Genomic DNA, 72,089 nt, shown 5'->3' on the forward strand with positions numbered 1-72,089 from the left:
TGGTGAATGTGAATATTTTAGAGGTGGGGTGACCACATTGATTTACAATGTTTAATGTTCTGTCTGTTCATTTGGTAGTTCAAAGTGTTAATTGTCCTGTTGGCATAGTAGCCACATTTTAAGAGGCATTTATCAAGCCAATGCCAAAATACAGAATAACAGTTTTCCTGCTTCAGAGATGTAAAATTAATCAAATTATTTATTATATAATTGGTTATGTATTAATTAAAACTAATGTAATAAATTAACTTACATTAAAATCCACATAGGGAAGTATACTTTCTAAGTTGAACATTACCTATGAAGCATAGAATAACATGTTGTGATAATGGCAAGACTTAATAAATCCATGACAAAGAGCAAAGTAACAAGTAGGGGCTTTTCCAGTGTTAGCTGCAAAGCACTAAAAGGAGCACATTTGTATTTGCACCTTGGTAAAAAAAAAAGGTTGCACTGCTGGAGGATGGGGGAGGGGCAGTCTTCACTGATCATAGCAGTGAGCACAGTTGTGTAAGTTTGCCCTAGTTGCCCAGAGGAAACACACTAACTCACCACCTTATATAAATATATGTATGCATGCGTGTGTGTGTGTGTGTGTGTGTGTGTGTATATATATATATATATATATATATATATATATATATATATATATATATATAGGGGGGTGACGACCGGCACTTGGCACATCAATAGGTAGCTGGGGGGTGCCTTCCACAGAATTAATATAGCGTTGGTGATCAAATGAATGAAGACCGGAGGCGGCACTCACAATAGGTCAAAAAAATCAAACTGTATTCAAATCATGTGAACAAACATCACAGTGACAACAATGTCAGCAAACGTGTGTCGACCGTTTCGAGGCTTGCGCCCCTTCCTCAGGACAGCTGACTGTGCAAAAGAGCTTTAACAGCAAACAGTTTTCTGCACTCCATTGTTTTCTGTTAAAGCTCTTTTGCACAGTCAGCTGTCCTGAGGAAGGGGCGCAAGCCTCGAAACGGTCGACACACGTTTGCTGACATTGTTGTCACTGTGATGTTTGTTCACATGATTTGAATACAGTTTGATTTTTTTGACCTATTGTGAGTGCTGCCTTCGGTCTTCATTCATTTGATCACCAATGCTATATATATATATATATATATATATATATATATATATATATATATATATATATATATATATATATAAAGAGAGAAAGGAGAAAAAGCGCACCAGTGAGTATTTTAAAAGTAACACTTTACTGAAAAATATATATGCTCACATACATCGAGTAAAGGAATTGTCAGCAATAAAAGTAATTCGGCACATCAGCATGGTGAATGGATGGACACTGCGAGGAGGACACCGCTGGATACGGCGCCCACGCCGAGTAGATCTCAACCTCCAACACCGACCACATGCAGGATACGCTGGAGAGCCTCCGACAGGACAGCCACACTTGTCAGTATTCTGGCACGCCCAACTAGTTTCGTCACCGGATGGACTTCTTCATCCCCTGAAGAAGTCCATCCGGTGACTAAACTAGTTGGGCGTGCCAGAATCCTGACAAGTGTGGCTGTCCTGTCGGAGGCTCTCCAGCGTATCCTGCATGTGGTCGGTGTTGGAGGTTGAGGTGTTGGAGGTTGAGATCTGCTCGGCGTGGGCGCCGTATCCAGCGGTGTCCTCCTCACAGTGTCCATCCATTCACCACACTGATGTGCCGAATTACTTTTATTGCTGGCACACCCTGATGAAAAATGTCACAATACATTTGAAACGTCGGTTTACCAGAATTGGCTACTGAGTCGTTTGTTTTGGAGTGCCACCCACCTGCATGCTGTTGTATAGGAGTGAATCTTCACCTCCCGGGAAGGCACCCAACCCTTCTGTATTTAGCGGAGTGCCGGCCAAACCAACTCTGAATATATATATATATATATATATATATATATATATATAAGCAAGCAAGGGGTCCGGCACTCAGGCTGTAGAAATTCAGCTGCTTAGGTGCGCTTCTATCCCTCAAGGAGAAGTATAATGTGAACGAGCAGAAGTCACTCTAAGAATTCATTCAATGCTGCACGGCGGCAGTAAATACAAAAAACGTGAAGACACTAGTATAGTGCAAAGTCAACGTTTCGGGCGGGTAGCCCTTTATCAAGACATGTCTTGATAAAGGGCTACCCGCCCGAAACGTTGACTTTGCACTATACTAGTGTCTTCACGTTTTTTGTATTTACTGCCGCCGTGCAGCATTGAATGAATTCTTATATATATATATATATGTATGTTATGGATATTATGTTTAAAATAAAGAGAATGTGACATCTATGGTCGTGCTATCAGGAGCCTGATGCCAGATGACTCCATTGCCTTCCAGAGTTGTGCCTCTGAGTGAAAATTGACCGGCATACTGTACACCCTGATCAAATTCTGGCTGTTACCCAGCAAATTTAATTCTGTGGCCTGCATAACATTATTAACTGACAACGTACAAATTTGAGAAATATACTCTAGCAGTTGGTGAACAATATATTTTAAGGGAACCTTTTGACTGCAGAGCTTAGAATTAGACATATTAGCCCTTATTCAGATCTGATCGCAGTACAAATCTGTTCTCAAACCATGTGAACTGCAGGTGGGGCAGAGAGAGTTAGATTTGGGTGGGGTGTGTTGAAACTGAAATCTAAATTGCAGTGTAAAAATAAAGCAGCCAGTATTTACCCTGCACAGAAACAAAATAACTCACACAAATCTAACTCTCTCTATACATGTTACATCTGCCCCACCCAAACAAATTTGTACTGCAATCAGATCTGAATAAGGGCCACTGGGGCAGATGAATTAAGCCTTAAAAAGAGATAAATGCAAGGGTGATAAAGAGAGATAAACTTCCAGCCAATCACCTCCTAACTGCCATGTTTGAAAAAAGTCAGTTAGGAGGTGATTGGCTGGACGGTTATCTCTCTTTAGCACCCTTGCATTTTTATCTTGTTAAGGCTTCATACATGGGTGAAATGTAATAGGATGAGAGAATCAATTTGATTTTGCAGTGTAAATGATTGCCGCTTTAAAAAACTGGAAATTTCGTACCAAATCTCCCACTTTCTGATTCTCTCATCCTATTTCAGATGCAGCGCCGGTCAGCCAGCCTGCAGGATTGCACACGCTCACGCTTCCCCGTCAGCAAGCTCTATTGAGAGCTGCTCCATCTGTACATTTCACCCATACTGTGCAGTTGATCCTGTTCTAAACTTTTAGCTATATATGTTCTTGCTGTCCTATCCAATACTCGCACTTCCATTATGTTTCTGGGAAAACAAAGTGGTTGATAGAGGCTATATTTGACAATTGCTTTTATTCCAGAGCAAAAACGTTCTCAGATCACATTATCTTTGGCTTCTTTATACTTAGAGACTGATGTAATAAGTCTGCGTGATAAAGTGAAGAGAAATAATGTACAATCCAAACAGTTTCTAACTGGTTGCGTTTGAAAAATTACAGGTAGGAGCTGATTGGTTGATAATATTTTATGCATGTCATCAGTATAAAAATCTGAAGTGCCCCTTTAAGTGTATGTTAAATAAACCACAGTTAGGGCCTCATTCAGCATTGCTCACTAAGCATTATAGGACTATTGAGGGGTATAACGCAGCCCTCCAGCAGAATGAACACCCATCCCGTCCCCATCCCGTCCCCCCATTGCTGAGCGAATATATGCTTCTCTGTGACTCATTACATCTGTCCCCAGACCAAATTTGGGAGAGCGAGTCAACCTGAATCAGGCCCTTAATGCTTTGCATACTGGCCTAATATAATTAAAGAAAAAAAAAACACATTTATAAACTGAAGCAAAGTGCTTGTTGCATGCATAGCAATTAATATTCTCTCATTGAAATAATTAATCTTGAAAACCAAAATGTAATTTCTGATTACAGATCTATTGCAGTAACTAGGCACAGCTATGCATCTAGAATGGGATGCATATGGGTGACCGGCGGTGGATGTCGATGTTGCATCCTGATGGAAGGAATCCCGACTATGGGTGTGCAACGGACACATTTTGTGTTTTTGTTTTGAAGCAAGATCTCCCTCCGTGTTTTGGATCTGGATTGGTTTTGCCTAAACCAGTATTTCGGGTTTTGGTTTTGAATCTGTATTTTTATTTTAAATCATAAAAAAGGCTGAAATCACATGATTATTTTTGCTCCTACGGTATTATTAACCTCAATAATATTCATTTCCAATCATTTCTAAGTCTCTCTTCAACACCTCACACCTCACAATACTGTTTTTTGGCCAAAAGGTTGCACAGAGGTACTTGGATGACTTTGCTAAGCGACACAAGTGGGCGGCACAAACACTGGACTGATACGGCACACTTAGCAACACCCCTGGACTGATACGGCACCCCTGGAATTATACACTTACCCGACATGGGTTAGGTAAGTATACTTATTTTTCCAGCCCCATAGTCATCGCCATATAGGTCAACAAGCCATGCACTGCCATTCACAAACAGAACTGCACCTACAGTAAATAGTTACATGATATGACAAAATGTGCTAGTTATAATTTTTTGATGAGACACACTGCAAATAAATTCACATACAACATTTTATTATAACAGCTATAATCACTTTAAGGGGGTGTTCAGTGTTGCCAATCCACTGCAAATCGGTGGATGATTTCATAAAGAATAGATGGAATTCCCATTCCATCTATTCAATGTTTTTCATCTTTTTACAATGTATCGATAAAATCCAAAAATCAGAAAAGATGTGGATCCGCGTCTTTTTAGGCGGAAATGGATACTAATTCGAAAATTAAGCGGCCATTTTTGCAAAAACAGATTCAGCTTTTCAAAGAGCAGGATCTGCAGACCCGAATCGAGGCCATTTCCCTGGTGAAAAGGGCCAGGATTGAATACTCAGATCCCATTATTTCCGAAAATTGTGTACAACGGGAAACACTGGGTATGCCCCTGAGCTGTAACTTTACAGGCTGTTGTTTGGAAAATGACTGTTAGGAGCTGATGTGTTTGCGACTTTATCTTTCTTCACACTTTGATAACTCTCTCCAGCATATTACATTTACAGTATTTTGTTTTATCTTTTTTTTTATACCACTTTCACACTGCCTAAACGTTTTAAAAACCGGTATTTAAAACGGGTCTGAGCCTTCAAATTGGAGTAGATTACCTTTTTAAATACCGTTTAAATACCATTCACATCAGTCAACCCATTTAATCCCCTGAACACGTTTCAAGGCAGAATGCAGGGGACAGCCTATAACAGTTCTGTAGTCTGTTGTTTTTACTAAATACCGTTTCAGAGCCATTCTCACTGCATAAAAAAACGGCTCTGAAACGTGTAGGACTCTGCTTTTTAAACATTTTGAAATACCGGTTATCTTTAACCAGTAAATGAACTCTGGCGCTTTCCCACTGCAGCCTTAAATGTTTTAAACTAGAAAAAACGGCAATATATCGTTTAACAAGTGCGGTGTGAAAGGGGTATTAGTGTTAATAATAATAATAATAATAATAATAATAGGAATTAAAATAAAATTTTATAAAATATACCCATGCATATATTTTCCATTATCTGTCCATACCCATGAAAGAAGGGGAAAAATTTTGAAATAGTCCTTGATTGCAGATAGTGTAACAAATTTTAGAAGAGATCGTAAAAAAAAATAAGCAAAAAACCTGAAACTCCTTTGACATATTAAGGTACATTAATATACTGCAGCAAAGGTGCTTGTAAGTATTATATTTTTACCAATTAAATTTTTTTATCAAAAACAAAAAAGATTGTACTAATGCAGTTACAGCAGTAAGTAATATACAAACTAAAAGTCACCTATCATTTCATACTCTGCATATAACCATGCATATATGACAGCGATCTGATTGTAAGCACAAATACACAGGCTTTCTGCACATAGAGTGTACACTACACACCTTATTCTTGCATCCTCCCTTACACCTGCAACTAAAGTACAGGCCAGCAACTCCTCCCAATTTACATGTGTGGAGCAATCCTGGCACTATGCCAAGCTACCTTGAGAGTGTATATAAAGATCACCTAAGAACTGACCAACCTGTTCCTTACCTATCATCCACCGTGTTGCCCCAGCTCGAAAGAGGATGGGAACCTTTAAAAGGATCCCACTGTGGATCCTACTGGTCCTTTTGGGGTCAATAAATGGTAAGTATTCTAATAATACGCTGTCACCTTTCTAAGGGGGAATGTCCATTGTAAAGCATTGCTGGAACTTTTTTATTTTTCCTTTAATAATTTTTTTTTCAACACAAAATATTACTATTTACTTTCTAAAAAAAAATTTTTGTAAATGAAATATTACAATGAGACTAACACCAATGCGTTTATGGTTAAAACAGTTACTCAACATTATTCGCATACGTATTAATTTCCCCAGGAACATTTTTTTTGTGGTGGGTTGTAATAGAGTTTAGCGGAGGTGGGGACTTTTTTTTAAAGCAGCGATCATTTACAAGTCAGAACCATGCCTTGAAAAGGATTGCTGCTCTAAAAAAAAGTGTGCGTTCTTCCCGCATCCCAAGCCTTGGCGTACTCAAGCTTCATTACATCCTGCCAATTATCGAAAAGTATATTTTATAAAATGTAACAAAATGTTAAAAAATGGTTACTCCATTAGTATATTTAAGTACAGATGGGTAATTTGAGCTATTTCAGAACCACTACAAAAAAAACGATATTCTTTGGTATCTATAAAAGAATGCCAATCAGCTTTGTGGGGTTATCGAAGTATTTTGGAAAACTAAACACTAGGATGTTATTATTGAATAATTTGCTGAAACCAATATACTATACATTTGTTAGCTTTCTTTATTACACATTTCTTATATTGGCACTAGAGTTGCGTTCTTATTTTTGTGGCAAAAGTGTTTTATCATAGTCATTGATTTAGACAATAATTACTGCTAAATGCTAATTTACACGAATGGCTCTGGGTGCAAGATTCAATTTGGTGTACACTTTGCTCCTCTCTAGCTAACTATGAAGTATGCACTCGGCAGTGTTGTAAAATAGAGATTTGGGATGTTACTTTAAGGGGAGGTGTAAAGTAAAGCCTGTGTCTGTTATGTAAATTGAAAGAGAAAGTCTGGCTCACATTCAGGCAGTAGTAACAGCAGCACAGTAGAGTGGTGACGGCAGGTCTGAAGACAGTTGTGTTTGGATTGATCACTTTACACCTCCTTAAGATTTCTATGGGGAAATATGAAGCAGTGTGATTTAAAGCTGGTATGTATTATGTACATTTATATAGTTGCGTGCAAAGAAAATACTTGAAAAACTGAGTTGTTTTCTCATTAAACATTTAGAGGTTTCAGTGTAAATGTAAAGCACATTATGTCAGACTTGTAGATAAATGTATAAGTTGATAAAGTTAATTTCTGAGCTATTATATTTCTGTGCAGATATCTCCCTATATCGACTTGTCTTGTTTAATTGAAATACCGATTTGTTGTGCTTGTTTTCAATATTATTTTTTTTAAATGGTAAGATAAAGTTGATCAAAAATAGATACAGTTAATAAATGTTGGCATTGATGGTTATTATTATTATAATTTTATTTATAAGGCGCCATGAGAGTTTTGCAGCGCCGTACAAAGGAACAGTACAGGAAGACAAAACTTGGCATAATATAGAATAAATAACAAAAATAGAGTGCAAATAAAGAGCGCCACAGTTCAATACACATTACAGCTTGAATATATGTAGTGAGGACTAAATCAACATACTATAAGAGGCTTGAGGCCAATGATGGAGATGAGTATGACAAAGGTGGTCACTGAGTGTTTGAGTATAGGAGAGCTGTGAGTGAAATGTGAATAGAAGAGGGCTTTGACAACAGGAGGGAAGAGGGTTCCAAATGCATTGGTTCCAAATGCAATACAATTAAAAACCTCTACATATACTACCTGGCAGTAGTATAGATTATGCCACCAAAAACACACATTTAGCTCTACATAAAGCACGAAAAAGAAGGACAATTACACCCTTTCAGACATACATGAAAATTCCATTATTTTTTCACAAGAACGCACATGAACCTGGGACTCGCATACTGTATGTCTGAAAGGCTCTATCGGGGATTTCAATCCCGGATCCCAAGCACCTGCAATCTAACTGGGTAACTAAAATCCCAGGAGTGAAATCGCAGGTAGTATGTCTGAAAGGGGTATTATTTAGGTCCACAGAAAGAGAAAGGGGCTGTTATTTAGCATTGGGGGAGAAATATACTGTATTTGGAAGGTATGTATTGTATATTTGCTGACATGTAATTACACCAAACAGGACAAGCAGGGCTTAGAAACAATACATATAAAAAAAAAGTGAAGTGTTACATAACAGTATTTTAAAATAGACACATTCAGCATGAATATTGAGTTTGAGTATTAATTCAATTATTCATATATTATTACTTTACAGTTTTGAAGGGGGATGTTTATTATGTAGGGATCTTCCTAATAGTATTAAATTCAATTAATTTATTAACTCACATATTTCATATTGATCATTTATTGGGACTGATCGTATTTACAGTAGACTGAGCCAATCCAAATTCTTCAGCTCTAGGAGCAATACTGTTGCATTCTATTTTGAATTATTCATACATTCTTATTTACTGTATGTATTGAGACCAAGTAAATGTTTTATTTTCTCTTGATAATTAATTAATTAATGAAGTCTTACCCTATTTTCTAAACTCTTCTTTGATTTATTATGAATACAGCTCAAGTGGAGTATGCAGACTTTTCTGAAACTGAGACAGAGACAGTAGAAGAGTCTTCAGTACAAGAGACTTCCGTAGAAGAGACTGTTGATTACACCGGTGGTGAGTCCATACAAGGACAACTGCAGCAATCGCAACAATGGCAGCAACAGCAGCAGCAACAGCAGCAGCAACAGGAGCAGCAGCAACAAGAGCAGGAGCAACAGCAGCAACAGCAGGAGCAACTGCAGCAAGGAAGCGGTAAGCATGAGCATGACTATGAATTTATAAAATAGCCAACAGAGTAATATCCCCTACAGTGACAGCTAACAAAAGACATTGCTGTGCAGCTATACATACAGTATAAGCCACCATTGCTGTTATTCCAATCATACCTATGTGCGCAACATAAAAATGCACAATATAAACATACTGTAATATACAGTTACTACTAATGTGTTATACATTCTTTGTCTAATATTTACTGTGTTTTTTTTAGTTTTGATAAGTGGTCCTTCAAGGATATCTTTGATCACCTTGACTGCAAAAACCCCTGTGGTGAAGGGTAAGTTGTGAAAAATGTTTACTTTAAAAAACTGCTAAAAAGATTTTTTTATCATTAGTTCAACGTTAGTTAACAGTTAAAAATCCAGAGAGTTTCAGCTGAGCCTCCACTAACTGCAAACATCTCACCATGACCAAACTTAGCTTTATAGCTTCAATAATGACTGTTAATATAGGGGCCACTAAGCTGTTGCACTAGACCAAAATACTTGCACTATTGCAATCTAGTAACAATGAACTGATCATTTTAGACTTACAGTAATACAATTTACAGTAATGATCAGCATACATGTCAATTGAACAGATCAGCTCAATAGGACATGTAATAAGAGGGCTGATACCTATTAAGGAGCTTCATACCAAGCATACTTGATTAGGGCCAGCCCATGTCGCTTAGTCTCCTGGCCTAATCAGTCCAGGATTATACAAAATAAAGATATAATCTCTATAAATTTATATAAAAAATACAAATAAAGTTAAAAAGAAACTAACTATTTAAGCAACTCCATAACACTTTAAGGGACTCCATGAGCTGCTAGTTTACTCCTAGTTAGATCTATGATCATTGGGCTTATTTGTACTAGCACTACTACTAGAAGTCTAGAATTTGTACTGTATATATATATATATATATATATATATATATATATATATATATATATATGTTGACAGTGAAGAGAGGGTTTGTATCGAGTAAGTGAATGTATACAATAGTGCATTGCTGATATTGTAAAGGTCAGGTTACTACAGATAGACCTAGTTATCACGATCATCAGTAAATATGCTAGATTGATTTTTCTTAATAGTCAATTTATTGTGATGGACACTTTGCTTGTTTTGCTTATCATGCAGCTGTGAATGTAGCTCACAATAACAGGGTGTGTAGCACCTGGGGGAACTTCCACTTCAAGAACTTTGATGGAGATATATTCCACTTCCCTGGCACCTGCAACTACATCTTTGCTTCTAACTGCAAAAGTATCTACGAAGATTTCAACATTCAGATACGGCGCAGTGTTGTGAACAATGGACCAGTCATTGAAACGATCTCCATGAAACTTGATGGACTTGTTGTGCAGATTAACCAGAATACTGTCTCGGTCAATGGAAATGGGTAAGATAATATAAAGGACATATGATAAATATTGCTAAATATGAAGTGTGTTCAATAAGGATGGAAACAAGACCTTTGTCATGTTTAATGTTCTCTATGTCATTCTAAATTTCCACCAGGCCAGAGGAGGCTGACCACTGCTTCCCCTCATGGCCATTATTGCCTCATATCAGTCATACTGTCCCAACATCAACTGTAAGATGGTAGGGCTGGCGGACACATGGTTAATCATTGAGGAGCATAATGTGACCAACTTCTAAAGGGTACATCAGCAGCTGAAATTCTTTTCCAACATGTTGAGGTGTTGACATGGGTGATTTATAAGAGATGGGATGCCCATTATCAGGCACTGTGTGGGCCCCTCCTCTCCAGCAACAGCACTGTAGATTCTGGAATCTGGCTTTGTGCCAGAGTCGCAGACTATTGCACATGCACCAAGCTAGTAGATAATCTGCCCATGGTGCTAGCACCAGGCCAGCACCGTGTTCCCGCGGACATGACCGGGAAAATGTTTTCAGTGACTTCACACCAGGAGATCAGAGGAGTAAGTATAAATATATGGATGAAGGATGTGTGGTGTGGGCACCCCTGGACCTGGGGGCCTCTATGCATTGCACACCCTGCATCTAATTACAGATACACCAGTGGGTGATAACATCATGATACAGAAACAGATTTAGGTTTGGTGCACTGCTTGGTGGATGTAATTGGCTGGCTGGATTGCTGCTCCTCTTGATCAACTGTCCTGTGGTATGAAAGGCAGTGCACCAAACCTATACCTATGACCTGATATTATGGCCAAACACCTCTACAATATGGGAAAACATTTCAGCTGCTGATGTGCAATTTAGCCCCAGAAATCTAATTACACAACACACTTCGTTGTTTGACCATGTGTCTCTCAGCCCCACCACCTTGCAACTAATGTTTGGGCAGTATGAAATGGGTGCAGTCTAATGGCTGTGACTGAGGAGAAGCAGTGGTCTACCAACTCTGGCCTTCTGGGAAAATATAATGCAATTGAGAACATACACATGTGAGAAGTTTTGTTACCTTACTTGTTGAACCACCCTTGTAATTCAGGGCACTATATTTTGAACTTTAAGACAGATTATCTACTAGCAACCTACAGGAAATCTGTAAAATATGCCCGCATTATTGCTCAAAGGGGGAGAATGTAGGCTTACAATGGAATTTATACCTACAAGGCTCTGCAATTATCCCTGAACCTGGAAGTTATCATGAGTTGTTTTCACCTGCCTCTGTGGGTTAAAAATAAATCCCTGATTGAAAGTTAACGTGATGCACGAATCCATGAACTTTTCACAGATTCTGTGTGTTAACACCTATTAACCCATGTTAACACTGGTTAACAGGTTAAGTTAATGGCCATTAAACAGGGCTATTAGAAGAAATCGGGAATGCAATCGAATAGCCCCAGGTGTCCCACCTCTTTTCACTATTGCTAATTAAATTTGCCCCTAACAGTTTGCTGCTTTATACAAAACTAGTTAAAAACCCGTCCAAATGACGGTTCAGTCCCCTGTCTGCTCCTGCCTCCATTCACTGTCTTCACAGCTCCCTCTCTCTATATTCAGCACGTTTGAAACAGATAATTTTGCTTTCACTTTCTGTTAAGGAGTAGTTTGGTCCATTGAGTGGCCTCTAGTGGTCACTGGTGGTACTTCACCTCAGAGGTGAGGAGTAGTTAGCCATAGATAGATAGATAGATAGATAGATAGATAGATAGATAGATAGATAGATAGATAGATAGATAAATAGAGAGATAGATAGATAGATAGATAGATAGATAGATAGATAAAGTGATTTATTCATGAAATGTAAACTCTATTAACATTTATCTCCTAATATTTCATCAGAGTCCAGCTGCCTTACAGTGGTTCCGGGGTTCAAATTGAGAAACACGGAGTGTATCTTACGGTGACCTCAAAACTTGGTCTAGTGTTCATGTGGAACGATGATGATAGTTTACTGGTAAGAGAGCATAATTTATTACCTTACCATAGGGGAGAGAATATCCATATACAGTATTGCCAAATAACTTGATTTTAATTTTTAATTGTCATCTCTTGATCTTTGATATTTTGTTCTAACTATTTTTTTCTCACGATTATCTCTCTTTTACATAGTTGGAAGTGGATGAAAAGTTTGCCAACCAGACCTGTGGGTTATGTGGTGACTTCAATGGTATCTCAATCCACAATGAATTCATTTCCAATGGTAAGGTTCACTTTGTTGTGTAATATATAATAGAGTAGTAACAATAACATACTAATTTAACACTTTGGGGCAGATGTATTAAGCTTGGAGAAGAGATAAACTGGAGATAAAGTGGAGAAAAGGTAAAAGGAGATAAAGCACCAGCCAATCAACTCCCAACTGTCTTTTTCAAACACAGTTGATTGGCTGGTGCTTTATCTCCTTTTACCTTTTCTCCGCTTTATCTCCAGTTTATCTCTTCTCCAAGCTTAATAAATCTGCCCCTTTATGTGATACCAAGACCTATCAAGTGTTTCTATAGTTTAGGAGGGATATGAGTGGGGTGATGTAATTATGAAATTAGTACAAAGGGAAATTGTGATGTTGCTCATACTACTACTACTACTACTACTACTACTACTACTACTACTACTACTACTACTAATAATAATAATAATAATAATTAATTATCATGATTAAGTGCTTTTCTCAATAAGGACTCAATGTATTTTACAGAAACATAGTAAAGAAGTTAAGATTTGCAGTTGTGACTTGTGAGTGATGTCACTACCCTTTTGGTGTACTTACTAATTGGTGGCTAGCAAACGTGGCCACTTAGAAACATAGAATTTGACGGCAGATGAGAACCACTTGGCCCATCTAGTGTTCTCTCAGTGTTTTACCTACACATTTAAAATGTGTGTTTATTTTCTACTTGCAGGAATCCAGATGACAGAATCCCAGTTTGGAAACTTGCAGAAGTTAGATGGACCCACAGAACAGTGCCAAGATGTCCCACCTACACCAAAGAGCAACTGCACAGATTATGTAAGTAATGAGTTTGTGTATACTATACAAGTACATTGTCAGAATATCTAATCAGATTAAAATATCAATAAACTACTTCCTATTGTAGGAGAACATCTGTGAGTCGATCCTTCTGGGTTCAACCTTCACAAAATGCCATTCTCTGGTGGGAGTTGAACAGTATATTGAAGCTTGTGTGCAAGACTTATGTCGCTGTAATAAGAACACTACTACACTGTGCCTGTGTGACACAATTGCTGAGTACTCACGGCAGTGTGCCCATGCTGGGGGTCAACCGGAGAACTGGAGAACTAAAGATTTTTGCCGTGAGTATCTTCCTTCCCATCCTGGTACAGGTTTAGTATCCCTTATCCAAAATGCTCAGGACCAGGAGAATTTTGGATAACGGATTATTCCGTATTTTGGAATATTTTAATATTTCAATGATGTATTTTGAAGTATCTTGCATTTATGCTGTATAAACACATAATATACACACAAATATATTTTATTACCACATAAAATACACACAAATATATTTTATTTGTTCAAAAAAAATGTGTGTACTATCTCAGCACTGAATTTGAATGCCAAGCAATCATTGTCTAGCACATATATAGTGCCAGTTACATATCATGTCCCCAGTGATGCTGTTACAAATGTCCCCAGTGAGTTTTTAGCAAAAAAAATAAAAAAAAATCACTTTCTGGAATGTCTGGTTTTCGGAATAATTCGGATAACGGATATTCGGATACGGGATACTCGACCTGTATTTTCAGTGATTTCATTGTCAAGAAAACTGATGAAGCCATATGTTGGATATATCATTATGGGAACCCAAAGGAATAAATGTAGTGATTTGAGACCTAAAATGTCATTATTTTGCCCACAGCCAAAGCGTGTCCTTATAACATGCAATACCAGGAATGTGGATCGCCTTGTGCTGACTCCTGTACCAACCCGGAGAGAAGTGTTCTCTGTGAAGACCACTGTTTAGAAGGCTGCTTCTGCCCTTCAGGTATGTACATTCTATTTGCATTAGAATGGTTAATAATCAGGAGCAGTTGTATGCCAACCACATGGTGCAAACCACTTAGCGCATATAAACATACATGTAATACTATATGTACAGTATGTAATATATGTCCAGGCTGGTTCCCCAGAATATCGATAATACTGTATGTATCAGGAGCCATGTGGCACTTGGAACTCCGCATAAGGCATCACACATCTTATAAGCCCACCCCTCAGAATCCTTTAACACTAGCCAATGGGAGTCTGAGGGTGGACTTAGAAGGAGTGTGATGCTTTATGCTGAGTCCTGGGTGCTGCATGGCATCTGATGTATACAGCACTGCCGATCCCAGGGGGAACCAGCCTGCACATATATTACATACAACAGAATATATAGGCTCATATGTGCTAAGCTGTTCCCCCCTGCATTATATGGCCGGCACTTTTGGTAACAATATACTTTTTCGCTCTGAAAATACAACAACATTATTTTTACTTTTTTTGTAGGAATGGTATTTGATGACATTAACAACTCAGGTTGTGTACCACTTGAAAAGTGCTCTTGTACCTTCAACAGTAATAGCTATGCTGCTGGAACATCTTACGCTCTACCTTGTAGTACTTGGTGAGTACATATTTTGCTGTTGATGAAACATGTATACTGATTTACAATATACTCTATAGCACATAAGGAAACTGATGTAAATGATCTACAGTGCCACACACTGGCCAAAAATATAATTACATGTCATTCTGTTACTGTGTATTCTAACACCATGGTGGAATTATCTGTTTTAGGACATATATGACTATGTACAGTAATCTCATGAATGTTTGATTAGGTGGTATCAGCCAGAGAGCTGCCCTCTTACCGACTGGGTGGTGTAGCGCATTAATTTCTATTCAATCATAATATTAGCCCGCATTCAGTTTTCTAATAGCAACTCCCTTCATTCAAACACTAGATGTTTAAGTGCAAACTCCCCTCTTTGATTAGTAGATAAGTGATGTGGTATAAAGGGTTTGTAACTTACCACCACCCTGATATGGTTTGTACTCAACATGGCTCTAATCTTTTTAATATTGACTTTGGCTGGTAGAGATAAGAACTGGTTCTTTGAGATTATTAGCATAACTTAGCCTGTACATATTTTGGAACAAGGCCACACTTAGAAAAACATTGTTACGGACACATTCTAATACATAGGATTACAATACCATTAACTTGGACTGCATAATGCAATGAGTGCAAATACTGTGTGTGTGTGTGTGTGTGTGTGTGTGTGTGTGTGTGTGTGTGTGTGTGTGTATACATATATATTTACACTGATCTGAATATTCTTTACCTACCTCTTTGCACTGCTGATAACATTTATTTTTAGTCATTTTGAGTTAGAACATCTCAATGGAAAAATAACTGTACAACCACTATCTCTGATCTTCGAACTTTTTGATTTTACTAAAAGAAACTATAAATATAGATGTAAATATACCTAGCATGTGTGTAGAGCTGTCAGTATCTAGTTATTATGTCATTTACATGGTATATGTATGTAGTTACGTTCTGTGTGTTAACTGAATTTGCAAGGAACAGTCTGAATTCTTCGGTTTGCATAAATATATATATATTTAATATATGTTTTCATTATTTGTATACATTAAAGAGAATAATATTGTTTGCAGTCCCATATACTTTATATAAAAGAGAATAATAACAGTTAACATAGCAATAACATAGAGGCAGTCGGTAAATCTCTACTGTAATATAATTGTGAACACTGAATCCCTTGTTTTTTTGTCAACACTTAATATGCAGGAAACAAACGTTGCTCTATATGATAATTACTTTTAAGTATTGCCTATGACATAATACAGTCACACCAATCTTGTTACTTAACAACCGTGTTATTGTATCATGCATAGGATACTTCACTGCCCTCTAGTGGCTATTGTTTAGGTGAGCTCTCTTAAGTGAATTGATTGATTTGTTTAAGGTATTGATTGATTTAATATTTTATTTTTAAAAGCATCTGCTCAGCTGGAAAGTGGAACTGTCAAGACATCCCTTGTCCTGCAACCTGCTCCATAGATGGAGGATCTCACATTACTACTTATGACCAAAATCATTACACCATACATGGTGACTGCAACTATGTGTTGACCAAAGTAAGACAATCTTAATGATTACCGGTAGTATTACATGAAAATGAATGGAAAATGTAATAGCATACCCATTTCTCAGTGATCTGGGGAACTGTAATGGATTTTTAATAATTAGTTTTATTTTTAATGGGATAAAACGTATTAGTGTAAATACTGGTTCACGCTATTTGCACCCATTGGGAAATGTATCAAAGCTTGAAGAGAGGAAAATGCAGAGAAAAAGTACTAAACCAATAAGCATCTGTGTTTGATAAATGTCAGATTATTAGGAACTTTGGGCCAAATGTAATAGGGTGAGAGATTCAGAAAGTGGGAGATTTTGGGAAAGTTTTCCCAATTTTTTATGAAAGCGGCAATCATTTACCGGTACTTGGCAAAACCAGATTGATTTTGCTATGTAATTGATTGCCGCTTTTAAAAAAAAGGGAAAACTTTCCCAAAATCTCTCACTTTCTAATTTTCACATCCCATTACAATTATTACACATCACAGAGAGTACAATTATGCAGGACATAAACTACTGTTATTAATGAATTTGAATCAAACATGCAAATTTTATAACCATCTGACCTCTCCATGAGTAAAATCAATAGTATGAATTATAGCATAAATGCTGGGTAAGCTTATGCACTATTGTGCATTATTAGGAATTTACGATTTTATGATGTTTCTTCTGTCTACAGGATTGCAGCGGTACTTCCTTTACTATACTAACAGAGCTTCGTAGATGTGGGCTGACAGAAAGTGAGACTTGCCTTAAGAGTACCACCATGATCCTTAATGGAGGAGAAACTGTAAGTGGCCATTAGCATGCACATACATCATTTAGCATTTTTCAGTTATTATGCTATGCTGGACTTCATTATCTTTGGACATAAAAATAAATAAGAGGGACACTGTCTTGAAGAGCCCAGGATATATGGGTGTTCCAATAACTATTCATACAGAGATCTATACAATGTTATAGTCTACTATGTGTGTGACTTTCGACTGAATTCAGAGTTGTATGTTATGCTATGCTCTTGCAAATATGCATTGATCATCAGACTGTGCTTGTGCGGCAATCGTATCACACATGTGTAAAGGCACCTTTGTGGTTTCACTCACAGTGAGGATATAATTGAGGTGTGATTGAAAGGAAGTGGCCACTGTGGGTGGTAATCTATTATTGAGCTTAGGCCATGAATGTGTAGGCAATTGCAAATGAGATCCGATGGCTCTGCTGGGCCTCTCTTTTCATTCACGGGTGACAGCTTCACTTGCTAACATTAGCAATTATGTAGAAAAAAGCATCACAATTGCAATTGCATTAGCATACAATTCAGATTAAGGCCCTATATTTTGAAACTTTATTGTTCTTAACTCACCGTCTGCTATTCTTTCCTATTTGCACAGATTGTAGTCATCAAGCCTTGTGGCAGTGTGTTTGTAAACAGCATCTATACCCAACTGCCGGTATCTGCAGGTATGATAGAAGTTTGACATTATTTGTTATAGGATGCATGGTGTTGATACTGTACTTGTAGCACAATAATTCTAACTGGAACATTTTAAATTGCAGCCAATGTCACCATTTTCAGACCATCTTCCTTTTACATTGTTGTTGAAACTCATCTGGGAGTACAACTAGTGGCTCAGCTCACTCCATTCATGCAGATCTATGTGGTCCTAAGCCCCTCTATGAAGGGCTTGACATGCGGTAAGTTTCTGTTTAAGTTTTTTCCCACCATTATGCTAACTACTGTGTGAATGGCCGGCCTCTTATGGTTCCTTCCTTTTCTCAGGTCTCTGTGGTAACTACAATGACAAGCAGACTGATGACTTCCAGACCATAAACGGTGTCATTGAAGGGACTCCAGCATCATTTGCCAACACTTGGAAGACCCAAGCAGACTGTTCTAATGTTAAGAACGTCTATGAAGACCCTTGTGCCCTCAGTGTGGAGAATGGTAAGATCCATCGGCACATGTGATGGGGGAAATGGACCAATATAAATATTATTTACTGTATGACCAGTAAAATGGGTTTATAGAAAACATGACATCACTGTGTATTTTACAAATATTCTGGGAGCTGCATGAACTAAAGGACCATACACACTGGGCAACATTGAGCTGAAAGCAGCTCAGTTTTGTCGTTTGAGCTATCTTCAGCCCAAAAGCCACCCAGTGTGTACAGGGAAGTGATGAGTGGTCATCACTGGCCCCGCCGCTTATCTAGACCGCTTTCCATAGCATCCTACTATGGAAAGTCGTCCACCCCCGGGAAAATTGCTCAAAATGGAAAAAAATCTTTTTTTGCCCAACAATTTTCCCCATCATCGTTATCCATACACGCTGGGCAAAATCTCCCAGTGTGTTGTGTATGGGCCTTAACAGTGACCCATTTCTTTCAATTTGGAGTGCAATTATATTAACTATATACCTGTAAATGTTAACATTAACATTAGCGAGTCAGTAAACATTATGAACATGTGATTTTAGTTTGTTGTGCCTGACTGTTTCTTTTGTTACAGAGAAATATGCCAAACATTGGTGTGGTCTTATATCCAATACTAATGGTCCATTTGCTTCATGCCATGCTACAGTCAACCCTGACATATTCAAACAAGTAAGTAAATAAAGTAAAGGCTTCTTTGTTGTTATGCTGTTGACATTAAAGTTTATTTTGAATAATTTTTCACAGTTAGGGGGAAATTTACTAAGATGGGAGTTCTATATCTCATGGGATGTTGCTTTGGTTAATCAATCAGATTCTATCTATTAGCTTCTAGAGGGTGCAATAAATTAGGAGATTCTGATTGGTTGCCCATAACAACATCCCATGTGAAAAAGAACTCCCACCTTAGTCATTTTCCCGCTTAATCTGGAACGGAACATGTAAAGTATTTGCAGTGGTTCAATACACTTGTGTTTCTTCCCAGAACTGCATGTTTGACACCTGTAACTGTGAGAAGAGTGAGGACTGCATGTGTGCCTCCTTATCATCTTATGTCCGAGCCTGCGCTTCCAAAGGAGTTATACTAACTGGCTGGAGAAGCACCGTATGCTGTAAGCAATAAAAGCATTTCTTTTCCTATTCTAATTCAGAATAAAATGTAGTTTACGATACAGTAATTTTTTTTCAAATGTGTTCAGCTTTTTAATCAAACTTTTTTATACATGTAAAAAAGAAGAAGCTGGAGATGTTGCTAGAGGCCAAGCTTTGTAGAGAAGGTCGAGAAGTTTTGAAAGCAGCCAATCAGCTTATAACCAGCATTTCATAAACTGTGCTAAAATACAATGACAGAAGCTTATTGATTGCAATTGGCAACATCTACACTTTGGGGTGTATTCAATGTGTGCCATTATTTATTGACAGGAAAATAACCTTTTCAGTGCTGTCTTTAATGAAATTTCCTGATAGGGAAACCACCTCTTCAAGTCATTTAATCAAGACTTCCCGACACTCGACAGCCGGAACATTATATTCAGACTGTCAATGCTCTGTCAGACCTGATGTAATTGTACAAGGATTCCGACTGTCAGTCAGAATCCCGGATTGCATACTGTACCCCTCGTTATCTCTATCCGAAGTTTGCCCCTCGTTATCTCTCTCCGAAGTTTGATATATTTCTCCCTGGGTCTTTTTGTTTACAACCGCGTTTGCCACGTTCATCAGAGACCTGTGACCTGTAGACAACATATAGAATACAATATATCTAGTTTGGAATAATACTTTTTCTTTGTATACAGCTAAATACATGAACACCTGTCCAAAATCTTTGACGTACACCTACTCAACCAGCACCTGCCAGCCCACTTGCCGCTCCCTCAGTGAGCCTGATATCACCTGCAATATAGAGATTTTCCCTGTGGATGGGTGCACCTGTGCCAAGGATTTCTACATGGATGACAGTGGCAAATGTGTTCCCGCTGCTGCCTGTCCATGTTACTACCGAGGATCTGCCGTACCCTCTGGAGAAGTTGTGCATGATAATGGAGTCATGTGGTGAGCATGGATGTAGATAAAACATGGTCTACTGTATGTTGTCTAAGATAAAACTGCTCATTTCATTATCTATATTACCATAGCAAATAAACATAACACAATTACCTTTCTCATTACAGCACCTGCACTCAGGGAAAACTAAGTTGTATCGGAACCGTTCAACCATGTAAGAATATTTATTTGTTTGATACTTTGATCTAATTAATATTTTGTTCCTCATGTTTGGTGATACTATTTACAGACAGAATTTTTTTTCCTTTAACGTTTCGTTCTTCTTTAGCTCTTTTGATACATAACAGATATGGTGATGTGATGATAAATGATAAAGTCATTAACTATGCAACAGTTTGAACCAAGTTAATTTGTTTTTGTGCCCTGTCTTTTTCAGCTTGCTCCGCGCCAATGGTTTATTTAGACTGCAAGAATGTCTCCGTGGGCACCAAGGGTGCAGAATGCCAGAAGAGTTGTCAGACATTGGATATGGCTTGTGTAAGTACCCTCTGTAATACATTGTGATATATATTGTGAATGCATAGTACATAATACATTGTGAATGCATAGTAGAAAAGTTGGACCTACAGTACAAATACCTCGTAATCCGTCCCCTTGTCACCTAGCCCCCATATCTGACTCTGAATCTGCCTGCTAGTCCATACTTTGGGTACGAAATCACTGAGCTCACATTCCCATCCGTGACTCCTGCTAGCTCCATACTGTATAATGTATTTTTGCATTCTTACACTGTACACTTTTATCGCCATATAGATGAAAGTTAGTAATAATAAATAATAATTAGGCTACCTAAGGTAATTATGTGAAGCAGTAGATTCAAATACAAGTATGACAATATTGCATCAACAGTTGACTATAATTATAAATTAATGCTTAGAGTAGTTTGTAGGTGGACCGGGAAACATTAATTGAATGTGTATTTATTGATTGTATCTTACAGTACAGTGCAAAATGCATATCAGGCTGTGTGTGCCCTATGGGACTGGTCTCAGATGGGAAAGGTGGCTGCATTGCTGAAGAACAGTGCCCGTGCATTCATAATGATGCCAGTTATCAGCCAGGAGAGCAGATTAAAATGAAATGCAATACCTGGTATGAGAAATTGGACCTGAACATCCACAATAATATCCCTTAAAAGTCTCAATAAAAAGCAGTAAGATATCTAAATCCCAATTCTTTAATTTCTAATAGTACTTGCAAGGACCGAATGTGGAAATGTACCAACGAGCCATGCCTTGCCACCTGTGCAGTGTACGGTGATGGACATTATATTACCTTTGATGGTAAACGTTACAGCTTTAATGGAAATTGTGAATATACTCTTGCTCAGGTAAATGATCTAAAAGACACACTGAAGTTTGATGCTTAGTTTAATTAACGATCATGCTAATTACGTGATATCACCCCCATGTCTTTTAGGACCACTGTGGTCAGGGAGGAAATGGTAGCACCTTCAGAATCATTACTGAGAACATTCCTTGCGGCACCACTGGAACCACATGTTCTAAAAGCATCAAAGTCTTCCTAGGGGTGAGACACATATTTTATTATAATTTTATAATTAATAGATTCATATAATTTAGAAGGATGGGTCTGTCATAACCTTACTTATTCTCTCTATTCCAATCTTCCCATACGCAGAGCTATGAAATTATTCTCACTGATGAGCACATTGCAGTGGTAGAGAGGGGCATTGGAGGAAAGGTTCCATACCAAGTCAGACGCATGGGTATCTACCTTGTAATTGAGGGTGACAATGGACTGATCCTGATGTGGGACAGAAAGACCAGCATCTTTATTAAGCTCAGTCAAGATTTTGAGGTAAGACTCGTTTCTCAGTGTCCTGCATTAAACTTACAAAATCATTTTCCAGTATCTCATTAGTAATGTGAAAAATAACTCAGTAAATGAAAATATATGCCTTGCGATTGTTTTTCTTACTTATCTGTTTTCTTATGTATTATGACATATAAAATGCATTCCGTTACTATAGCAGATCTATTCTCTTTGAGATCCGATATCGTAATAGTGTGATGCATTCATTAGTGATATCTGCTCCATTCACAGGGGAAAGTTTGTGGTCTGTGTGGTGATTATGATGGAAATGGGAACAATGACTTTACTACAAGGAGTCAGTCTGTGGTCGGAGATGTTACTGAATTTGGCAACAGCTGGAAACTTTCATCAAATTGTCCAGATTCCAAGCAACCTGGTGATGCCTGCAGTGCTAACCCATATCGGAAATCCTGGGCCCAGAAACAATGCAGTATAATCAACAGCAAAGCCTTTTCCTCCTGCCATGCTCAGGTATGCACAACCTTGTCTACAGGCCGATGTAATACTTCCCCATCTTGCATATGCAGTGATATGCTTATTCCAGAGCATGGTATTCTAGAAAATGCCATTGACATACTGACCTGACATCCAGACCTGTATTGGGACAAAATATTTACCTAGTGTTAGTATGTTTCACCCTTGTTAGGATTCTTCAGTGTACAAAAGGGTGTGTTAGTCAGCATTTAAAGTACTATAAATTAGAAATGAGCAAATGCCAAATATGTGCCAAATCTCTTGAGGGTGGTTTTGATTAAACCAAAACTCGATGACGATCTCTACTTTAAATACCAAAAAGCAGTTAGGTGGGCCTTCAAGCTTAAACATCGAGACACAATCACTTCAGGATATACTTCTGGCAAATGTAATTTATAATAATATTTTGCTCATAATATTTTGCATAAAAACTAAAAACAATATGGAAAAAGTAATATATTCTTTACTTCTCAAATAGGTTGATCCATCCAAGTACTACGATGCTTGTGTTACGGACTCCTGTGCTTGTGACTCTGGTGGTGACTGCGAATGTTTCTGTACAGCTGTGGCTGCCTATGCCCAGGCCTGTGGAGAATCTGGTGTCTGTGTTGCCTGGAGAACCCCAAATATCTGTCGTTAGTATTATACTCTTAACATGCTATTATACAAAGCCAGTTGTTGCGAATTTTGTTGTCACTGTTGTGATATCCTCTATGAACCATTGCTTGTGTGCTCCCAGTCTGTTGTTTTTTTAAAGGATAAACTTTTTGACTAACTTCTTTCACCTTATTAAATATGGTTTCTGTCTTTCCCCAGCTCTGTTCTGTGATTACTACAACCCTGAAGGAGAGTGTGAGTGGCACTACAAGCCCTGTGGAGCTCCTTGTATGAAGACCTGCAGGAACCCAAGTGGAAAATGTCTACATGAGTTGTCAGGCTTAGAAGGTAATGGAAAACTTCTATGGTCATGTAGGTAATGATGGTCAGGGCTGGATTAATGGCCTAATTGGCTTGGAGATGAAAATGTTGAAGGGCCTGTTATGGAAAGTGGGAGAGGTGAGTCCAATGCCATGTAGGCATGTAAAACCCACACACTACAAGAATCCATTTTAATACTTTGATGTATGGCTAACCATGTGGCCAGCTGGTGTCTGTCTGGTGATCACCATGTCATGATGATGGGCCTATCCACCCCACTTTTAAGAGATGAAAGACAGTTGGCCAAATGTTTGCAGCTTTGTACAGAAAATTGATATAGACACTGCAGGGAAATTAATTCAATTTGATTTTAGATACATACCGTATATTCTATAATGTCATTGCTTTAAACCCTTAGATTATTTAGAAACAATAGATAAACCCTAAATAATGCAATTGTAGCCTTATTTAGGGTTTTTAGAAATGAGGCATTCAAGTTTTTAGAGGTCACTGAATTCACTTGCATTGCGGACTTAAAAAGCATACAGGTGAAGTTACTTAGAACATCAGCAGGAAAACATTACTCCATTGGTGATGAGATGACTCTAAAAGAATGTATGGCAAACTTACATGTTTGTTGATGTCTCCTGACAAATTAGGATGTTATCCAAAGTGTCCAGCAGAAAAGCCCTTGTTTGACGAAGATGAGATGGAGTGCGTAGCTCAGTGCGGTTGCTATGACAAAGAGGAAAATCATTACAAAGTTGGGGAACCTGTACCTACCAATGAGACATGTACAACATGGTAAGTGCTATGAGTCAAAAAAACAAAACTGACATACAGTACGGTACATGTATCTGTCGAAAACTACATTAATGGTTTACAATTTAGTTTTTGTGTGCTTTAAAAAAGCTCTAGCATTTGTATTTGTTGTTAAAATGGAGATGAGTCACTCACCGGAGCTGCTCACTGCATGCTTATTGCTCTGCTCTGCTTCACTTTATACCTGATGAAATACACATAATAGAACTGTTTTATAGGGCGATGACCTATTCATATTGGTTAATCTTGAATATTTTTCTCCACAGCTCATGCAGCTTGTCAGGAGTAGTTTGCAAATATCAAAGGGAAGGTAAATATGGACAAATTAATGTTTATTTTAATTAACATAATGATCAAGATATTTTACAATATCCAGTATAAGTGTATTGGTTTCTGCTACGCAACAATCAAAATGGAATTGTCATGGATAGACCATGTTTTACAATATGATGTTGAAAGGAGTAGAGTGAATTTGTCAAAACTGTGCAATGGAAGATTTTCTTTCCCTATTTCAATGGTTTTGATGACGAGTAATTTTCCATGGGCAGTCCCCTCTACCAGATGACGTCCCACCCAGTTCTCATTATTATAATTCCCCCCAACAACTATACCATAGAGCAAAAATCATTAAATTACACTGTTGTTTTCCCTGCTCTCTTTATAGACGATACGTTCAGCAAACGGTATAATAAATACTGTACAGTTGACAGAATCTGGTTGGGTTCTACTTTATCGCTCTCCAAAGCTTACTAAATAGACCCATGAGTCTCTGGAACTGCCCCACTGAAAAAAAACGAATTTGCTTGAAATTTTGCAGCAACTTGGCTGATTTTTATTGTTGAGTTAAAAAAAAATGTATTTGAACCATAAAATTGTTACGATTGTTGTCTACTACATAGAATTCGAAGAAATGTTGTATGCTTTTCCTCAAATAATGCCCTTATATTGTTATTACTAAATAATATATTGTTCCTGTTTTCTCACATTTTATTATTTCTGTCTTGACAGCTTGTCATTGTGAATATGAGGGTAAATTGTACAATTACAAAGATGTTATATACAACACCACGGATGGCATTGGGGGCTGTGTTTTTGCTATCTGCAAAGAGAATGGCACTATATACAGAGATTATTACAACTGCCCTGTTGCTACAACTATAACACCATTTACGTTTACCACAACAAAACACACTACTACCAAAGGTAGGATGCAATCAATGATGAACACATTGAGTGGTATAATACACCATCATGTAAATCTATCAATTGTTACTATTGAATGCATGATAAACTAATGGAATTGCCTTTTTTCATTGTCATTACTTAGGAACAACAAAACCTGTCCCTACAACAATCTGTTTAAAAGAGGTGTGCAAGTGGTCCCAGTGGTTTGATGTTAGTTATCCTGAAGTAGGCATGGAGAATGGCGATTTTGACACATTTGAGAATATAAAATCCAAAGGATATGCCCTCTGTAACAAACCAACAGACTTAGAATGCAGAGCTGAAAGGTTCCCTGACACACCACTAGAAGAGCTTGAGCAGAACGTGCAATGCAATGCATCATTTGGACTAATCTGCCTGAACAAAGACCAGTTACCACCTATATGCTACAATTATCAAATCAGAGTCCAATGTTGTAGTTTTGAAAGTTGTGATGTTAAAACACCAGCACCAACAACTGTAGCCACAGAAACTACTACTGTTAGTACCACAGCACCTACAACCACAAAAGAAACACCTACAACCCCACAGCCAACTACTCCAACAAGCTGTCTTCAAGAGGTTTGCAAGTGGACCCAGTGGTTTGATGTTAGTTATCCTGAAGTAGGCATGCAGAATGGTGATTTTGACACATATGAGAATATAAAATCCAAAGGATTTGACATCTGTATCAGTCCAGCAGACATAGAATGCAGAGCTGAAAGGTTCCCTGACACACCACTAGCAGAGCTTGAGCAGAACGTGCAATGCAATGCATCATTTGGACTAATCTGCCTGAACAAAGAACAGCTACCACCTATTTGCTACAATTATCAAATCAGAGTCCAATGTTGTAGTTATGAAAGTTGTGATGTTAAAACTCCAGCACCAACTACTGCAGCCACAGAAACGACTATTGTTACTACCACAGCACCTGTAACCACAAAAGAAACACCTGCAACCACACAGCCAACTACTCCAATAGTGACAACACATCCTACAACACCATCTACAACCACATTGACCACAAACTCGCCATCAACCACTCCTGCTAGCACAACTACACCTAACGCACCCACACCAACAACCTGTCAACCAAGATGTACTTGGACATCATGGATTGATGCTCATGTACCAAGTGTGGGTAAGGATGAAGGTGATTTTGAGACATATGAAAATATAAGAGCAGAAGGAAAGAAAGTTTGTTCAAAACCTGATGGTATTCAATGCAGATCTGAAAAGTTCCCTGAAGTACCAATTGGTCAAATAGGGCAAGTTGTTCAGTGTAATCTTACTATTGGTCTTATTTGCAAGAATGAAGATCAGGAAGGAGACTTCAAAGTATGTCTCAACTACCAAGTGAAAATTCTTTGTTGTGATGATTACAGTCACTGTGAACCACAACCAATAACCTTAGAAACAACAACACCAGAAACAACTACTCCATCCACCACCACTCCAGAAACGACTACAGTTACAACACCAGAGACTACACCAGTCCAAGAAACAACAACTTCTATATCTTCGACATCACCTGAGACAACTATAATTATTGAATCAACTACCAGTATCACAACAACTACTACTGAAACTACAACCATCTCAACAACACCAGAGATTACAACAACACCAGAAACAAGTACAACTACTCCTCTGCCTACAACCACCTCTACTACCCCTGAAACCACAACCACCACAACAACTACCCCCGAAACTACAACCACCTCAACAACACCAGAAACAACAACAGCCACTACCACAACTTCTCCTTTAACTACACCCATCCCAACACCAGAGACAACTACAATATTAGAAACAACAAGTGCTTTTATATCAAAAGAAAAAACAGCTACACCCTCAAAAACAACCCCCGCATCTACAACTGAGGTAGTAGTAGTAACTAAAACATTTACAACTCCAAAACCAACATCATCTCCACATGAGGAATGCCAACCAAAATGCAAGTGGACAACATGGATTGATATTGAAACACCAGCATCTGGCTTAAATGGAGGAGACAAAGAAACCTTTGAAAATATAATTGCTAAAGGGAGACATATCTGCAAGAGCCCACTAGACATTGAATGCAGAGCAGAAGATTTTCCTGGCATCAGCATTGGCAATGTTGGGCAGATTGTTCAATGTGATGTCACTATTGGCTTAGTGTGCAACAACAAAGATCAAGTTGGAAAAGTAAAACAGTGCTATAATTACCAGATAAAGGTTTTGTGTTGTGATGACTACAGTCATTGTAGTACAGTTCCTCCCCAAACAACATCTACTACAATTTCAACAACCCCAGTTATAACAACTACAAAAACACCAAGTACTACCAAAGTAATTATAACTACTCCAGTACCAACAACAACTGAATCTACAACCACATCCACCGTACCTACAACTACTGAAACGCCAAGTACTACCAAAGTAATTATAACCACTCCAGCACCAACAACAACTGAATCTACAACCACATCCACCGTACCTACAACTACTGAAACGCCAAGTACTACCAAAGTAATTATAACCACTCCAGCACCAACGACAACTGAATCTACAACCACATCGACCATACCGACAACTACAGAAACACCAAGTACTACCAAGGTAATTATAACTACTCCAGCACCAACAACTGAATCTACAACCACATCCACCATACCTACAACTACTGAAGCATCTACAACAGAAACTCCCCAAACAACAACGGAAACTACAACTTCAACTACAGAAATTGTTACAACATCCCCACCAGCCTGCCAACCGCAGTGCAAATGGACAACGTGGATTGATATTGATACTCCAACTTCTGGCTTAAATGGGGGAGACAAAGAAACCTTTCAAAACATAATAGCGAAAGGGAGACATATTTGCAAGAACCCACAAAACATTGAATGCCGGGCTGAAGATTTCCCTGGTATCAGCATTAGTAATGTTGGACAGGTTGTTCAATGTGATGTCACTATTGGCTTAGTGTGCAACAATAAGGATCAAGTTGGTAAAGTAAAACAGTGCTATAATTACCAGGTAAAAGTTTTATGTTGTGATGACTACAGTCATTGTAGCACAGCTCCTCCACAAACAGCCTCTACAACAATTTCAACAACAACCCCAGCTATAACAACTACAGAAACACCAAGTACTGCCAAAGTGATAATTACTACTCCAGTACCCACAACAACTGAGTCTACAACCACATCTACCATAGCTATAACTACAGAAACACCAAGTACTGCCAAAGTGATAATTACTACTCCAACAACAACTGAGTCTACAACCACATCTACCATACCAACAACTACTGAAACAATTACAACTGAAACTCCCAAAACTACAACAGAAACTACAACTTCAACTACAGAACTTGTAACCACATCCCCTACAACATCCCCACCAGCCTGCCAACCCCAGTGCAAGTGGACAACATGGATTGATGTTGATACACCAACATCTGGCTTAAATGGTGGAGACAAAGAAACTTTTGAAAACATAATTGCTAAAGGAAAACATATCTGCAAGAAACCCCAAAACATTGAATGCAGGGCAGAAGATTTCCCTGGTATCAGCATTGGTAATGTTGGGCAGATTGTTCAATGTGATATCAATGTTGGTTTAGTGTGCAACAATAAGGATCAAGTTGGTAAAGTAAAACAGTGCTATAATTACCAGATAAAAGTTTTATGTTGTGATGACTACAGTCATTGTAGTACAGCTCCTCCACAAACAACATCTACCACAATTGTAACAACAACCCCAGTTATAACAACTACAGAAACACCAAGTACTACCAATGTAATTATAACCACTCCAGCACCAACAACAACTAAATCTACAACCACATCCACCATACCGACAACTACAGAAACACCAAGTACTACCAAAGTTATTATAACTACTCCAGCACCAACAACAACTGAATCTACAACCACATCCACCATCCCGACAACTACAGAAACACCAAGTACTACCAAAGTAATTATAACCACTCCAGCACCAACAACAACTGAATCTACAACCATATCCACCATCCCGACAACTACAGAAACACCAAGTACTACCAAAGTAATTATAACCACTCCAGCACCAACAACAACTGAATCTACAACCACATCCACCATCCCGACAACTACAGAAACACCAAGTACTACCAAAGTAATTGTAACCACTCCAGCACCAACAACAACTGAATCTACAACCACATCCACCATCCCGACAACTACAGAAACACCAAGTACTACCAAAGTAATTATCACCACTTCAGCACCAACAACAACTGAATCTACAACCACATCCACTGTACCTACAACGACAGAAACACCAAGTACTACCAAAGTAATTATAACCACTCCAGCACCAACAACAACTGAATCTACAACCACATCTACTGTACCTACAACTACAGAAACACCAAGTACTACCAAAGTAATTATAACCACTCCAGCACCAACAACAACTGAATCTACAACAACAACCACTGTACCTACAACTACAGAAACACCAAGTACTACCGAAGTAATTATAACCACTCCAGCACCAACAACAACTGAATCTACAACCACATCCCCCATTCCAACAACTACAGAAACACCAAGTACTACCAAAGTAATTATAACCACTCCAGCACCAACAACAACTGAATCTACAACCACATCCGCCATTCCAACAACTACAGAAACACCAAGTACTACCAAAGTAATTATAACTACTCCAGCACCAACAACAACTGAATCTACAACTACATCCACCATACCGACAACTACAGAAACAACTACATCCCCTACAACTCCCAAAGCGACAACAGAAACTACAACTTCAACTACAGAAATTGTAACAACATCCGCTACAGCCTGCCAACCTCAGTGCAAGTGGACATCATGGATTGATGTTGATACTCCAACTACTGGCTTAAATGGTGGAGACAAAGAAACTTTTGAAAATATAATTGCTAATGGAAAACATATCTGCAAGAAACCCCAAAACATTGAATGCAGAGCTGAAGAGTTCCCTGGTATCAGCATTGGTAATATTGGGCAGATTGTTCAATGTAATATCAATGTTGGTTTAGTGTGCAACAACAAGGATCAAGTTGGAAAAGTAAAACAGTGCTATAATTACCAGATAAAGGTTTTATGTTGTGATGACTACAGTCATTGTAGTACAGTTCCTCCCCAAACAACATCTACCATTTCAACAACAACTTCAGTTATAACAACTACAGAAACACCAACTACTACTAAAGTAATTATAACTACTCCAGCACCAACAACAACTGAATCTACAACCACATCCACCGTACCTACAACAATTAAACTGACATCCACAGAAAGTACAACACCAGTTGTAATAATAACCACCCCAGAGGAAACTACAACAGAATCTACAATATCAACTCCAACATCATGTCAACCCAAATGCAAATGGACAACATGGTTTGATACGGACCATCCATCATCTGGAATTGGTGGTGGAGATTATGAGACCTATAAAAATATAATTGCAGCAGGATTTAATATCTGTAAGAAACCTTCAGATATCCAGTGTAGGGCAGTCAATTTCCCTGGTGTCAGTATTGATAAACTTGATCAAGACGTTACATGTAATGTCCGCTATGGTCTAATTTGCAAAAATGAAGAACAAAAGAAAGAATGGGATATGTGTTATAATTATGAGATAAGAGTTCAATGCTGTGATGATTACAGTCATTGTGAAGCCCCCACTACTACTTCAGCTGTAACAACATCAGTTCCAACAACTACTACAGAAACAACAACCAAGCCAGTCCCAACCACAACAAAAGAGATCCTCACCACAACAGTTCCAACAACTACTACAGAAACAACAACCAAGCCAGTCCCAACAACAACAAAAGAGATCATCACTACAACAGTTCCAACTACTTCAGAAACAACAACCAAGGCAGTCACAACAATAGAGATCATCACCGAAACAGTTCCAACAACTACTACAGAAACTACAACCAAGCCAATACCAACAACAACAAAAGAAATCATCACCACAACAGTTCCAACAACTGCTAGAGAAACGACAACCAAGCCCACCACAACCGCCAAACCTACTACAGAAAAACAGACTACTGAGCGATGTTTCTGTCATGTAGATAACAAATTATTCTTACCAGGTACAGTATTATTTTTGTATAATATATTGTTTTAAGGAGTCAAAATATAATTATAATTAGATTGCTGTAGTATTTAGAACTGTTTCTAAGAGTTTTTAATGGCATTTTTGCGTAAAAAAAATTCAAATGTACAGTATATTCATGTGAGTGTTACAGTAGATACTTCTTTACCTTCCCTATTTTCCTTCTCCTTCTACAAATCTGACCTGTATTATGTGCATAATTTAAATTGCATCACATTCTTAATTACAGCACTTTTGTGATTTTCTGTTTTAGGAGAAATCATTTACAACAAAACCGATGAAGCGGGTTGCTCTTTCTATGCAGTCTGTAATGACTTTTGTGAGGCTGAAAGGTTCACTGGACCTTGCATTCACACCACTCCAGCAACTACCACACCTGAAACTACAACAACCACTGAACCCACCACAACACCAGAGACCACAACAACCACTAAGCCCACAACAACCACACCTGAAACCACAACAACCACTAAGCCCACTACAACAACAAGTACCACAACAATTGTCACAACAACTGCTGTAGAAGGTTGTCCACCTAGAAAGGTAATTATTGGACAGTCAGTCCATTATCATTATTGTTATATAACAATACTTACAGTATTTTTTAAGTCTTGTACCTACGGGCTCAATCATTATGCATATGTGTAGAGGGTTATGAAGTTATCTCACCTTAGTACATAACAATGATCAAATTAGTAGAGTGATTTGGGACCTGCTCCCTCAAACTTTTGTAACCAAGCCAAATTCTGTGGGCCGGATGTAATGGGTTGCAAATTAGGGCAGTACAGATGGTGTAATGGTTAGCATAACTGCCTCACACCCCTTTTCGGAGTTTGTATATTCTCCCCATACTTGCGTGGTTTCCTCCGAGTACTCTGGTTTCCTCCCACAATCCAAAAATATACTGGTAGGCTAATTGGCTCCAAACAAATTAACCATAGAACGTCTGTGTGCGTGTGTGTGCACATGTGGTAGGGAATATAGATCTCAAGCTCCACTGGAGCAGGGACCGATGTGAGTGTTCAAAGATTCTCTGCAGAATATGTGTGTGCTATATAAGAAACTGTTAATAAATAAATAAATAAGTTTGTCTGCTGTACGGAAGGCTGGCTGAACTCTGATTTTTTTTTAAAGTGCATTAATTTGCAAGGCATGGTCTTGCATTGTAAATGACTGCCCCTTTTAAAAAAAAAAACATGATTTGACCGCCACCACGCAAGGACACTGGACTCGTAATCCATTACATCTGGCCCTGTAGGGTGGTAGGTCTGCAGTGATGCACAGTGTTGTACTATAAAGCTTTATAGTATAATTTACTGTATCCTTTGTCATACTTATTGCAAGTCAAATATTTACTTGATTAAGATTTGACACATTATAATTGATTAATTTCAATGCACTCACTGCTTCACTCCAGTAAATTGTGACTCATTTTTGTACTCTACAGACTAACGAAACATGGATAATTAACAACTGCACAGTGGCCACCTGCCATGGACACAACGTCGTCACCATCGAGCCAGTGACTTGCCCAAAAATGAAACCACTAACTTGTGCTAATGGATTCCCACCAGTGGTAAAAAAGAGTGCCGATGGCTGCTGTGAATATCATGAATGTGAATGTAAGTTTCTAAATTCATATACATTACAACAGGATACAACATTTTCTCATAAATTGGACACATACATAATTATTAAAACCTACTAACATGTAAAAATCTATCCAAAAGGTGTTTGCAGTGGCTGGGGTGATCCACATTACATCACCTTCGATGGAGTCTATTACACTTTCCTGGACAACTGTACTTATGTTCTTGTGCAGCAAATCACTCCCAAGTATGACAACTTCCGTGTTCTTGTTGACAACTACTTTTGTGATGCGGAGGATGGCCTGTCCTGTCCACAGTCTATCTTGATCTACTATAAGTCCAATGAGGTTGTGTTGACCCGTATGATGTACCAAGGAAGAATGAATAACAGAGTAAGTGATTGAGTCAGATATGTTTTGCTTCATGAGACTTTAGTGATGGTGAAGAAAGAACTTCAGCCTTAAGTCCGTAATCAAAGTAAATGTTTTGCAATTTTCTAACTATAATTTTGAGATGACAGTTTCCATTCTTTGCCAACAGATTAGGTTCAACAATGACTGGATTGCACCAGGATTTACCAAAGATGGCATTACCATTACTAGCTCTGGTATCAACATGATTGTGGAAATCCCAGAAATTGATGCTTACATCTCATTTAGTGGAATGATCTTTGTAGTTAAACTTCCGTTCAGTAAATTTGGTTACAACACAGAAGGACAGTGTGGTATGTAGAGTGTCTTGTTTCTGCTTATAAAATTGACCTACAGTACTATAAATACATAAAAGTTTTCTTTTATACTACACTGTTACAGTTAGAACATAATTTTTTTCCCACCAAAAAAGGTTACTGCACCAACAATAGCACTGAAGACTGCCGAATGCCAAGTGGTAAAATTGTGAAAGACTGCTCCCAGATGGCTCCTCACTGGAAGGTCAATGTGACAGACAAACCATACTGCAATGTTCCACCACCTCCACCAACACCAGTTCCTACAGGGCCTACAACGCCACCACCAACATGCCCACCTTCAGCTCTGTGTGATGTGATCTTAAGCGAGTAAGTTGTATTAATTTAATGTCGCTATCTTTCTCTCTGTTTATTCATGTACTACTTTGTGTATAGTAATCATAACATGATACTATTTCAGTAGCATAGAGAGTAATATTCCACCCTTGCTTTCTTTAAGGGTCTTTGCTGACTGCCACAAAGTCATACCTCCAAAGCATTACCATGAAGGATGTGTTTTTGATGCCTGCCGAATTAGCAATGATTCGGTGCAGTGTTCCAGCTTAGAGATTTATGCTTCCTTGTGCATTGCCAATGGAATCTGCGTGGACTGGAGAGAAAAAACTTCTGGACATTGCCGTAAGTGTTGATAAGGGTAAATCATCGCTCTGTATTTAAATATCTAAACTATGATGTGATTTTATGACTGCAGAAATTGTATTAAAAAGAAAAACGGAAAAGTAATTGATGCTGACCACTTTATGTAGGGCTGGTAAAGATGGTTCCTATAGATTACAATCTAATGGTAATTTTTCTTTATCTAACATAGCATACAGCTGCCCTGCTGGAAAGGTATACAATGCTTGTGGACCCGTTCATGTTAACACTTGTGATAACAAGTAAGTATCAGCTGAAGAAATCAGTGACTTATTACCTGTTCTTTCATAAAATGTAAACTAGATTTTTAGTATAAGTTTAGTTAAGGGCACTGAGAGGGTGGGAAGAACATGTACTACTTAGCCAGGCCCTGGCCAGCTGCGGGGCCCTGGTGTGGAACCCCAGATCAGCAGCACATTGGGTGGGGAGAGAAAGGAGACTGCTGCAGCTTTTGGGGATGAGACATTGCCACACCTCCTCTGATTTGGCCATAACCCCTGGGACCATGGATCCTTGTCAATTTATGTTGGATTAGAAGGTTTGGATAAAAGATGAATGAGATTTTCTGAAGTATGGTCAGTATTTGCCCTTTTTGGCTTCAAAGATTTATATTCTTGTCTGGATTTAAGGATAACCTACAAATGTTCCTGGCCTCAACAATGAAACACTTCACATATATATATATATATATATATATATATATATATATATATATATATATATATATATATATATATATATATATATATATATATATATATATTAGTATATTAGTCATCGCATCAAATGATTTAAATGTATTCATTTTATACATATGGGAAGTACTGTACTGTAGATACTAATTTTGGAGCGGGCAAGGAGAGAGAGAGAGAGAGAGCACGGAGGGAGAGTGTGATAAAAGCACAGACATTCGAGCCTTGTGGCCAAAATGTCAATCAAAATGAAATATTGCTGAAATATAATTCTAATTTTCTTATTACAGAGACACACAAAATCTCAGCAACGGTCAAACCGAGGGCTGCTTCTGCCCTGCAGGGACCACACTCTTCAACTCCTATACCGACACCTGTGTCAAGAGTTGCTGTAAGTATTTGATACAGTACAGCATCCCGGCATAAATAATATTGTATGAACAAGAACATACTGTAGTCAAGTTATGGTTAATCAGGTCAATGACTAATTAGAAGCATTCATTCATTACTCCAGGCTGGTTATAAGATCATATCAATCTATGACTACTAATTTCCTTTTTTGCATCTAATAAATATCATTTACAAAGGTGCAAGTGAGCCGATTTGCTTATCTCTACAGTTCTTACATGTTTCTAAGACCCACATGTATACATTATATAATGTATAATATATTAAAATACCAAATGCCAGAAAAAGGACAATTTGTTTATCCATGACATCACCGACTGACGTGCCCAAGTTCTTGATTTCTGCTAAATCATTTATTACACATTAATTAATTGTCATAATGTTTTCATTTTATAAAGAAAAATAATCCTTTTATTTATTTCAGCTTGCGTTGGACCTGATGGAATGCCCAAAAGTGTGAGTAGGATTAAAAATGTATTCCTTTGCCGTTTGTCAATACAGTTTTAGAGTTGTGTGTTTGGGAAATAGAACTGGGGTTAAAATAAGAATAAATAAAATAAAATGTAGTGCCGCTACCAAATTTAATATTTGTATTTGTTTTAGAATTTATATAGAGTCTAATATGTCACCAAAAAATCAAAATATTTAAATTTGGTAGCAGTACTTTATTTTATTATATATAAATATACTGTATACAGTATATTCCTGGCTGTGTAAAAAATACTTCTCATTGCATTAGTAATGTTACTATAATACTGGCATATGCTGGCCCACCTGCCCATTATCTGCTATTCTCTATAACCCCGCCCACTCTATTGCAGCTCTGCCCTGTCTCCCTCACAGTATGAGACATTGCGTTGAACACCTAGGCCTCCTCTGCACAGGCATTGAGGAGATGGGATAGATCTTCCAGAATTATTATATAGAGATTTAACATTTACTTATGTAGCACCATCCTCGTCCAATACATGGCTTTGTTACCTTCTGGAATCTTTTCACTGACAATCAATAAATCTTACACTGAAAATGAAAGTATATTTCATGTGTCTACAGCCTGCTGAGACCTGGACAAGCAATTGCAAACAGTGCGTCTGTGAACCAAATTCCCTCACTGTACAGTGTGAGCCACTGAAATGCCCTGCACCAGCTGCCATCACATGTGACAAGGAAGGATTCATAACTGTGCAGCTACCGAACCCAGAACAACCATGCTGTCTGCAGAATGAATGCCGTAAGTGAACTCAGTAGCCATGCACCATTCAAAACTGTCAATGCTGTTTGGAACAGATTAGAATATGATCTCTCCCTCTCTCTACCCACAGGCTGTAACAGTACCTACTGTTTGAACCAAGCGAAGAGCTGCCCTCTTGGATTTGAAGCTGTCCCTGCACTTTTGGAAGGTGATTGCTGCCCAACATACGACTGCAGTAAGTACTATACTTAAGATTTTGTTTTGGCATATCTGATGAATTTCTATTTTGGTTTTCTGCTACTGTTTTAACTATACTAGGTTACTGGTAATGTACTTAAATGGGTTGTTCTGCTCTTTCATTCTCTTTAACTGCACATTGAAACTAAATAATCATAGATTAATCTCCAAGTGTTTTTTGACAAGCAATGATCAAGTACACACAAAGATCAGCCATTGTGTAGGTTAAACCAAGTCAACCAGAGAATCATACCGGGTAACATCAGTGAAACATTGCCGCATGCAATGCCTCCATAATGTCACTATTTGCTATTAGGCAACTTTGGTTCATTGGGTCAGCCCTCAGTTACTGTATGTGGAAACACAAGCACACTTTATCTGCGCAATTGTTATTTTAATTAAGACAGAATGTAGCCAATGGGGACTTCTCTTGTGCTGCATCCTACCGAAGGAAATCTCTGCATTGCCTAATAAGACTTTCCTTCTTTAGGGTGCACCTTATATAAACTCATGTTTTCACGGTTCCTCTCACTATCCCATCATATAACTTTCCCCTTTGCCCATCTGTATTGTTTACATGCCGTTCCCATTTGCATTTACAGTACTTTTTTCATCTGCTCCATCTCCCTAATTGTAAGCTTTTACATTCAGGCCCCTTATTACTCTTTGTTTCCTGTCTTATCTTTCTCTCTGTGTCTTCCTTGTTCCTATTACTTTATGTTCAACTCATACAGTACATATAGAATATGTACCAGTTTTGGGCAACTTGTCAGTAGACTTACACAACTCATACTTGTATTTCTACAACAAGTATTGTTTATATACTTAATTTGTATATATGTATGTATAGATTAACTGCCTAGCACTGTGTAATGACTATAATGATTATGGTGTCATAATACACTATTGTAATGTGTTCCATCTTCCTCAAACAGAACCAATGGAGGTCTGTGTTTTCCACGAAGTAATCTATCAAGTGAGTAGCGTTTATTTTAAAGTTTTTACATGTTAACAGGTAAAGAGTAGTGATATTCATTGTTTACATTATAGAGTATATTAAGCATCCATTTGGATGTGCACAGGTAACAGGGGAAATTTATTTTGTTTTGTTTTTATAGCCTGGGAAAAAAATCACACAAGATAAAGATTCCTGTGAGGACTGTCTGTGCACAGGTGATAAAGATGCTGAGAGCTTGCTCAACCTGGTCACATGTGACCCCGTGGTTTGCAACAAAAACTGCGAAGAGGTCAGTGGTATATCTGTCATGGTCTTTGCACCTTAATAACAAAAGGACTTGGTATATTTCAGTGGCTATAACCGGTGTTCATTGCTCTCGATAGGGATACTTGTACAAGAACGTGAAGGGAAAATGTTGCGGTGAATGTGTACAGGTGTATTGCCGAGTGAAGATGGACGATGATAATGTTATCACTATTAAGGTAAGGGGGTATTTTTTTCTGTCGTTAAGCATCAAGTTGGAACTCTACATTCATATGCTCTCTAGATATTCCAACATTCTATTGTGTTTCAACCTGTTGATCCACATTACTATAAAGTTCATATTTTGTTTTGTTTTCTAGCCTGGTGATACCTGGTTTTCTCCTCTCGACATTTGTACTACCTATCAGTGCAATAAGACTGGTGAACACTTTATTTTGTCCAGCACAACAAAAGAATGCTCTATCTCCAGTGCGGAAGACTGCCCAGCGGTAAGTTTTTAAAAAATGGAATACTATTTTTTAGTGATGTGCAGATCCGGATTTACCCGAATTTACCCGGATCTCAAAACGGGATCTTATTGTCTCTCCGGCTGTCATGTGACAGCTGATAGCCAATAAGATCCTGTTTTGAGATCCGGGTAAATCCAGATCTGCACATCTCTACTAGTTTTTGTACAATATCTTATTAGATTGACTTAGCTAATAAGCACCATATCTATTTATCTTAGGGCACCCAATTCAAAACTGTTGCAGACGAATGCTGTGGAATCTGTGTATCCGTGGCATGTTCTATGAAGCTGAAAGACAATTCTACACACATTCTGCAGGTACTGTTATGTGAAATCAATTGTATTTAATATGAAAATGTAAGTATAAAAGATGTTCAGATTTGAGACATGCACAAAGAACTCTATGCATCAAGTATTTGTAATACATATAGGAAACATCCTTCCATGTTCCATGTACATACCTATGCTTATGCACTTATACAACATGACACTGTACAGTACTTTGGGAAAGGTAGTCAATAATTCAACTACCCTGCACATTATATACACACCTTTTTATGGGTTGTAGTTATTAGGTCAACATTAACAATTAACAATTAACTATTGGAGAAAAAGCACTATATAAATAAAATTATTATTATTATTATTATTATTAATAATATATTGCTCCAGTGCCATTGAGATTCTTGTGAAATATTTGGAAAGATCGGAACATGACTTAGGAAAGTATTATTAATTAAAATTAACATCATATCCTTCATATACTGTATTTACAGCCTGGAGATACCTGGAGCCCATCTGATGAGCCATGTGTCAAATATGAGTGCGACAAGATTGAGGATCAATTTGTCCCCGTTGAAGTCAGAAGAACCTGTGAATTGGAAGAATGCGAGTCTGTGAGTTGATTTCATCATTAACAGATATGACTACACAAAAAATACATACAGCGTAATAATGACCAACAGATGTTATGCATTTGGTTTAATGAACCATCCTTTTGATTACCACAGGGCTTTGAATATGAGCTAACAGCAGGAGAGTGTTGTGGAAAATGTGTAAAGGTCGCCTGTGTATTGCAAACAGAGGGCAACAAAACAAAACTCATGAAGGTACGTCACTGTGTCTGGCTTCGTGCAGGTAGCAGAAATGGAGCTGGCATGGAAATAATCGAGATGTTACAGTATTCCGTACAGCATAGAGAAATGTTAAAAATGATTGGTTTGCATCCCCATATGACTAAAATATATATATATATACAGTACCCCATAGAAAAAGTTTGAAAGGGTCCCCTATATACCACACAATGGTTTTAGCATGTTACCCTGACTGGGAAGGAGGGCCCCTATAAGCCCTGGGCCCCATAGCAGCTGCATTCCCTGCACCTATAGTAGTTGCACCCTTGATTGGGGTGCTCCCATTCTGAGAACATATCATGTAATAAAAGTATATTGCAAGTACAAAAGGAAAAAATTATATATATATATATATATATATATATATATATATATATATATATATAGATGGGGTGATGTCCGGCAACTCCTCCTGCTGACAGGTACAGCTATGTAGCTTGCCCGGGTGCCCGCGCTGAGGGTGACGAATCACCAACAAATGCAGTCCAACAAAAAAACACGTCACTCCAGGTCTGGTGAAATAACACAAGGTTTACTGCGTACTGTCTATGCCGTTTCGGGCTGGGCCCAGCCCGAAACGGCGTAGACAGTACGCAGTAAACCTTGTGTTATTTCACCAGACCCGGAGTGACGTGTTTTTTTGTTGGAATATATATATATATATATATATATATATATAATATATATATATATACACAAATATGTATATATACAAATAGGGGGTTTTGCGGTTCTGGCACTTTCTGCATATAGAATAAGATGACTGTGCCCGGTGCCTTCCGATAAGTACCCCCAGCGGACCGGAGCTACTGACAATACTTCCTGATGCGGCGGCACTCAGTCAAAAAGAATCGGCCTGATTTGCCAACGTTTCAATGTTTGCACATTTTTTGTCAGTGACTGAGATCTTAGATAGATGATGTAATAATCTAAAAGTTGTAGTAACATTTCTCAGGAAGCTTTATTACATCATGAACAGAGAAACAGCTTAGTACTGCTTGTATTTTATTGTAGTGTTTCCTCATTCTGTATACTGTACATTTCTGAACAATCTTCATAGTCTCTATTGTATATTTCAGCCTGGAGAGGTGTACATTTCACCGGAAGACAAATGTCAGTCTCACACCTGTTCTGATTCCCTTGACATCATAAATGTAATCAAGACATGCCAAGCCTTCAATCGGTCACAATGTCTGGAGGTTTGTGTTTATAATATATATCTTTTTGTCATCTACTGTAAATGAACACATATATAAGTAGTTTTGATACAAAAAAAACATTCTAAATTAAGTAAATTAGGTTTATCTGTTATCAATTTGTCTACATATCTTCTGATTGGCAGCCACCAGCACTAGTTTGCTTATCACATTGACTATAAATTAATTGATTTGGTACTGGACAACCAACCTGTTATACCCCATCCCAAGCAGTGAGGCGTCCCAGGGTGCCACTACCCAGTTTGGGAAGCACCGACTTAGAGTGAAGTACCATGGCAGATTCTCATTGTCACTCTATTGGAACCTTTTTCTTTTACCATTCCTAACTTATGTCTCTTTCCAACAGGGTACTATCAAGTCCGACGGCTGTTGCGAGTCTTGCCAGTGTAAGTGAAAAGTTTTGTTTTTTTAAACTCCTCAGAGTTGTCTTCTCAATAAGAGTAAAAAATTGGTCATGATCATGGAATATATGGAGTATTTTTAATAGAAATAATCCTGGTCCATTATACAACAAGCCCTAAGGGCAAGTTTTCAAGGTTTTGATGGTAACTGCCATTGTGTGCACATGAAAGAAAAATAAACACAATGGCACTATCGCAACACAATGTACAGCTCAAAAAAAATCTAAAAATGAGTTAATAAATAAATGACAATTTATTTGTGCTTAAAAAGTATATATTCAAATCACAGCTGCTGTATTTGTTCATAAATATTTTCTTTGTACACTTTATAGCTGCTTTATCAGGATGCCAGACCCATAAGCAAGTCAAACAAATCAAGTCTGGCCTTTGTAAGTCTGCCCAGACTGTGGAGCTGTCTTACTGCGGAGGAGGCTGTATGACCACATCCATGTAAGTTATAGTCATGTACATTTATGAGCCAATAGTTATAAATCACATAAAACCTTTTTTGCCACAATTTTTTTTCTTCAAACCATAAGGCGGGCATCACACCTGTGACTTAGAAATATCACTTATTACAATTATTATCAGAGCTGATAAAATCTAGACCCACATCTGGAACAAATATAAAAGCCCTGTTTTCTTAGTAAATACACATAAAACACAAAAACACTCATGATGGATCTCTGATTTAATTTTTAAGAGAATGTAAAGACCTGAAAAACACTGGTTATATTTCTCAGGTATCACAAGGTCCGATCTGTCCCTTTATCATTACACGGACAAGGAAGGGGGTTATTGTACTTTTTGACCTTAACCATTTGGACCTTGTCATACCAACAATAAACCAAGCAGATATGCTCTTGAGAATTATTACAATCTCAACAAGATTATTCCATCCAGTAGTCACTCTGGTCCACAAATCTCCGGTGTCAACTAAGGTGAACTGCTATAGTGTGTGACTGTTCCCTACAGTGAGCTCAGTATTAAATAGAAACGGTGGCAATACTAGTTACTGTAGGTGTTGCATATACAGTAGAGAACACACATCATAGTGTTAAATATACAGTAGAACACACGCTCCATATACTTTGAATAATTAATACAGCTTAAACTGGCAGGTGGAAGAGAGACCAGTTAGATATGGGGCAGATTTAATAAGCTCGGTGAAGTGCTAATGTGGCTGGTACTTTATAAACCGGCCAATCAGCTCCTAATTGTGAAGTTACAGGCTGGGTAAACTGTCTTGAATCATGGCGCCCTTACAGTAGGTACTAGCATTTGTTTTCACAACACACCTAAGCCAAACATTCCTTATTGAGAAATTCAGAGAAAAAAGTAAATTGTGCTGGTGGTGTACAGATGGGCTTCTTTTTGTCCACACATTTAGGATTGGCATCCACCAATACTGGTTACTCACAATACAATGACCATCAATATCTTAATTTGGCCCTGGAGCTCCAATCCATGGCTCCCATCCTTATACCTAGCTACACCCTGTTTGGGAACCACCGGATTATTACAGGATTATACTTTCCTATTAAACCATTATTGGCTTTTGTATTACAACACTATGCTTTAGGCAGTGGTAGATTAGGTTTAGGAGGTTAAATCCTGATTCATATTTGGCCAGATTGCCTGCTCCTTCCTCTTAAAAATGTTGATCGTAGCACTGTATTTAACTGTGGTCTTCTCACAGGTACTCTCTTGAGGCAAACACAATGGAGCACAAATGCAGCTGTTGTCAGGAAGTAAGGACCAGCAAGCGGAAAGTAACTCTCAACTGCTTGGATGGAACCAGTTCTGTCTATACCTACCTCTATGCAGAAGAGTGTGGCTGTACCAGCACTGAATGTGAATCGGAAACCCAGACTTCCACCTCACAGCAGGAGCAGCAGGATCAGCAGCAGGAGCAGGATAATACTCAACAAACAATTGACCAGCAGCAACAACAGCAACAATCCAACTGAACAACAACATCAATCTAGCTAAATGAATTACACTGAATCAGAACTTTTTAAATATAAACTATGAGATCTCACATCCAAATACTCTGATGAAAACACTCGACCAATGGCCTCTTTATAACTCTGCTTTGCTTTCTGACTGCCAAGATCTCTCAACGGAGTCTCCAACTGCCACCTATCTTTATATACACTGAGACTTCTAAGTGGATTCTTTCCAAACAAACTGTACCGTACTTACTCTTTTATTTGAATGAGCTTTCTGAAGAGACACACGTCAACCATTCTCATTATATAACCTAGGAACTATAGAGTCCCGCCATATGCTAGAAATATTTTGGCAAATATTATTGATTTATTATGTCCTTCATCTTCTTTGTTGGATGAACCCTAAATACATTTTTAAGTTATATTAGTTATTGTAAACTTAATGCTAACAATTCTCAATACTAAGTGTAGAAGTAGTTTACGTAGATGGTTAGATTTAGAATACATATTTAGTTACATTGTTATATACAGTAGAAACCCCATAGTATATACAGTAGTTAGGCAGTATATCCTAAGGTCCACTTAAGCATTTCAAGTAATTGAGGTAACTAAATTGTTGCTGTTAGAAAATGTGGTTTTGTTTACAAAACAATGATATTAGTTGGATCCGGTAACGTATCTGATTAAACTAATAGGTGAACATGAAGGACTTTTTTTCTTCTAACTTTATATAACCACATTGTTTCAGGGATATCTTATCCTGATATATCTAAGGTTACAAACTCGTATCTATTTATTTGTCTGTTTGGAGAATTCTATGTATCTGTGATTCTTCCTCTGTACCATTGTGTTTCCTCCATGTGTTTGTTTGTCATCACCAGAGTATGGAATGTGATTTGAATTAAAAAGTAAAATCTTTTGAGCATTTTAAAAGCTTGTTTGTTTCCATTATTATTATTTCATTATTATTCTCCTTTCTAGGAGCAAATTAGGAAACCGATTCATGGTGTTTGTAAATGTAGATTAGTTAATACGCAGAGTTGGGCTAATAACAGCAATTAAGGAACAGTGGTGATTAAGATGGGATAGATTTGTTTGTCTGAGCTGTTGTACAGGGGGCAGCAGACAGTAGCATTGCAGAGGCACAAAACAAGTGAAGTGACAGCTAATGCGACAAGGAGGCAGAGGGAAATGGGGACGGAGGAGTGTGATGGTTGGATGGAAGAGGGAGGCAGTGGTTGTTTACCTATAGAGGTTTCCCCTATCCCTCATAACTGACACATACCACAAAATCTTTGCTCAGTGCTCAACTCCTTCCCCCTCATTCTCCCCTGCTGCTGCTACCAAAAACTGCCCCCTCCTGGTGCCTGTGGATCCAAAGCCCATACCCCTGCCCCCATGCCACACTCACATACAGTCGGTTCAATGCTTTTTATCGAGAGCTAGCATCTGTCTGCAGTTTACCTGTTTTATCTTTAAGTTTCATACGTCTCAGAAGTCCCAGGACTCGGGAGTGCACTTACTGCCAGCCATGTGCCCCCTGTTGATATCTGCATGTACAATACATGAGGGATCCAGATGACAGTACATGAGGCTGCCAGATGACTCGTTGGATTTCTATGCCAGTGATACAAGGAGTCGAAAGTACTGTACCATACAATCACCTGATTTTTCAAACTCCTCTGATATCCCAGCCAATTATCTTAGGAGTAATTAGCCTACGGAGTAGCATGAGATGGTCAGGACCCACTTTGGGGTCACAATCTACTGTAGAGTTGGAGAATTGCTTTTTGAAACATTTATGCTTTTATAAATATTTAATGCAATTGAGCTATAGATATTAAATATGCACAACTTATACTATCTTACCTACCAATTAATTTAGTGAAAATATAATTTTCTTTGCCTGATAAAACCGAGGGATTACAAAATTGTAGTGTTTTCGGACATTCCAGCAAAAATACTAATTACACAGACACAACAGAGCTATTGGGGTGAATCTAAAGCAGATACCCAGGTAAATTTGTAGAAAATAGGTGTATTCGTATACAAATATACACCTATTTTTTACAGATTCATATTTTCGGGATTTACTATTCGTATTCGTATTCATGGCACATTCGGATTTGTATTTACAAATACGAATGTATACGCCATCGACAGAATACGAATAGGAGTCACCATTTAAAAGAACAGTAAACGGACGCTAATTGCCGGCCAAATACACCAGGAAAATGCACTTCATATTTGGCAGAAGCTTGCACGGAACAGTTAGGGAAACAATGAAGTTGGGGTTCCCCGAATTTTATAAAACCAGCACCAGACCCAAGGACTGGTCCTGGTACCAAAAATATGGGGGACAAAATGAATAGGGGTCCCCCGAATTTTAAGAAGCAGCACCAGGCCCAACCAGCCAGCAGGGTAATGTCAACGCTGGAGGACACTTATTATATAAGGTCAAGGCCAAACATTATCCCCCTGACCGGTCAGCCTGGGCAGGGGTCCTGGGGAATTGGGGACCCACCCAATGAAGGGGTCCCCCTCCAGAACTTACCTGGCCAGGTTGAAGCCTGGGGCTGTCCCCAGTACCCCAGTATCCACACAAGGATAAAGTGAAAAGGATCCAAATGGACATTTTCAACGAAGGATATTTCCCTAATTTAGTGTGGACTTCCTTCACGAGACAAGCGTTGGCGCAATTTTTCCTGTTATTTTCTACATTGCAATTAAAGGATTTAATAGTGTCCTTTACTATCAGTACTGTTCTGCCTTTGTTTGAGTGGTGTGCCGTTGGATTTAATACTTTTTGTTACACTGATCCAAGCTAAACTGAGGAAGGAGCCGAACACTGTCTTTGTTGACTGCCGCTATATTTCTGGCTAATGGTCTAGCGGCTCCTGATTGGCCGTTAGGCTTCAACCTGGGCATGTAAGTTCTGGAGGGGGTCCCCACTTCCCCAGGACCCCTTCCAAGGCTCACAGGTCAGGGGGATAATGTTTTGGCCGCTGAACCTTATATATTAAGTGTCCCCCGGCTATGACATTACCACGCTGACTGGTTGGGCCTGGTGCTGGTTCTTTAAATATGGGGACCCCTAGTCATTTGGTCCCCCAAATTTTGGGAACCAGGACCGGCCCTTGGACCTGGTGCTGGTTTTAAAAAATTCAGGGGAAAACCAACTTCATTATTTCAAAGATTTTTTACAACCAGAACCGGCACCGTTTTAAATTTTTTTGTTACACTTCAGGCTGCACGGATCTGACTGATCTGTGCAGGCTGCCTATACGAATTCAGATTTAGGAGCCCCTAAATCCGAATTCATACACCATATTCATCGTTGCTGTGCCAATCACCACATGCGACTTCCATGGCAACTGTCACAAGTCCATCATCATTTACATGCTTTTAATTCATTCTCACGGCTTATAGAAGCCTAAATATTATTGTCTTTACTTTTGCACAGCACCTTGGACTTGCACTGATGACGAGACAAACTGGGTCTTGAAACGTTGACGACGATGTTTATGTATTTCTCATGTGCACCATAAAAACCTTCTGAATTTCAAGTCGTGAGAGTGCCGCCATCATTCCTGCGGAACCGGACCAAGGTCCCAGGATACCTGTCTTCTGATTACTAATACGGGAAGGCACCTCTACCACGCATTGCACTATTACTAAGGAGTGCTGAATTAATCTTCCAGTATATATATATATATATATATATATATAGAAAGTCAAGCAGACCGGCACTCCATTGATGTATGCTGTAATAGAGGTGCCTTCCAAAAGCGCTTTGTCTGCGTTTTGTAATATCCAATATGTACCGGCGGCACTCTCAGGACTTGATAGCAACGGAAAAAAGCACGAAGGCTTTAACACTCAAGTGCAATTGCACTTAAGTGTTAAAGCCTCTGTGCTTTTTCAGTTGCTATCAAGTCCTGAGAGTGCCGCCGGTGCATATTGGAGATATATATATATATATATATATATAAATATATATATATATATATACAGGGGAGCAATTGATGGCACTCAGAGGATTTGTCACAGGATACACAGGACACATGAAGTGTAGCAACATTTCGGTTTTATTAACCTTTTTCAAGCTCAAAGAAAACAAGTAACAGTCTTACCTATATAGCCGACAACACCACAAGTGAGAGGGAGCCCGCTCACCCTCGCCGGGCCGGATCCAATGAAGTCACCCTCCGGTGGCGCACACTATTCGGTGCGTCACGGCCGTCAGAGGGGTTGCTAGGCGACCCTGTGAAACAAACAAATTTTTTTATATTTACATCTAAACATAAGTGCAAGTGATATGTGCAGAGAACCAACTAATGGAACATGAGAACCAAAAGGGGATACATATGTAATACATGGCATGAAACAAACATGACACAATGTAATAAGTAGTAAGTTGCGTACGAAAGCAAAAGACAGGCTGACAGGTGTCATGGGCAGCGGGTGAGGGAAAGCGATCATAGAAAGCAGTGGAAACTGCAGGCTTCATTAAGCCCTGCAGGATGGATCGTTTTCAATTTATTGATCCACCATGTCTCACGCTGCAGAAGCAACTTGTCCCTGTCTCCCCCTCTAACTTTTTTAGGAATATGATCAATCATTTTGTATCTTAGGGTGGCAAGGTTGTGCCTATTTTCCCTGAAGTGCCTTGGGACCGGCTGTTCAATTTGTGCAATTTTGCCTTCGAGGGAGGCTTTGATGGCCGATCTGTGCCCTGCCATTCTGGTTTTAAAGGGGCATTTGGTCTTCCCTATATACATAAGACCACAGGGACAGCGAATGAAATAGATGACGTGTGTGGTGTTACATGTTAACACATGTTTAATACTGATGCGTTCACCAGATTGGGGGTGTAGGAAACTGTCACCGGTTTCCAAATAACTGCACGTAGTGCAATTAGCGCATTTGTAGCAACCTGGCTTCCTTGTGGTAAATAGACTGGGCTTAGTCTGGGTAAAGCTTGAAATGTCATTATGGACAAGATAATCTTTGAGGTTGCGCTGGCGTTTATAGCTGGGCAGGATTTTGGAGCGTGACAGTGCTTTAAGGTCAGGATCTGAAGTTACCAGGGGCCATAGTTGGCGTGCTATTTTAGTAATGACAGGGGCCACTGGGCTGTATGTTTGCACTAACACCATCTGGTCCTGAGTCACCGGGGTGTTTTTGGGTTTCAGGGTGTCACTTCTGGGTGTGTGCAGAGCCTTACGTTTGGCTAGGCGCAACTCTTCAGGTTTGTAGCCTTTACATAGGAAGCGATCAATCATAATATCAATTTCTTTCTCTGCGGTCACTTCATCATCACAGATGCGTCGAACCCGGAGAAATTGGGAAAAGGGGAGTCCCTTTTTGGTGGATGTGGGGTGTGCACTCGAATAGTGCAACAGGGTGTTCCTGTCTGTATCTTTTTTATACAGACTAGTTGAAATGAAGTTGTTGTTAATTGAAATGAGCACATCAAGATAATGAACAGAGAATTCACTTATGTCATAAGTGAATTTGATTGTGGAATTGAGTGCGTTAATTGACTCAATTACTCTGATCAATTGCTCATGACTTCCCGTCCAGATGATCAACAGATCATCTATGTAGCGTAAAAAGAGTTTAATTTTACCTGAAATAGAAACATTGGTAAAAAACATATCATGCTCAGTTTGAAACATATAACAGTTAGCATACGCCGGAGCTACGCAACTGCCCATAGCGCAGCCCCGGCGTTGGAGATACCAATTGTTATCAAATAAGAAGTAGTTCCTGCGTAATGTAAGCTCAAGTAATTTAACAAAGAAAGTAATGTCCGGGCCGTTGTAAAGCGTGCTGTTCCAGTAATCTCCTGGCCGCTTCAATGCCGTCATCGTGGGGAATATTCGTATATAAGCTTACTACGTCCAAAGTGCATAGTAAGCATCCATCTGGCAACTGTCCCAAGTCCTTAAGTTTATTGATCAGCATGGTAGTGTCTCTGAGGTAAGTAGGTTGTGCCTGGATGGTGGGCTGGAGGAAGTGGTCTAGAAATTTGGCCGCTTTGTAATAGATTGAATCCCTTGCGGCAATAATAGGTCTGCCAGGGGGGTCTGCCTGAAGAGTTGCGCCTAGCCAAACTTAAGGCTCTGCACACACCCAGAAGTGACACCCTGAAACCCAAAAACACCCCGGTGACTCAGGACCAGATGGTGTTAGTGCAAACATACAGCCCAGTGGCCCCTGTCATTACTAAAATAGCACGCCAACTATGGCCCCTGGTAACTTCAGATCCTGACCTTAAAGCACTGTCACGCTCCAAAATCCTGCCCAGCTATAAACGCCAGCTCAACCTCAAAGATTATCTTGTCCATAATGACATTTCAAGCTTTACCCAGACTAAGCCCAGTCTATTTACCACAAGGAAGCCGGGTTGCTACAAATGCGCTAATTGCACTACGTGCAGTTATTTGGAAACCGGTGACAGTTTCCTACACCCCCAATCTGGTGAACGCATCAGTATTAAACATGTGTTAACATGTAACACCACACACGTCATCTATTTCATTCGCTGTCCCTGTGGTCTTATGTATATAGGGAAGACCAAATGCCCCTTTAAAACCAGAATGGCAGGGCACAGATCGGCCATCAAAGCCTCCCTCGAAGGCAAAATTGCACAAATTGAACAGCCGGTCCCAAGGCACTTCAGGGAAAATAGGCACAACCTTGCCACCCTAAGATACAAAATGATTGATCATATTCCTAAAAAAGTTAGAGCGGGAGACAGGGACAAGTTGCTTCTGCAGCGTGAGACATGGTGGATCAATAAATTGAAAACGATCCATCCTGCAGGGCTTAATGAAGCCTGCAGTTTCCACTGCTTTCTATGATCGCTTTCCCTCACCCGCTGCCCATGACACCTGTCAGCCTGTCTTTTGCTTCCGTACGCAACTTACTACTTATTACATTGTGTCATGTTTGTTTCATGCCATGTATTACATATGTATCACCTTTTGGTTCTCATGTTCCATTTGTTGGTTCTCTGCACATATCACTTGCACTTATGTTTAGATGTAAATATAAAAAAAAAAAATTTGTTTCACAGGGTCGCCTAGCAACCCCTCTGACGGCCGTGACGCACCGAATGGTGTGCGCCACCGGAGGGTGAAGTCATTGGATCCGGCCCGGCGAGGGTGAGCGGGCTCCCTCTCACTTGTGGTGTTGTCGGCTATATAGGTAAGACTGTTACTTGTTTTCTTTGAGCTTGAAAAAGGTTAATAAAACCGAAACGTTGCTACACTTCATGTGTCCTGTGTATCCTGTGACAAATCCTCTGAGTGCCATCAATTGCTCCCCTGTATACTTCGTGTGCTAGCACACGCTGAGAGGCACCAGAGGTGCTACCTTCGGAGTTCCTTAAGAGTGCCGACCCTCACACCCCGATATATATATATATATATATATATATATATATATATATATATATATATATATGGAAAACAAAATGAAGGAGGCGCACACCGTAAGTGCATATAATATAGCAATTTACTAAAAAAGGTAAAAGCTCACATACACTTAGGTTTTAGAAAATGCATATGATGTTATCACAAGCATGTGGACATCAGCAGTCTGTTAGGCCCTTATCCGCTGTGCGGTGGCTTCAAGACGTTTTCACGGCTTGCCAACCAGACCAGAACAGCCAGACTTCCAGCGTCACTGTGGATACACCGTCATCGTGTTTCGGCACGTGACTCCAGAGGTTTTTTCACACAAACAATTCTTTAGTGTTCCCAACATTTCGGGGTTAGCAAACCTCTTCGTCAAGGTGTACATAGTGTAAAATAAGCAATAACATACCTTAAATAACGTGCTGAGTGAGAGAGAAGTCCCGGCGGTGGGGTGCGCGGCCGGCGTACTACGTCACATCCGGAATGTGCGGCTTCAAGTTCCCGTCACTTCCGGGTATAGGGGCCATCTGTGTGCTGCTGCTGGCCATCCTCGTTGCTAGGCGACAGCGTCTGGTGTACGCTTCCCACATACGAGGGGGCGCTGCACCCTAGTAATTAGATAATGGCTGTGACGTCTGTGCCGGCTAGTCACTCCACACTGCGGGGGTTCCTGGTGATACATAAACATAACAAAGTGCATTGTATAAGAGCAAATAACAATCTGTGAATAAGAAGCTGCTAATACAAATGCAGCTATAAAGTGACAAGTGCTAAAGTGATTAAATAGTAAAGGTTGGCCGGTAAAAAATGCAGATATATATATATATATATATACAATACTAATTACTAATAATAAAGTGATTAATAGTATTCACCTATCCAATAGCAGATAAGTCCTCCTGCATGTACCCCGCTGTCTGCAGACTGTGGGCCTTATTCTGGTTGGTGCGGCCGGGCCGTACGCGTACGTTCCGGGGTTTTCCATGATCTGCGCATGCGTACATTCGCTAATGCGCAGGCGCGAACACTCCACAACGCTTACGGACGGGTCTCTCCGTGCGAAAAAACCTGTACGCGAATGTACGGGCATTGGGGGCGGCATAGGGGCGTGTTGAGGGGAGCGGCCGAAATAATGAGGGAAAATGGGCGTAAATATGGGCGTACACGGGGGTGTGCACCAAAAATGAGCGGTGCTACTACCGCACGATCGCCTAAAGCACCGTTCATTTCGGACACAAAACAGGCGGCCGCCAACCGCCAGCTCAGACCACCCCTACAGATACCGCATGCCAGCGTGCGCCTGGGTTTGCTAATTTACGCTGATTACTACTCAAACACATACACCTGAATGTAATAAGCAATGCTGCAGTCTATTAAGTCCAAACCATGATTTCACTACCTGCAAGCCACACACAGCACTCAAACACATTGGAAGCTTATCTTTCTATACTTCTCTACATTTAAAGGTTTGTTTAATTTAAGGTAAGAATCTTTTTAAGACCTGCTTATATATGCTAAGGTAGCTATTTGTTAAACAGTTAGACACATTCACTACGTGCTTTCATAGACTTTACACAGTAGCACACTCAATCTACACAAGTCGACATGTGTCAACGTGTTCACTCTAATACAAACATAGGTTTTGTATTTATGATACAATAACATAAACCACATCTAACACCTACAAAGGATGTTTCAGCAATGTTTTAAGCCCATGCCCACTATTTTGCACACAATCTTTGTATAGTACCCAAAATACAGAACTGTACCACTATCTGATCTGCTATGAATTGGATTTTACTACACTCTGGATGTAAGATGCCACCAATCACATTATTGCACTCACATCTCTATAACAAAGGATTCCTACATCTGCTTATGACACTGTAAAATCATATATATTTAAAAAGTTATACATGTTTGTTCACAAGCAATTTTCTCAAGTTTGGCCGATTCACACATCTTTTTTTAGGGAGGACACATATGCATTCCTACACAAATGTACCTTTTGACCCTTGTTTGTCTGCCTCACCCACTCCATGAGGAAAGCATTGTTCTGGACCTGCTTTTACCTACTACTGTAGGAGCTACCTCACCTGCACACAAACTGCTTTCTCACCTATTAAGTTGCTCTGCACATGTGCTGACACCAGGGGCGGATTGGCCTGCCGGGAAACCGGGTATTTTCCCGGTGGGCCGGCTTAGTTAAGCTAGTGTGCGGCCGCTCACCCTCCCTGGCTGGGCTGCGGACCTCATGAACCGCCATCTACGCGGTTAGCAGCCGCGGCACTATGCCCATAATAAAGATGGCCGCTGCCATCCCCGGCTTGATCAAACTTAAAATGGCCGCGGGAGGGCTGCTGCGCATGTGCGGCCACAAGCAGCTCCTCCCGCGGTACTTTATTTTTTGTGGCAGTAGCGCTGGGCTGGCCTGTATGTGGGTTGTAGGCTGTCAGTGCATGGGGAGATGTTACATGTGAGAGATTTAAGGGGGAAGGGGGTGCTGTAAGGACGTTATTAGTGTCAGGGGGAGGAGAGGAGGATGCGGTGTCTGTCTGAAGGAGTTCTCATTAGGGGTCCACGCTAACTTTGTTTTGCAGGGTGCTGCGCTGCCCGTTTTTTTTTTACTTGAAAATCTGCACTGCTTTCTAAATTGATTTTACTGTGTGCCCTTCCGCTCCCCCCCCCCCCTTACAACTTAGGGTAGCCCTTCCAGCCATCCGCGTCCCGTCCCCCACCTTTATTTTCTATTAAATACAGTCCTTGGCTTGTACAGGCTGTCCTTGTTCATGTAGTGGCAGGTATAGAGGGGTCAGTAGTGTAGTGGTGGGTATAGAGGGGTCAGTAATGTGGTGGCGGGTATAGAGGGGTCAGTAGTGTAGTGGTGGGTATAGAGGGGTCAGTAATGTGGTGGCGGGTATAGAGGGGTCAGTAGTGTAGTGGTGGGTATAGAGGGGTCAGTAATGTGGTGACGAGTATAGAGGGGTCAGTAGTGTAGTGGTGGGTATAGAGGGGTCAGTAATATGGTGGTGGGTATAGAGGGGTCAGTAATGTGGTGGCGGGTATAGAGGGGTCAGTAGTGTAGTGGTGGGTATAGAGGGGTCAGTAGTGTAGTGGTGGGTATAGAGGGGTCAGAAATGTGGTGGCGGGTATAGAGGGGTCAGTAGTGTAGTGGTGGGTATAGAGGGGTCAGTAATGTGGTGGCGAGTATAGAGGGGTCAGTAGTGTAGTGGTGGGTATAGAGGGGTCAGTAATATGGTGGTGGGTATAGAGGGGTCAGTAGTGTAGTGGTGGGTATAGAGGGGTCAGTAATGTGGTGGCGGGTATAGAGGGGTCAGTAGTGTAGTGGTGGGTATAGAGGGGTCAGTAATGTGGTGGCGGGTATAGAGGGGTCAGTAGTGTAGTGGTGGGTATAGAGGGGTCAGTAATGTGGTGGCGGGTATAGAGGGGTCAGTAGTGTAGTGGTGGGTATAGAGGGGTCAGTAATGTGGTGGCGGGTATAGAGGGGTCAGTAGTGTAGTGGTGGGTATAGAGGGGTCAGTAATGTGGTGGCGGGTATAGAGGGGTCAGTAGTGTAGTGGTGGGTATAGAGGGGTCAGTAATGTGGTGGCGGGTATAGAGGGGTCAGTAGTGTAGTGGTGGGTATAGAGGGGTCAGTAATGTGGTGGCGAGTATAGAGGGGTCAGTAGTGTAGTGGTGGGTATAGAGGGGTCAGTAATGTGGTGGTGAGTATAGAGGGGTCAGTAGTGTAGTGGTGGGTATAGAGGGGTCAGTAATGTGGTGGTGGGTATAGAGGGGTCAGTAGTGTAGTGGTGGGTATAGAGGGGTCAGTAATGTGGTGGCGAGTATAGAGGGGTCAGTAGTGTAATGGTGGGTATAGAGGGGTCAGTAATGTGGTGGTGGGTATAGAGGGGTCAGTAGTGTAGTGGTGGGTATAGAGGGGTCAGTAATGTGGTGGCGGGTATAGAGGGGTCAGTAATGTAGTGGTGGGTATAGAGGGGTCAGTAATGTGGTGGCGGGTATAGAGGGGTCAGTAATGTGGCGGGTATAGAGGGGTCAGTAATGTGGTGGTGGGTATAGGGGGGTCAGTAATATAGAGGTTGGTATAAGGGGGTCATTAGTATAGTGGTGGGTATAGAGGGGTCAGTAATGTAGTGGCGGGTAAAGGGGGGTTAGTAATATAGTGGTTGGTATAAGGGCGTCAGTAGTATAGTAGTGGGTTTAGGGGGTTCAGTGGTATAGTGGTGGGTATAGGGGGGTCAGTAATATAGTGGTTGGTATAAGGGGGTCAGTAGTATAGTGGTGGGTATAGAGGGGTCAGTAGTATAGTGGTGGGTATAGGGGGGTCAGTAGTATAGTGGTGGGTATAGAGGCAGGGCCGCCGACAAGGGGGTGCTTGGGTTACAGCTGTCCCAGGCCCAGGCCACTCACAGTGCAGTGCCCGGACAGCTCATCGCGTCTACCATCCATCCCCACTCCCAAGTCTCCTCCGGCAGGTGCAGACGCCCCCCTGAAACCTGCGCGGCCGCCAGCAGCTAGAGCGCCAGACTGATGAGGGGGCAGAAACTATAGCAGATGATCAGGTGTCACACACTATCCCGGCGGTGGCGCCGGCTGACACAGTGCAGGTGCGGGTGGCTCTCCCTCCCTCCTGGCTTCTACCTGCTCTGTCATTGGCGGTGAGTGCAGGAGGGGATTCCCGGCACACAATCCCCAGTAGACGCAGTCTCAGTATATCGCAACTGTATCAGCGTTGAGCGAGTTCCTGCTGCAGGCTGGGCTACTGTTTTAGATACCCTGCTGTATACAGCATCCTGAAGCTTCTCCCCTGACCATGCCTCCCTACCTCTACAACCAACACCGTGATCTGGCACTCCATATATGCTGGGGCGAATTTAGGGGTCAGGCCGCCCCTAGGCACAACATTTCTGTGCCGCCCCCCCCCCCCCCATCCCTATTTTAATGTAATCATATTGTATATACATTGTTATTTATATATTTCATTAAAATGTAACTGTAGCCCACCTCAATATTTTTTTAAGCACTCTGGACTGCTCTCTGTATGGAGGACCCGGAGGGAGGGAGGCACTTATTAGTACAGTGATTAGCAAAGTGTCTCCATCAGTCTCTCTCCGGCTCACACACTGTGACTGACTGAGCGCAGGGAGGATCTGCTCAGCTGCTGGATACACAGCAGCCAATACACTGTGTGTGTGTAGAGTAGCCAATGGGCGGGAGCCGGCAGCAGTGAGCTGGAGCCATTTTCAGACACGGAGGGGGACCGTCGGACCCAGCCACTAAGCAGTGATGTAATGTGCATGGCAGAGTGGGTGGGCAGCGGCGGGTGACGAGCGGTGCTGCCGCCGACATATGATAATTCATGTCTGCGGCGGTAGCGCTCGTCACTCGGCGCTGCCCACCTGCTCTGCCATGCAGAACAGAATGTCAGCCTTCCTGCCGCCCTTAATTGGTGCCGCCCTGAGGCCGGTGCCTCACGGGCCTAGTCACAAATCCGGCCCTGCATATATGCTGCTTTCAGACCGCATAACTGGCTTTGACCCTGTATTTGAAAATGTTTCCAAAAACGGGTCTGCCATTTAAAACCCCTTTCACACCGCAACTCTTAAATGGTATATTACCATTTAAGTGCCGTTTTTTTAAACTGGCAGACCTGTTTTTGGAAACTTTCCAAATACAGGGTCAAAGAAAAGATTATATATATACTTGGACCAGTGGGGGGGTTATGTAAATGAGTTGTATATGTGTATATTTTGGTGTATGTGTATATATAGGAGGGGTATTTATTGTAAAGGCAGTTGTATATATTTATATTAGGAAGAATTATGTGTATATATGCATATGGGGTATATATTTTATGATATATATATATATATATATATATATATATATATATATATATACACACAGTATATAAAAATAAGAGTGGTCACTATTGTACATTAGGGTGTATGTGTATATATGCATATGGAGGTATATGCATGTAAAGGAGTTGTGTATAAATGTTGGCAGCTATTTATATATAGGAGGAGTGTATATATGTATTTGGTTGGGAGGTATGTGTATCTACAGGGGGAGTGTATATAAACAGTATAAAAGTGTTGTGGTGATGTATATGTGTGTGTTTTTTTTTTTTTTGGTGTGGGGGGTATGTACATGGATCCCATTGTTAAGCAGCTACCAGCCCCTAGGATAGCTTCACTGACTTCTCCAAGCCTGAGCCAATGTGATCAGGGGAGATGCAGAGCAGGCACTGGACTCCTAAAGGGGCACATTTATCAACAAATATTTGCGGCTAAATCCTTTTGGGGGTTATCCGCAAATATTAAGTAGACCCCAAATGTATCAGAGTTAACACTGTGTGAAGTGTACCCAGCACAACACTGCCACCAACTTGACCTGGAATTGTCAAGTATGCCACCACGTCGAGGCTGCTAGTGCCTCAGTAAGTGTGTATGTACTTGCCGATGCCGGCAGTGATGAATCACTGCCAGCCTCAATGTAGTGACATGCTTTATCTTTTTTTTTGGGGGGGGGCTGTCTTTTTGGTCAGTCCCAGGCCCCAAAATTTCTAGTGGCAGCCGTGTATAGAGGGGTCAGTAATGTAGTGGTTGGTATAGAGGGATCAGTAATGTAGTGGCGGGTATAGGGGGGTCAGTAATGTAGTTGTGGGTATATAAACCACCCCTACAGGGTTTTTCTTTTGCAGAGTACCAGGGCATATTTCTTTTGATTCTAGCAACCCTGGCATAAAGTTGCATATGCAACTGCATCAAAAAATACAAGGAACTGCATGCAACTCTGAATCGGATTCTATTACTCAGGATCCGCCCCCTCTTGACAAACTCCACCCCCCAGCAGACCCCGCCCCCAGGGCTGCTTCTATAAATTTCCCGGGCTGGTTTTACATCCCAATCCGCCCCTGGCTGAGCAGGGAAAAGTTGGATAGGAACATGGGAATGGCCATGGAGAGGGTTACACATGGGAAACTTCTACCACACTTCAACAAATGTTCAAAAATACCCTGGTCAGTAAGTACACATAAATGTAGTATTTGTTTCACACAAGAAATTACACATACAACAATTTTGTTTTAATTGGTAAAATAAATTTATTTGCTGTTCAGCATCACAGCTTATTTGACACTTTAATGTCAGAAATCAAATAAACAAATAAAATAGACACAAAAATAAAAAAACAGCCAGAACAAGAGGTTGCATATCTCCAAACATGTGTTACCCTGCAAATGCAATGGTGAAAGAAATGGGGACACCAGAATACGTACTGCAACAACCAGGGTGAATACTAAGCAAGATACACACCACCAAAAATTTATCCTGCATTTGTAGAGGTCAAAATAAGAACTTTAATGCCCATGGCACGAAAATGGATCGATGGCCAACTCAGGAAGTGGATGTCCAGTGCAATTTAAACATTTGGGGTCCAACCACAGAGGAAGTGAACCAGGTCTCATTATTTGGGCCCTTTTTTCCCCCTTTTAGATGGGGCCTTGTGGACAGGGGCCTTTGGCTCAGATGGCTTGCAGCGTCTTCCCCTAGTGGACACAGGAGGGTCAGCAGAGGTGGAAGGTTGGGGAGCAGCTTGGGGTGGGCCAGCAGATGGGGGATTGTCCCTTAGGGACCTGGCGGTGGTCAGCAGCTCCGCAAGAATTTCATTCTGGCGGCTGAGGTGTTGGCCAATGCTTTGCATGCCAGCCGCCAGAGTGTCATTCATGCGGTTCAAGGCCTCACACTGCTGCCTGTTTGTGGCCTTCCACTCCGCCAGAAATTCCCCAACCTGCTGCTGACGGATCGCAGCATCCACCCCTTGCTGCTCGATCCTCTCCAGCATCACCATCACGCTCTCATCCCATGTCTCCTGTGGCTGGGGGTGTCGTCTTGGTGGAGGCTGGACCACTCGCTCCACCTGTGGCTCTGCAGAGGAAGATGCTGCCGGTTCATCCTGGGTTTCTGCTTCTTCTAGGATAATAATTGAAAACAATGTCACCATCACATACGCACAAAAAAATATCTTTCAAAATACAATGCATTACTGTGACTTACCATCAAAAGCAGCAGCAAAGACCTCCGCCGGGAGCTCACTATCCATATTGGATATCCCCCTGACCTCGGCCACATCAATGACGTCCAAGGCGTCCTGCTCCAGGGGGGTATACTCCAAATTATCTGGCATAGGACCTCTCCCGGTGGACATGCTGTGGTTGTACCGGTCAGTCATCTTCCTCTTCAGTGTCGTTTTGAAGTCTGTCCACCTACAAGTTTAAAAATACAAATATCACCATGAGATATGTGCACCACTGTGCTACGTGACATTTCCTAGTGTGGGTGAGCTTATGTTTTTTAGCCATATGTGTCCCACACACACATTAATGTCTCCATTAGGAGGCATTTCAGTGTCTCATCTCATTCATTAGGCCACTAAATGCACATACATAGATCACTATGCAGAAATGACATCATCCATGGCCAAATTATGCACCTCCACCTGTTTTGAAACTACACACTCCACCATAGCTTGACAGTGTGGTTATTATGGAGTAATTGAACTATGGGATGGCATACTGGGATGTGTAGTTTCTCACCAGCTACATGTGCACAGTTTGGTCATTCTTGTTTCAGTAGCATCATATGGAACATGTTACAACAACTCTTTCAAAAACACACTTTCTCTTGTCCCATCACATACTTCACATACTTCACATGAGCAGAACTGTGCCCATAACCTCACATCACACCAATGGTGCATGTTTCATATATCAATGTGGGTTATTAGACATGGTTGTGTTCACATGTGACATTGAAGTGTAGCACTATCTACAAACACACCTTTCTATTATTCTCCAAACATACATGTAACATATGTACACACATATGACATTATCAGGGGGACAAACACACTTGCCTTTTCTTCACCACTAGCCAATCTCTGACCACTGGTGACACCTGGTTCACTTCCTCTGTGATCTTGTCCCAAAGGTTTCTCCTTGCACTGGCACCCGGCTTCCTGGTTGGCAATTCGATCCATTCGCGTGCTCTGGGCACTAAAATTCTTAATTCTGCCTCTACAAATGCAGGGTTTCTCTTTTTGGTGGTGGTATCCTGCTCAGTCCTCACCCTAGATGTTGCAGCTCGTTTTCTGGTGGCCCCAGTTCTCTCACCATGCACCTGCTGGGTCACACCTGTTTGGAGAGATGCAACCTCTTGTTCTGGCTGGTTGCTTGGCCCTTGTGGAGCTGGTGGAGGTTGAACAGGGCCTGTTAGTGAGGGGCCCGCTTGGTCTTGCAGGCTACTTCTCTCTTGAGCCCTCCTTCTCCGCTCCTGTTCCCTCTGCTGTAAAGCTTCAAGCAGGGATTCTGCTGTAGCTCTCTGTAGAGCGTCCTCAGCTGCGGAATCGTCTGAGCTAGACATGTTTGCAGCAATTCTGGCCTGCATCTGACTGAATATTTATATGTTAATCTCCCGCCATGAACAAGGGGGCATATATTTTTCCCCGCAATGTAGTTGCTAATTTACTCCGATATTTCCCGCCGATAATTGCCGCTTAAATTACGCAGGTCTCAACGCACCTGATCAATCACCTGTATATGCACATACACAGGTTGTGGAGCATTGTGTGCTACATCGTGAAATGTGTGCACCTGTCATTCCAATGATGAGTGTTGTCAGCTGGTATCTGTTGGAGTTCGTGTATGCTTTGTGAGTCACATTTCAAAACATCACGTTATAATGCTTTTCTTACATATGTAATGAGTATGAAATTGTCATACACCAACATGTTGCATTGTGCCCCTTTTAGCAGTGTATTTATTAGTAGACAGTTGCGTGTATTCTTTTACGCACACTGTATATACAGTACGTCTCTCCATGGAAATCGGTGTATTGTGCCCCTTTTAGCAGCGTATTTATTAGTAGACGGTTGCGTGTATTCTTTTCCGCACACTGTATATACAGTACGTCTCTCCATGGAAATCGGTGTATTGTGCCCCTTTTAGCAGCGTATTTATTAGTAGACGGTTGCGTGTATTCTTTTCCGCACACTGTATATACAGTTCCTCTCTATACATTGAATGCATGCTGTTGGTTATGGTGTGTGTATATCGGAACGGTCCGCGTAAGTTTCTATTCGCATCCAGTTTGTTAATGTAAGAAGGATTAATAAAGTTAATACTAAACAAACAATTTTTTACACCAATCAGCAAGCACCAAAAGTGATATATGTACCTGCAATTATTAACTGCGCCATTGCCACTATGACTTCAACCAGGGCTAGGGCGTTTTCGACACAGGAGCTTTTGGCCTTGGTTGAGGTCATGGACCGTCACCTGGGGCCCAGGGGCCCATATGTGTCCAACATGGACAAGCGGCGGGCGTATAATGCTGCCCGCCGCCTAATATACACCCGGACCGGCGTCCGCAGAAGCCTGGCCCAAGTTGAGCGGCGCTGGTCTGACCTGCGCCGGTGGCAGCTAGTGTTGCTTTCTACACTTCGCCGCCATATTGCCCGATGTAAGTTTTTATTTACTAGTATGTCTGCGTTTTTTTGCAATGTTTTCTGTACTTTTTATAAATATGTTCCTGAGTATGTGGGTGTATATGGGGTGTATAGGGGGTGTATAGGGGGTGTATATGGGGTGTATAGGGGGTGTATAGGGGGTGTATATGGGGTGTATAGGGGGTGTATAGGGGGTGTATAGGGGGTGTATAGGGGGTGTATATGGGGTGTATAGGGGGTGTATAGCCGGGGGTTTAAGTAGTTGCTCAGTTTTTGGGTGTAGCATATCAATTAGTTTGCATGATAAATGTCTGAAATATAACAGCAATGATAATTTGGAAGGTTATGAGCATGACTAATGTGAATTTTTCTTTCCCCCTTTTTTATGAAACCCAATCTTCGATTTCTATGACATCAACATGAACATTTCAGCACGGGCAAGGGCACGCATAGAAGCCCGGGAGCAGGCAGCCCGGGAGCAGGCAGCCCGGGAGCAGGCAGCCCAGGAGCAGCCAGACGAGGAGGAGGAAGAGGAGGAGGATGAGGAGGAGGAAGAGGAGGAGGAAGAGGAGGAGGAAGAGGAGGAGGAAGAGGAGGAGACAATGGGTCCAGCTGGGGCCCACCAAATTTCGCCATCCCCAACCCCCACCCCCTCCCCAACCCCCACCCCCTCCCCAACCCCCACCCCCTCCCCAACCCCCACCCCCACCCACACCCCTACCCCCACCCACACCCCTACCCCCACCCCCTCCCCAACCCCCACCCCCTCCCCCTCCCAAACCCCCACCCACACCCCTACCCCCACCCACACCCCTACCCCCACCCCCTCCCCCTCCCCAACCCCCACCCCCTCCCCACCCCATTTCCAACCCCCCTACACCTCTCCACCACCCACCCCCAAACTTCTCCAATCCCCACTCCAACCCACTACCAGTATCCCAAGTCCTATCCCATCCCCCTTGCTCCTGACCCCCCCAACCACCGCACACCCAACCAGCGGCGAGCAGGATGGCTCAACCAGCCGTAAGTAAATAATGTGTCTAATGTTTACCTACACATTTCTACACATAAACAATCACAACAACCACATATGTGTATCCAACATCAACATTAGTTGCAACATATCACTGCAGGGCGACCATGAGGTGTGGCCTGTCCTTCTCCAGGAACAAGGGTCCCCTTGGTGTTTTTTTTTAGTGTGGCCATGCCTCACCCCTTGAATAATTGACATAACAGTACATCCAATGACATATCCGACATTAGTGGTGTTGTAGTTATGTGGATCCAGGTGTTGTGTAACTCCACTTCCCAGCATGATGTGCAACATAAATTTATAGATTGTTTTGTTAATAGTGTGTGAGGCCATGCGGATGCATGCTTTACAAACATAGCTTTAGGCCTATAATTTGTACAGCAATGTCCGAAATTTTAAATAGTAAGGAGTGCTTAAGCCACAACAATGTCATAACCCTTAAATAGCATTGCCTAATTGTGAGGTTAGAGGTGAGTCCCCCAAAACAAAACTACCAATTGGGATACAGAAAACATTTATCCAAGAAGGAGTAATTTAATTAATGTTATTTACTATGTACAGTATGTGTGTAGTTTTTAGTACTGTGTTTACATCAGACTCATCTTCAATGTAGTTAAAAAATGTATGTGGCCTTCACACATAACTCACAACTTCTTATTATGTACAAATACAACAAACATTTGTGTATATTATATATATATATTTTTTTATCCCTTCACTACAGACACTGAACAGCACCAGGAGGAGGTGGCAGCCATTATTCGGGAGATCTTCCTGACCCTCCTATATTTGCAAATACTTTTTGGCCTACTGGAGGCCCGCATTTAAGTTTTTTTTTTTTTTTTTTATGTTTGTATTTAAAAATTAAAAATTTCTGTACAGAGAGAAGTTGCCGGTGTTGTTAATCAAAAATATGTTTGCAGGTTTGTAAGGGCAGGTACATACAGATGTGTAATGTAAGTTATATTTGTATTTTGATGTGAGGGGTAACGATTGCTGTGTGAATGTGTGTGTTTTTGAGTTAAATAACACAGTGAAAATGCATGAATGTTTAATGTTGTTAGATGAATACATCACACATAACATCAGGGTAGGTATACATGTTACACATTTTGGACAAAATAATTATGGACATAATTTAGTACATATACAGAAACACCAACATAACTTGTTTTAAAAGTAACAGCAATGTGGGGACACATAGATAGTGATTAAAATGCCACATTAGAACATAACAAATATACATGTAATGAGGGTTAAAATGTTGTTTTATTAGGGTCTTTATTAAGGTAGACAATTGAGTTAATAGAAAACAATAATTGAATAACAATTAGAATAATTAATTAATTGTCAGCATTTTAGTTGAAAGGCAAGATTTGCAGGTCCATACATGTGAAGGGTATGCCAGCGTACACGGACGTACGCTCACTCTCACGAGCGGTGACATAACGGTGGCGTACGCTCTGTTGTACGCCAGTTGTCGGAGTGTAAGGGCTGGGCCGTCCGTGTACGTTGGCGTACGCTCAATTGTACGCCACTCCCCTTTGACGGTGTTTCTGGCCGTACGTATGCGGCTGAGTTGTGGGTGGACTTAACCTCAACGGCCGCGTACGGAGAGCGTACGCTAATATGGGACGTACGCACGTTTGGCCGCTCCGATCAGAATAACCTCCTATATTCCTATGGCATGGAAATACTATAGCTTGGAGCACAGGTTTAACTCTTATGATTTATATCCACAGAATGAAAGGTGCTCATTAATTCCATTGGGTTTGATGGAATTTAATTAGAAAATCCAGCTTGCTTCACGTTCTAGAATTTTGCAATCTCTGTCTTCACCACGCAGTGTAGCTGGTACATGATTGATTGCCATATGTTTTAGATCGTTGGAATCAACGCAGGTCTGCTGACTGTTTTTTTCTTATTGTGAGTGCTGCCGTCCACCAAAGCTTTATACTACACACTATATCTATATATATATACACAGTATATACTGGTAAGCCCACTTGAAGCAAATGCTTCGAAAGATAGTCTGCTACCTTGTGATTGCCTCTGTGTTTGTGCATGTGTGAGAGAGAAAGAGATGTAGTTTAACTCACTGTCAACATATGTTTTGGAGACTCACAAACGGACACTAGACATATATATATATATATATATATATATATATATATATATATATATATATATATATATATATAGATAGATAGATAGATGATATGTGTGAATATTATATTTCATTTAATTTTTTAGGGCCCCCTTATGTTTAGTATCCCTGGCCCCTCAGAGCCTAAGGGTCGCATTTATCAACATATTGCGATGCCGGTGCAGTGGCATCGGCGGACATCGCATTGCGGTGTTGAAGTACACCGCCTGAATGTATCATTAGAAGGGTGCAGGGACAGGGCTCCAAAAGGAGCCCATCCCTGCGAAGCCCTGACCCGGAAGCCGGGGGGTCAGCGCATGCATGGTTATGCGCTGATCGACGCCGACCTCTGTGACCGCACTGCCCCATCCCAAAATGGCGATAGCCCAGGGATGCGAAGCCGGGCTGCCCGATGTTAATACATCGGGCAGCTTCGCATCCCCCATAGAAACCTATGGTGGATGCAGCCGGCGGCGGTGCAGGGGGGATCGCAGCAGGGATCGGAGATCCCTGCTGCTGTCCCCCTTTGATACATTTAGGAGATACTTAATATTTGCGGCTAAACCCCCAAAACGGGTGTTTTCGGGGATTTAGCCGCAAATATGGTTTGATAAATGGGCCCCTTAGGCCCTTAATCTGGTTGACTCACAAGGCTGCAAATTTACAGCCTTATGAGTCCCCCAGATGCCGCCCGCCAAATGCCAGTCCGCCCACCACCACCCCCACCCCCCCTCACACCCCGAGTTCGTTCACATGGGCTGCGAATGGATGTTTAACATAAACATCCACTCGCAGTCTATGTGGTAACACCCACTTCATTCGATAGTCACCAACCATCGAATGATGTGGTGAGTACACGCATATCTAAAATGACTCTCAGGTCACTTAGAAATGCGTGCGCACTCGACAGGAACTGGGCGGGCAGCTGACATCCGGTTATGTCAGCTGCCCGCCCCTGGCACACACGTCACGGACCGATTACCATGGGAATACCCATAGTTTTCATGAGAACGCCCGTGAAATGATGGGCGTTTCCATGGGCATGACTATCCGCTGCTACCCCTCACCCCCAACTGCAATCTTGAGTCTTGTGCCCGATGAACAGTCTTTTCTCCGTGGCAGCACCCTCCTGGCATATGCACATGCATAGAAATGCGCACGGGGGATACGAATCAACAAGAATAACCCCCTTAATCCGGCTCTGTATGTACAGCACCCGTGGAGATGAATGCTAACCCAGGAGAATGGCTATATGCATTGCCAGCTCTTTAACTGTGACAGGATTCGGGCGCTGAAGGAGAATATCACTCCCGTCACTGCAGAAGAGCTGGCACTTTAGTGTCCTCCCCCGCACCCTGCTAGTGACGCCAATGGATGTGCTCACATCTCTAATAATCTTTGTGGGAGATATTTAAATAAATGGTTATTATTTAACTCTAATGTAATAAGAACAGCTATACTAGATGCTTTGCTATTGGAAAATGATGAGCAACAGTACAGTATGGGACACATTTATCAAGAAAACCCCCATCCATACTTCCCTACTTCTGAGATCTCCTCTTTGGGAGAAGCCCAGAAAGGAGACGCAGAGGTCGTAGTCAAGGGTGCGGGGACAAGGTGATGTCACTAAGCCTTCGCCCCCACACCATTCAAACACCACGATTTGTGGGTTGTCAGAGAGGGTCAGAGACCAAAATGTCAAAATTATATGATTTGCATTTTAGCCCCACCCCCTCTACGAAGACCCATGAGTTCCGGGATTTACCTCGGCCGGAAGGAGCAAACAGGTGCTCTGTTTACTTATGAAGCTCAAGATCATCATCCCCTCTTTCTGTTGCACAACTATACAGAAATTGCATTGGCTTCTGACATGCAGTGTCCTCACGTTGTTAGGATTGGTCTCCAGCTGCCACCTGGTGACCACCAGTGATATTGCATGCAAATTACCATGTGACTTAGTTGCAAAGTAAAACTTACATTTAAGAACTTAGGGCCTGATTCAGATCTGTTTTGAGTGATTATCAAATCACATGCGCAAGGTATCCTGTGTGCATGTGCAAGACATCCGTATGAAGACAGCCAGCAAAGCCTAGCTTTTGCTGCTGCTAGCAGGGTGATTGACACCATGCGGCCATTTGGGGCAGTAAATTCAAAATGCCGGCATATATGCTAGTATGACAGGAAAGGCTGTGCCTCACCTGCCTCACCCCACCGCACGCCACGCAGTAACGCAGCATTTTTTAGGAGTCCCGCTGACATCATCAGTGCCCTCCTTCTCCCCATGGCCTTTGCAGTTAGTCAAGACTTACTTGGCGCTGCAAACAGAGGGAAAAACCATTCACTGGTGAGTGATTCCGAATCGTTTTTTCCCTCATGTGCACGGCTGCACATGAGGGAAATCTGTCATCTGCAAAAAGGCATAAAAAAAACCACATAACCATTTGCTTCCCTGATCTGGAATAAAGGAGTTGGAAGAGACTCGTCAGGAGGGGCATAACATAACATTATAAAATTGTGAATGGGTACTCAGTGTTACAGTCCTTTTAGATTTTCTTTGTGTTTAGTGTCCTTCTTCTCAATAAAGGAATATTATGTGATGAATGACGTTCAAGTGGTGAATTATAATTGCATTTTACATTTACATTACATTTTCCCAGGGACGTGCGGTGAGGTTTGTGGTTGGTGAGGTACTGGCTTGGGGGAGCCAGCGCCGACAGGCTCTGTGGGGAGCATTGGGTCCAGGTTGCTTCTGTGCTGACAGGCAGGTGTGGTAGCTGCCCCCAACATAAGTAGCAGAGACCAGGAAGAACAGCTCCTGCCTGTCAGCACTGAATGAAGCAACCTGGAACCATGCTCGCCATCGCTGGCTCCACCAAGCCGCCATGGGGTCTGCCCACCTTTTTCATAAAATTTTTTAAAAAATGCGGCCAAATGTAATACCCTCTTAAGGGGCAGACTTGTCTGTGTATGTGTTGTGACAGAGTTGTGTATCTGTGTATTTGTGTAAAGTGACAGAGGTGTGTGTTTGTGTAAAGTGACAAAAGTGTGTACTGTTACTGTATAATTGTGTAAAATAAGTGTGATGAAGTATATTGGCCCAATACTCTTTAAAATAACCTCTGAGGCAAGTACACTGGGCAAATATACTTCATTTAAAAACACTTATTTTACACAAACACACAGAAACAGTACACACCTCCTCCTTTGTCACTTTACACAAACACACACCTCTGTCACTACACAAACAAGTCTTTCCCTTAACACAAACACACACAAGTCTTTCCCTTAACACAAACACACACAAACACCTGTGCCATTACAAAACAAACAGTCCCCAGGCACACATTACCATTTGGCCCAGGCACTGCTTGGATACCCAAGCAGCCCAGACAGACCTCCAGCAGTGACCAGAGCGTCCCAGCACAGACACCCGAGAGACAAAGCGAGAGCACCATAATACCACTTATTTATTATTATTATTATTTATTAACAGTTTCTTATATAGCGCATACATATTCCGCAGCGCTTTACAGAGAATATCTGAACATTCACATCAGTCCCTGCCCCAGTGGAGCTTATAATCTATATTCCCTACCACATGTACACGCACACACAAACATTCTAGGGTTAATTTTGTTTGGAGCCAATTAACCTACCAGTATATTTTTGGATTGTGGGAGGAAACCGGAGTACCCGGAGGAAACCCATGCAAGTACGGGGAGAATATACAAACTCCGCACAGTTAGAGCCATGGTGGGAATTGAACCCATGACCTCAGCGCTGTGAGGCAGTAATGCTAACCATTACACCGTCCGTACTGCCCACTTTCAAATCGCCGACACGTTTTAAAAACCGGTATTTTAAAACGGTAATTGAAACGGGTCAGAGCCTGAACATTGCCGCAGATTACCATTTTAAATACCGGTTAAGTCTCATTCAACATAGCAGTGAAACCGGTTCATCACGAACACGTTTCAAGCCAGAGTGTCAACATTGCCTGTCATTTTGCTCTGTAGCTTGTGTTGTTTGCCTGAAATACCGTTTCAGACACATTGTACACATTCACATTGCACAAAAAACGGCAAGGAACCGTGTAGGACTCTGCTTTTTACACGGTTCGAAAAGCCAGTTAACTTTAAACGGTAAATCGGCTGTGGTGCATTCACAGTGCAGGCTTAAATGTTTTAAAAAGGGAAAAAAACGGCAATTTACAGTTTTAAAAGTGCGATGTGAAAGGGGTATAATATGTGTCATAAGTATTTTCTTTGAATTTTATTATTATATTAATCATTAATGACAGGGGAGGCACTGCCTCCCCTGACTGCACGTCCCTGCATTTTCCCCACATTGGGTATGTGGTTAACCTCCTGGTAGACAGGATACTGGTAATCTGAATACAGATGCCTGTATCCCAACTTGCAGTCACAAGACCGGTGCCAGAATCACAACATTGATGAGGATGCTGGCACTGGAATCCTGACTGCTGGCATCCCAACCATAAGCATTTGGAGTGGATTAGCGTTTGACTAGCAGGGGGAGGTTTAGGTTAGGGCACTAGCACGGGATTTAGCGTTAGGCTGCAGGGAGGGATGGATTGGTTTTTGTTGTGGTATAGAAAGGTAAGAGATAAGAACGGTTAGGTGTAGGGTTTGGCTGCGATGAGGGGAGGGATATGGTCAGGCTGCAGAAAGGAAAGGTTAGGGGTGGTTAGGTGCATAGTAAGTACACTTACTGAACCTCTGTCTGGATTTCCTCTACATCGGAATGTCAGTATCAGAATTCTGACTATCATTTCTGAAAATGTCACACATAACCAGAGCACAGGAGGACCCTACCGCAGCTGGCTCAACTTTCCCCATAACAATCACTCAGATTTCTCAGGCGCGGGACCTTTATTCATATGTCATCCAGTGATATCAGCAAGATCCTTTTCCACATCAAAACATACAAGAGCTGGAATTCCAATTACAGCAGTCCATAAAATAAAAGATTGCTCCGAGCCGATAGTGTAAAATTGAGGTCCCATATTTTTAGATGAAGATAAAAGCAATGCTAGCACACTCATTTAAAATTATGGGGTCATCATAAATATCTTGAAGTTTGTTGTCTCCTTGAAGATGCCCCTGATCTTGACTTAATAAATGCTCTAACTAAAATCTTTGGGTAAATTTTGGTGCACAATACCAATGACTAGATTTTGGTCAGGCGCATAGAGGCCCAGCTTGAGATCTAAGAGGTTAGCTAGTAAAAGGCTTCTTTAATTCATGTAGAGTTATTCCTTAACCCGTTGAGTGCCAAGTGAATTTGTCAAAATCGGTGCGAAAAATGCCAAGCAAACATTTTTATTCATCATAATGACTTGTAATGTTTACCTTATATAGGGAATCTAATCTTTTTTTAAACAATATTTTTAATTGAATTTATATAACAAATGTGAGCGACACTGGCATTTTTAGCAGATATTTTGCACATCTCTCACAGAGGCGCTCAGAAGAACTCTTGACAGTCGGATGACATGGAATTTAACTACAACAATCTACAAATATTCCAAGGGGATGCAGTTAAAATCCTGGCGGTCGGGCTCCCGGCGTTCAGAATCCCGACGCCGGAATTCCGACCGCCGAAATCCCGACACTTTCTCCCTCCGTGGGTGTCCACGACACCCCTGGAGGGAGAATAAATTAGCGTGCCGAGCGTAGTGAGGCACCGGGCCCGCTGCGTGGCGAGCGCAGCGAGCCCGCAAGGGGGGGGGGGGGGGGGGCGATCCATGTCCCCCCCTTGTCGGGATTTCGGCGGTCGGGATTTCGGCATCGGGATTTTGAACGCCGGGATCCCGACTGCCGGGATTTCATACTGAATCCATTCCAAGATGTGCCCTCATTCATGCTTCAATCTTTGACATCAGAGCTTGCTAAACATTTTATAAGCATACATTTCACTGGGGGATCCCTCTTAGTCCTTAGGTCATGCACAATAGGAAATAGAAATTGAATCGCAAGTCGCATCCGATTTACCTTGTACTCCTCCGGCAGATCCCCAGGAGACCTTTAATCCAATTTTGTAATTGGTGTGTTCTTTTTACGTGCGATTTATTGCATGTAAAAATAGCAGGGAAATTTCAAGGAAAATCAGATGTGATATATCACATATGCTAAAAAGTAGCCGTGATGTGCACTGATGCCTGCAATTGTGATTTATCTTGTGTGCAGCAGGTCCAATCTCCGGATCCAATCTGATGCGCTTGGGAATGCGCATTGGATCATAACAGATGTCAAACACATGTGATTTGGCCACTTTTCAGCTGATTCCTTGGCCCGATCCATCAGAATCAGGTGGGAAGTGACCAAATCACACTAGTGTATGGCCAGTTTTAGCCCTTTACCTTTTCTTCCCCTCCCTACCTATAGTACATGATTATCCTGTCACTATACATTTTGGAAGTCATTCTGGTTGACCCACAAAGCTGTGAAATTTGCAGCTTTGCAGGTCATCTAAATGCAGAAATGCCCGCCCCCCCTCGTACGCTGATTTACCCGCATGCATGCGAATGGATGTATACGGGGGTGTCTTAGATCTGCGGCGTACCTGTACATGAAGAGGGCAGGCAGCAGATATATACTAATGTCTGCTGCCTGCCCCCTGTCCCCCGCATCATGGCTGCATCAGCATGGGAATGCCCAGCATTTTCATAGGGACGCCCATGAAACGCTGGGCGTTCCCATGGGCGCTACCCCACACCCCCGCCCCCACTGCCAGGTGCAAAAGGCGCCATCAAAATTTCCGGCAGGGGGGCGCATACTTATTAGTTACGCCACTGTATATAATGCCTACTTTAAAGCCCCATACACACTAGATGAGATTGTAAAAGATATCACACAGAAGGACCCTTCTGAGCGATATCATTTACTATCTCGTCTAGTGTGTAAACACTTATGATGTGTTTCGACCCCCTCCCTTGTCCTGCATATACAGAC

The 72,089-nt window shown here is 40.9% G+C and overlaps 3 protein-coding genes and 1 long non-coding RNA gene across 4 annotated transcripts; all 4 read left to right on the forward strand.

Annotated features, from left to right (window-relative positions):
- The first annotated feature begins 13,635 nt into the window (after positions 1–13,635).
- LOC146046287 (uncharacterized) lies at positions 13,636–15,089 on the forward strand. Its single transcript, XR_014465836.1, has 3 exons — positions 13,636–13,776; positions 14,343–14,468; positions 14,972–15,089. It is a non-coding gene; the product is annotated as an uncharacterized LOC146046287 (long non-coding RNA).
- A 2,308-nt stretch (positions 15,090–17,397) lies between these two features.
- Positions 17,398–23,050, forward strand: LOC146045083 (mucin-5AC-like). Its single transcript, XM_083163767.1, has 14 exons — positions 17,398–17,421; positions 18,023–18,092; positions 18,189–18,326; positions 18,412–18,576; positions 19,143–19,237; positions 19,551–19,677; positions 20,362–20,617; positions 20,737–20,783; positions 21,006–21,106; positions 21,570–21,721; positions 21,821–21,959; positions 22,049–22,159; positions 22,271–22,450; positions 22,697–23,050. Exons 1-14 carry the CDS (start codon positions 17,398–17,400, stop codon positions 23,048–23,050), a joined length of 1,959 nt encoding a protein of 652 aa, XP_083019893.1.
- Positions 23,051–23,231: 181 nt separating this feature from the next.
- Positions 23,232–34,365, forward strand: LOC146045084 (uncharacterized). The gene is made up of 11 exons (XM_083163768.1): positions 23,232–23,327; positions 23,418–23,574; positions 23,756–23,884; positions 24,517–24,661; positions 24,946–24,989; positions 25,688–25,882; positions 26,007–32,021; positions 32,298–32,587; positions 33,492–33,666; positions 33,775–34,025; positions 34,174–34,365. Exons 1-11 carry the CDS (start codon positions 23,232–23,234, stop codon positions 34,363–34,365), a joined length of 7,689 nt encoding a protein of 2,562 aa, XP_083019894.1.
- A 116-nt stretch (positions 34,366–34,481) lies between these two features.
- On the forward strand, positions 34,482–44,893 carry LOC146045085 (intestinal mucin-like protein). The gene is made up of 18 exons (XM_083163769.1): positions 34,482–34,690; positions 34,821–34,999; positions 35,190–35,259; positions 36,000–36,100; positions 36,542–36,573; positions 37,171–37,348; positions 37,440–37,544; positions 38,482–38,522; positions 38,665–38,793; positions 38,888–38,986; positions 39,128–39,256; positions 39,496–39,594; positions 40,053–40,172; positions 40,287–40,385; positions 41,489–41,608; positions 41,973–42,012; positions 42,360–42,477; positions 43,727–44,893. Exons 1-18 carry the CDS (start codon positions 34,512–34,514, stop codon positions 43,995–43,997), a joined length of 2,109 nt encoding a protein of 702 aa, XP_083019895.1. The 5' UTR covers positions 34,482–34,511; the 3' UTR covers positions 43,998–44,893.
- Positions 44,894–72,089: the final 27,196 nt, after the last annotated feature.

This window comes from Crinia signifera, chromosome 11, assembly GCF_055691185.1.
Source record: "Crinia signifera chromosome 11, ASM5569118v1, whole genome shotgun sequence".
Taxonomy (NCBI): domain Eukaryota; kingdom Metazoa; phylum Chordata; class Amphibia; order Anura; family Myobatrachidae; genus Crinia; species Crinia signifera.

Excerpts from the sequence above, each read along its gene's own strand:
- LOC146045083 (XM_083163767.1), top strand. The coding sequence starts at position 17,398 with ATGATCCTTAATGGAGGAGAAACT. Across the intron at positions 18,577-19,142 it reads TGCCCTCAGTGTGGAGAATG|AGAAATATGCCAAACATTGG; the intron begins GTAAGATCCATC and ends CTTTTGTTACAG. Across the intron at positions 19,678-20,361 it reads CTGGAGAAGCACCGTATGCT|CTAAATACATGAACACCTGT; the intron begins GTAAGCAATAAA and ends CTTTGTATACAG.
- LOC146045084 (XM_083163768.1), top strand. The coding sequence starts at position 23,232 with ATGACGATCTCTACTTTAAATACCAAAAAGCAGTTAGGTGGGCCTTCA. Across the intron at positions 32,022-32,297 it reads TAACAAATTATTCTTACCAG|GAGAAATCATTTACAACAAA; the intron begins GTACAGTATTAT and ends TTTCTGTTTTAG. Across the intron at positions 34,026-34,173 it reads AAGGAAGAATGAATAACAGA|ATTAGGTTCAACAATGACTG; the intron begins GTAAGTGATTGA and ends CTTTGCCAACAG.
- LOC146045085 (XM_083163769.1), top strand. The coding sequence starts at position 34,512 with ATGCCAAGTGGTAAAATTGTGAAAGACTGCTCCCAGATGGCTCCTCAC. Across the intron at positions 36,101-36,541 it reads CACCTGTGTCAAGAGTTGCT|CTTGCGTTGGACCTGATGGA; the intron begins GTAAGTATTTGA and ends TATTTATTTCAG. Across the intron at positions 39,595-40,052 it reads ATTCTACACACATTCTGCAG|CCTGGAGATACCTGGAGCCC; the intron begins GTACTGTTATGT and ends CTGTATTTACAG.